The sequence below is a fragment of the Perognathus longimembris genome, chromosome 22 (assembly GCF_023159225.1).
Source record: "Perognathus longimembris pacificus isolate PPM17 chromosome 22, ASM2315922v1, whole genome shotgun sequence".
Lineage (NCBI taxonomy): Eukaryota > Metazoa > Chordata > Mammalia > Rodentia > Heteromyidae > Perognathus > Perognathus longimembris.
This window is the reverse complement of record NC_063182.1, coordinates 21,591,437-21,663,525: the sequence shown is the minus strand read 5'-3', so window position 1 is coordinate 21,663,525 and position 72,089 is coordinate 21,591,437. Positions and strand designations below refer to the sequence as shown.

The window sequence follows — 72,089 nt, the reverse complement described above, 5'->3', positions numbered from 1 at the left end:
TAAATATCCTTTCCCATATTGTTGGATGTCTTTCAATTTTGGTGGCTATGTCCTTAGATGTGCAGAAACTTTTTAATTTGTAGTAGTCCCATTTGCCGAGTCTTTCCCCTATTTGTTTTGCCTCTGGGACTATATTCAGAAAGTTCCTTCCTGTGCCTATAAGTTCTAGTGTCTTTCCTACTCTGTCCTTCAGTAGTTTCAAGGATTCAGGTCTGATATTGAGGTCCTTGATCCATTTTGAATTGATCGTGGTGCATGGTGATAGGCTTGGGTCTACTTTGAGTTTTCTGCATATGGCTGCCCAGTTCTCCCAGCACCAGTAGTTGAAGAGGCAATGTTTATTCCATTGTATGTCTTTAGCTCCTTTGTCGAATATCAGTTGGCTGTAAGGGTGCAGTTTTATTTCTGGATCTTCAATTCTAATCCATTGGTCTTCCAATCTGTTTTTATACCAATACCATGCTGGTTTTGTTATGATGGCCTTGTAGTAGAGCTTGAAGTGATACCTCCTGCACTGCTTTTTTTGCCTAGAATTGCTTTGGCTATTCTAGGTCTTTTTGCTGTTCTCTATTTCAGTGAAGATTGTAGCTGGGATCTTGATGGGGATTGCATTGAATTTGTATAACAATTTGGGCAATATGGCCATTTTCACTATATTGATTCTGCCTACCCATGAGCATGGGAGGTCTTTCCATCTCCTTATGTCTTCTTTGCTTTACCTTATTAGATTTTTATAGTTTTCATTAAATAGGTCTGTCACATCCTTGGTTAAGTTGATCCCTAGGTACTTTATTCTTTCTTTTGCTACTGTAAATGGAATTGTTTCAATAATTTCCTTTTCTGTTTGTATATTGCTGGTGTACAGAAAAGCTGCTGAGTTTTGTGGATTGATTTTGTATCCTGCTACTTTGCCAAATTGGTTTATTAGGTGTAGGAGTTTGGGTACTGAGTTTTTTGGGTCCTTCAGATATAAGATCATGTCGTCTGCGAATAGGGATTACTTGATTTCTTCCTTGCCGATGTTGATCCCTTTGATGTCCTCCTCTTGCCTTATTGCTATGGCTAGGGATTCCAGCACTATGTTGAACAGAAGTGGGGAGAGTGGGCATCCTTGTCTTGTTCTTGAGTTTAGGGGGAATGATTTAAGTTTCTCTCCATTTAATATGATATTAGCAGTTGATCTGTTGTATATGGCTTTTATTGTTTTGAGGAATGTTCCATCTATTCCTGTTCTCTCCAAAGCTTTTAATAGGTATGGATGTTGTATTTTGTCAAAGGCTTTTTGGGCATCGACTGAGATAACAATGTAATTCTTAATTTTAGATCTGTTTATGTGGTGAATTACGTTAATTGATTTACGGATGTTGAACCATCCTTGTGACTGTGGGATGAAGCCTACTTGGTCATGATGTATGATTTTCTTGATCAGTTTCTGGATCCTGTTAGCTAATATTTTATTGAGGTGCTTTGCGCCTGTGTTCATTAGTGATATTGGTCTGTAGTTCTCTTTTTTTGTTGGGTCTTTGCCTGGTTTGGGAATGAGTATGATATTAGCTTCGTAGAATGAGTTTGGGATTTCTCCCTCTGTTCCTACTTTGCAGAAGAGTTTGAGGAGTATTGGTATTACCTCATCACTAAAGGTTTTGTAGAATTCGTTGGTGAATCCATCTGGGCCTGGGCTTTTCCTTGTTGGGAGGTTCGTAATTACCTCCTGTATCTCACTGTAAGTTATTGGTTTATTTAGTTGATTTATTTCTTCTTGGTTCAGTTTGGGCAGTTTGTACTTCTCTAAGAATTGATTCATTTCTGTAAAATTATTGTTTTTCGCTGAGTAGAGGTTTTGGAAATGGCTCCTTATGATTGTTTGAATATCGTGTGTACTTGTTGTAATTTTTCTGGTGGAGTCCTTGATTTTACGTATATGAGTCTCTTCTCTTCTTTTTTTTTGTAAGTCTTGCGAGGGGTCTGTCAATTTTATTTATTTTCTCAAAGAACCAGCTTTTAGTCTTATTTATTTGTTGAATGGTCTTTCTATTTTCAATCAGATTTATCTCTTCTTTAATCTTTGTGATCTCTCTCCTCCTAGTCAGTTTAGATTCTATCATTTCTTGTTTCTCCAGATGTTTTAGTTTCATTGTGAGGTTATTCACCTGCTCAGCTACCATTCTTTTAATGTGAGTGCTGAGGGCAATGATCTTGCCCCTCAGTACTGCCTTAGCTGTGTCCCATAGGTTTCTATGTGATGTGTTTTCATTGTCATTGTGGCTGATGAATTCGTTGATTTCATCATTAATTTGGTCTGTGGCCCAAGTGTTGGATAGCAGTGTGGGGTTTAGCCTCCAAGAGTGTGTATAGCCTCTCTGGTATCCTTTGCTGTTGAGGATTACCTTTAATCCACTGTGATCAGATATAATACATGGGATGACGTCAATACTTTTGTATTTGCTGAGGTTCTTTGTTTGGGCTATGACATGGTCTATTTTGGAATATGATCTATGGGCTGCTGAAAAGAAGGTGTATTGGGTCACTTTAGGGTGGAAGATTCTATATAGGTCTGTCAGATCCATTTGGGATATGGTGTTACTTAGGTCCTCAGCTCCCTTGCTGATCCTCTGGGTGTTGGATCTATCTCTTGGAGAGAGTGGGGTATTAAAGTCGCCCACTATGATTGTGTTTGCATCTATCTTGTTTTGTAGTTCTGAGAGAATTTGCTTGACATATGTAGGGCTTCTTTTGTTCGGTGAGTATACATTTATCACTGTGATGTCTTGATTCTGGATTTTTCCTTGTATTAAAGTATAGTGGCCTTCTTTGTCTTTTTGAGTTGCTTTTAATGAGAAGTTCAGCTTGTCTGAGATCAGGATGGCTACTTCTGCCATTTTGGTAGGTGCGTTTGCTTGGAAAATCTTGCTCCATCCTTTCATTCGGAGCTTGTTTTTGTCCCTTGCTGTAAGGTGGGTCTCTTGTAGAAAACAGATGTCAACTTTTTGTTTGCGGATCCATTCTTCCAGTCTGCTCCTTTTTATCAGAGAGTTTAAACCATTTATATTCAAAGAGATCAATGATAAGAGTGTTTTTTCTCCTTCCATTTTCTTGCTGGGCTATTTTTCCTCTTTTTTTTTTTTTTCTTGTCTTTAGTGAGCTGCTCTTTCTGTTGGGTTCTGGCTATTGTAGTTTCTTTCTGTTTCTGTCTGTGTGTCCTGTACGGTTTCTGTTCGGTGGGATTCCCCTCATAGAATTCGCTGTAGGGCTGGTTTTTTATTCACATACTCCTTTAGCTCCTCTTTGGTGTGGAAAGATCTGGTTTTCCCTTCGAATGTGAACTCCAATTTCACTGGATATTTGATCTGAGGTTGCATATTTTTAGCCTGAATTACTTGGATGGTGTTCTTCCACTCACTTCGTGCTTGGTAAGTTTGCGTGGATAGGTCAGCTGTTATTCAAATCCTCTTCCCATTGTAGAAAATTTCTTTCCTCGCTTTGGATGAATTCAGAATTTGCTCTTTAATCTTGAGGTCTGAAGTCTTGAATATTTTGTGCCTTGGGGTGGCTTTTCTGGGGTCTGGCCTGCCAGTTGTCCTATAAGCTTCGGTTACCTGGATGGGGTCCCCTGTGAGATTGGGGAAGTTTTCTGGAATAACTTTATTGAGAACTTGTTTAAGCCCTCTGCTCTTGTATTCAGTTCCTTCTTCTATTCCAATTATGCGCAGATTATATCTCTTGTCTTTGTCCATTAGTTCCTGGTTTAGTCTGCCCTGAAGCTTCACCATTTCTTGGAGTGTAGTCATTTTCTGGTTGTTATCGGCTGCTTCATCGTCCAGGTGAGAGATTCTGGATTCCATATGGTCAACTCTTTGTGTTATGGTTTCAATTGCGGAGTTCATGGATGTCAGAGAACTATTTATGGTTGTCAGAACAGCTCTGATCGTGGAAATTTCTTCCTTTAAAGAGTTGTATTTTAAATCTATTTTTTCATGCATTTCAATTCTCAGGATGTTTAGGTTTTCTTTAAAGGAGGCTTGCATTGTATCCATTTTTGCTTCCATTTCTTTAAAGGAGGCTTGCATTGTATCCATTTTTGCTTCCACTTCTTTCTTGGCTTCCTGGGTGTCCTTCCAGATTTCCGCTCTAAACTCCTGGAATTGTTTTCTGATTTCATTTCTGATGCTTTCCATCATTCCTGTTAACATGGCCTCATTTGCTTTTTCATTCTCCCTCTCCTCTTCAGTCGTGCTGCTTTTTGGAGCTGGTAAGTTGGCTTGCTCTTTGATGAACTGTGTTATGTTTCTTTGTGATTTGTGCATCTGGAGATCTGTGGATGGCTTCTCAGGTTTGGTTTGTAGCTCTGCCCTCCCTCCTGTGTAGGTGCATCTACCAGAGTAGGTGCTGCCGCTGTGGCCCCACCCACCTGTGTGCTGTGCACCTGCTACAACAGGCGCTGGCGCTGTGGCCCCGTCCACTTTAGCGGGGTACGCTTCCCAGAGCGAGCCCTGGTTTGTTGGGTTGTGTTTGCGCCCTCCCTCGAGTCTGTTGTCGGGGCGGTATGTGTGGGGCCCAGTGGGATTGACTGGGCACGGGTTAGTGCCCTCAGACCTAGCCTCAGCTGCAAGGGGGGTGGGGCGTGATCAGGCCCAGGTGTCCCTGCTGTGCTGGTATTTCCAACCAGCGCCTGTGATTTTAGTTGTAAGAGTCCGTGAGGTCCAGGCGCCTCGGGTGGGGCTTGCACTGCCAGCCTTTCCCCGGTCCCTGTTGGGAAGGGGGCAGGGCTGATTTGGCCCATTCAGGATTCTGTGTGGCCTTGGGGCTGCTCCGCCCCTCCCCTGCTAAACTGACTTCCCAGCACCTGATGGGAGCTTCCCACCTGATTTGGGGGTTCTTTGTTCCCTCGGGGTGGGGAGGGGGAGGGGGGAGATCTAGCTTCTTTGTAGGGCTTGGGTCTCTGATAGCTGGTCTCCCGTTGGGTGAGGGGGTAATGGGGGACTCACTGATCCTGGATTTTGTGTGTGTGTCCCGCACAGCCGTTGGTCCTTCAGGGGGTGGCACCATGTCGTGGTGGCATCCCCAGTTCCCCCCTTCTGCTGTGCTGGGTTCCCCAGCCACCTTCCATCCGAACCCGGTGTGGACCCGAACTTCTCATCGCCGTCATCGTATGTCTTGGTCCGCACCCTCCCTAGTGACTGTGGGGTCTCCCGCTGTTTGGATTCTGTGCTCCCGGCAGCCTGTTTGCCGATCGCCGGGTTCCCCTTTCCCAGCCTGGCCTTTTTCGGGCCAGGGTCGGCTGGTGGGGGGAGGGTGCCCTGGAGATTCTCCGGCTCCGTGTAGGTTTTTGGCTCTACTTTTTTACTCCTTTGTGTTTTCCTGCATTTCTCCACTGCTTCTGCCTGCTGGTTTTGCTGGGTTCTTGATGGGGTGTTGGGTATTGGAGTTCCCAGCTCGCTATTCAGTTGGAGCGAGTCGGGATGCCTCCCTACTGTGTTGGCGCCATCTTTCTCTCCCTACATGAAAGTTCTTTAAGGTGATTGTTTTCTTCTTTCATATAAAGCATTATAAAATATATTCGAGGAAGTTTTGTTCTTCCACCCATCCCTACAGTTGAAAACATCAAGGCAAGATTCCCATGATTCAAGGATGCCATGTGACCAACCAGGTTGAATAGTCCATAAAACAATGTTACTAGTTTGGAATTGTTATCTGTTAAGATAAGGATGTAAAAGTCCTCTGTGAAAGACGGAGAGAAAATAATTTTGAAACACATGACAACTATTAAAAATTGTGACATAAGAAATTGCAATGAAAGCTGTCCATTAATATCAGATGGAGTAATGCACACCTGTAATTATGCCTACTCAGGAAGTAAAAGTAGGAAGGTCTCAACTAGGGAAGACCTAGACAACGTCAGCATGAGACCAAAACTGAAAACAAAAGGACCGGAGGCATGGCTCAAGTGGAAGAGTGCTTGCCTATCTAGCTGGAGACTTTGAATCCTCTGTACTGAATCATTTACCTAGTACCTCCAAAGGAATAAAATGAAATAAAATTAAGAAAAAGTAAAGGTGAATATATCACCTCTAAATCCAAATGTTTTCATTTTCTGAGATTGAGATGATAAAATGATCAACACACTTGAATGGTTTTCAGCAAGAACAACCTGTCTTAGTGTTCTAGAGAATAGAAGTGTAAGGTTAAGGAACCACTGGGGCTCTGCTCTCTCTGAAAGCTCTAGAGGAAAAATTGTCTGTCACCCTTGGGGTTGCATTGCAGATGAACCACTCATATTTCTGCTCCTATTTTTGTACACCATCCTGTTTATACCTGTATCATATACTCCCTCTTCTTTGACCTTCATCTTAACTTGGTTACATTGGCCAAGATGCCACCTCCAAATAAAGCTACATTCACAAACCTACCATGTACTCATTTTGTTCCACAAACAACATAATCTAGTTTAGCTGGTGAGTATATTTCCACCATCAAAATGCTTTGCAGCCAATACTCAACCAAATAATGCCCTGGATTAATGGAGCCAAAAAAATGGATCACTTCTATAGGCCTTGGATCTCTTTGGGACTATGTAACTCTGGAAAATGTGTATTTGCCTTAACTTTATTTCCTAGTACTTAGAGGAAATTTACTTATAACTGACACACACTGACAGCATGAGCTGTATCTTGCTTTCTAGATGAATATATAATGAGTCATAATGAGTCAGTGAACAGTTAAGAGAGATGCAGATTTCAATAAATGTTGAAATAAATGTATAACTTTCAAAGGGATCTGGAAATGGATCACTGGCCTGGCTGATGTCAGGGGTGTTACAGTTACATGAGGAACTGTACATTTCTTGTTGAACATTATAATCAAAGGCCATGGAATGGAGGGTAAGCATAGTACATATTCAATTAATGAAATTCTAAGTAATGAGAGAATGAAGGTTCCCTGGAGAGCTCTTCCAGATCTGAACTTCTTCAACGTAACCTAAAAAAAAATTCATTTCATTTATAGACCATTTTCAAAAATTTAGTCTTTTTATTAATGTTATTTCTACCAACAATATTGGCTACCAACCACTGAAACCTACGTTTTCTAAGGTTTTATACCGAATGCCTTAATGTTAGCACATGACAATACCTACAGAAAGTATTGTCTTTCTACTTCGTCTGAGGAAACTAAGGCTCACTGTTTAATTGACATAGGCAAAGTAAGACTGCAAGGTGAGACCACTAAATAAACAAGAAATTAGGATTCAGTAAAAATCTGCATGGCTCGGACTTACTTAACAGAAGAGCTCATAATCTTACAGAGATAAAATGCCAAATGGTAACAACTTCCAACTTAAATGTATCCCAAGATATATGTTCTATTTTTATTATTACATATTAATTCTACAAAGAAATGTCTCCGTATGATAGTTCCATACATATGAGTAGTGTACTTTGACCACATGATGGAGCCCAGTGATATGTATTTTTGCTGTTGTTGTCATTGATATTGTTTGTTGCTGATGGTGATACTCATGGTTGAAGTCAGGGCTTTGTATTTGCTAAGAGGTTCTCCAGCAATTGAGACCCTCTGCCAACCACTCTGTACTTCAACAATCTATCAGGTGAACATGACACACATTAAAATTTGCAAACCACTGCACTGGGGAACAGAATTGGGCAACTATGTTATTTCCTCTCAGGAGCCAGTACTCTACTTTTAAAAAGTTGAAAACAAAACATGATAACTAGAAAGCAGTTGTGCTGGGAAAGCTAGAGAAAATGATTCATTCCTTCAGTATTCATCAATTGCAGGCAAACAGTCCAGAGAAGGCCCTGAGTCGTCACACCCAGTAGCATCAGTCCCCTACCCATGTCACTTTACAAGCCATATTTGTTTGCTGATAGTTACTTGTGAGGTAAAATCAAGAATACTCTCTTTAGCAACACTATTTCATTGTTGATGGGAATGTAAAATGGTTCAGCCACTCTGGCAAGCGGTATGAAGATTCCTCAGAAGGCTAAATATAGAACTCCCCTATGACCCAGCAGCCCCACTTTTGGGTATCTATCCAAAAGATCACAAACATAATCACACTAAAGCCACCAGGACAACAATGTTCATTGCAGCACAATTTGTCATAGCTAGAATCTGGAACCATCCCAGATGCCCCTCAGTAGATGAGTGGATCAGGAAAATGTGGTACATATACACAATGGAATTCTATGCCTCTATCAGAAAAAATGACATTGGCCCATTTCTAAGGAAATGGAAGGACTTGGAAAAAGTTATACTAAGTGAAGTGAGCCAGACCCAAAGAAACATGGACTATATGGTCTCCTTTATAGGGAATAATTAGCACAGGTTTAAGCAGTCAGAGCAGAGGATCACAGGAGCCCAATAGCTAAACCCTTATGAACACGTAAGATAATGCTAAGGGAAATGAACTCCATGTTATGGAAATGATTGTTATATCACAGTTGTAAATACTTTCAATGTGCCATATGTAACTGTAGCCTCTATTATTGATGATATTCCTGTATCACCTTCCTGTGGTTGTACCTACACTATCTCTGTATCTTTTCTGAGTATATTTGATACCGTGTATACTGGTATTAGAACCACTAAATTGGAAGGGAATATCAAAATCGAGAGACACAGGGTAAAAAAAAAGACAACTACAAAAGCAATACGTACAAACTGTATGATGAAAATGAACTGAGCAACTGAACATCTCGTGGGTGGGAAGAGAAAGGGAAGGGAAAAAGGGAGGGGGAGGGGGAATGAGGGACAAGGTAACAGTACAAGAAATGTACCCAATGCCTAATGTATGAAACTGTAACCTCTCTGTAATTCAGTTTGATAATAAAAATTTATTTAAAAAAGAATACTCTCTTTAAATAATACAAAATAATATTTATAATTAGTTAAGTTTATCATATCAGTTAGTAATTCATTTAAATAACATAGCATGCCTAAGATAAACACATATTGTTCATTCCAACAAGGTACATTAAAGAAAATAAATAAAAGAAATCAATGGGCTGGGGATATAGCCTAGTGGCAAGAGTGCCTGCCTCGGATACACGAGGCCCTAGGTTCGATTCCCCAGCACCACATATACAGAAAACCGCCAGAAGCGGTGCTGTGGCTCAAGCGGCAGAGTGCTAGCCTTGAGCGAGAAGAAGCCAGGGACAGTGCTCAGGCCCTGAGTCCAAGGCCCAGGACTGGCAAAAAAAAAAAAAAAAAGAAATCAAGACTGTGGTTATCAGTGGAATACAAAGCACTAATATCCCGAGTCAAAGCATTGTGTTATTAAAGAATACTCATGAACTTATTTGCATCATGGCAAGGCCTGCCATCTTCAATCTATCAGTGAGTAAACATTGTAATGAGTTGGGAAAATGGAGGAGGGGAAGTTTTAATCTGAAGACCAACCATCTAAGCCCATCCATGCTTGCTTCCCAGATTTCAACACATCATTTTAATTTTGTTTTGCTTTATTTTTCCCTTTGTATAGCCCAAGATGGCATCAGGTTACAGGCAGATAGCATCATAAGCATGTCAGTACATTGATGCTCAAATTTAAACATCCATTAAAAGCAATGTGCTTATGATTATGTCATATAAAATTGATTTTCAAAGTTTTTCCTTTATTCAAAGATTGAGTACTCCAAAACAGGAAGCGACCTATTAACAAAAACTCTGTGTTGAAGAAAAGAGACAGGAGGCCTTTCCCCATCAGTGGGAGATCAAGCCATGGGGTAGCATGAAGCACAGTGGCTAAATTCCCTACAACAGAACATTCCCCGATGATCAGCAAGGCTGGAATGCTGCCAGAAGCCTCGGTGTGAAAGGCGAGGAGCATGAGTCACATAGGTTCACACAGAGAAAGGAAAGGAGGAGCTGGCTAGAAGCCACCCACTCTAGCTAGGAAGGATGGTTGACAGCAGATGTGTCTCACTCTTGAGTGCTTCTGTTTTTCTTTATTAAAACAATAATAACCCAGAGAAGTTACTGATATACATACACCCGTGCAGCAAATTGCTTTAATTTAGTTCTTTTTTCAACCTTGCTATATTCAGAGACACCTAATTATATCACCATATGCTTTGGAAAGAACATTTTTCACTGCATTTAAACAAGCATCTGGTGAAATATTTTTCAGTGTTATCTTTTAAATGAAGTAAAGAGGAATTGATGTAGTATATAATACTTCCATAAGAAACTTGAAGACCTTTGAGATATACCACCAGAATGTGTGGATTCATAATTTTCATGACATATTTTTCCATGTTGTATTAATTAATCAGTGTCTTGAGACCATGTCATTTTATACCAAGATTTGAGTGTACATAGGTTAATTTAGCAATGGGTATCATTTTAATTGGATTTGAAATTGAGATATCTGTCTCTGAGGATCCTTAACTGGACAAAGTCGTCAAAAGCATTAATTAATGCACTTTGGAATATGAACGTATTTTCTGAATGCCTTATGGTCATTCTGAGCTCACAGAACCATGGAATTATTCCTCCAGAATTAATTTATACCACTAAATTTAGGTGTTAAAAAAAAGTAGTTAAATGTTAAAATTGAGTAAAAAGTTTAAAAACTTATCAAGGGCCTTCTGTTACTGATACTTATATTAATTTATTAAAATACATTTGAAAGGGGGTCAAAGAGAGGGTACAGTAATAGAAGGAGGAACAAAAACAAGTATAATCATGGTATTTAGTATATACTATGTGAAAAATCAATTAAGCAATTTGTGGGCAGGAACAGGAGGAGGAAACTAGAAAAAAGAAAGAGGTAACATTATACAAAAAGAAATGCATTCATTTGTAATCACTTGGTATAATACCTTAATAATAATAACCAGAATATTTTTTTTCAAATTTTTATTATCAAACTGATGTACAGAGAGGTTACAATTTCATATGTTAGGCATTGGATACATTTCTTGTACTCTTTGTTACCTCATCCCTCATTCCCCCTCCCCCCTGCTTTCCCTTCCCGCCCCCCACATGAGTTGTTCAGTTCACTTACACCAAACAGTTTTGCAAGTATTGCTTTTGTAGTTGTTTGTCTTTGTTTACCCTGTGTCTCTCGATTTTGGTATTCCTTTTTAATTTCCTAGTTCTAATACCAGTATACACAGTTTCCAATATACTCAGAAAAGATTACAGAGATAGTGTAGATACAATCACAAGAAGGTGATACAAGAACATCACCAATAGTAGAAGCTACAGATATGCATGGGACGTTGAAAGTAGTTACAACTGTGATATAAAAATCGTTTCCATAACATGGAGTTTATTTCACTTAGCATCATCTTATGTGATCATAAGGGTATAGCTATTGGGCTCTTGTAATCCTCTGCTGTGACTTGCCTAAACCTGTGCTAATTATTCCCAATAAGGGAGACCATATAGTCCATGTTTCTTTGGGTCTGGCTCACTTCACTTAGTATAGAGTTTTCCAAGTCCTTCCATTTCCGTACAAATGGGGAAATGTCATTCTTTCTGATAGAGGCATAAAATTCCATTGTGTATATGTACCACATTTTCCTGATCCATTCGTCTACTGAGGGGCATCTGGGTTGGTTCCAGATTCTAGCTATGACAAATTGTGCTGCGATGAACATTGTTGTGCTGGTGGCTTTACTGTAATTTTGTTTGTGTTTTTTTTTTTTTTTTTTTTTTTTTGATAGATACCCAAAAGTGGGGCTGCTGGGTCATAGGGGAGTTCTATATTTAGCCTTCTGAGAAAACTCCATACTGCTTGCCAGAGTGGATGAACCAGTTTACATTCCCACCAACAGTGAAGTAGGGTTCCCTTTTGGCCACATCCCCTCCAACAACAGTTATTGTTAGTTTTCTTGATATATGACATTCTTACTGGGGTGAGATGGAATCTCAATGATGTTTGGTTTTGCATTTCTTTTATGGACAGTAATGTAGAGCACTTTTTCATATGTCTCTTGGCCATTCTCATTTCCTCATCAGAGAAGTCTCTTTGTAAGTCTTTAGCCCACTTGATGAGGGGCTATTGGTTCTTTGCAGATTTGTTTTGGAGGAAGGTAATTTTTTTAGTTCTTCATATATTTTAGATATGAGGCCTTGTCCGTTGAATGGCCGGTAAAGATCTTCTCCCAGTCTGTGGGCTTTGTGTTTATCTTGCGAGCTATGTCCTTTGGTGTGCAGAAGCTCTGCAATTTGATGCAGTCCCATTTGTCCAACTTTCTTTTGATTTGTAGCCTTTTTGGGTCTTTGTTGAGGAAGTTCCGTTCAGTGCCAAGGAGCCCAAGTGTTTCTCCTACTCCTTCCTTTAGTGTTTTCAGGGTGTCTGTTTTGATTTCGAGGTCTTTAATCCATTTGGAATTGATTTCAGTGCAGGGTGATATATAAGGATCTAGTTTCAGTTTGTTGCATGTGTTGAACCAGTTTTGCCAGCACCATTTGTTAAAGAGGCTGTCTTTCTTCCAGACTCTTGTTTTAGCTCCTTTATGAAAGATTAAGTAGGCGTAGTTCTGTGGGCTCATTTCTGGGTCTTCAATTCTGTTCCATTGGTCTCCAGGCCTGTTGCGGTGCCAATACAAATCTGTTTTTATTATTATAGCTATATAATACAGCTTGAAGTTGGGTATTGCAATTCCTCCAGCACTGTTCTTTCCACTTAGGATTGTTTTTGCTATTCTAGGTCTTTTATTGTTCCATATGAATTTCTGGATTGCTTCCTCTATTTCATTAAAAAATGGTGTTGGGATATAAATGGGTATTGCATTGAACTTGTAGATAGCCTTTGGCAATGTTGCCATTTTGATTATATTAATCCTCCCAATCCAGGAGCATGGGAGGTTTTTCCATTTCCTTAGTTCTGACTTAATTTCATTTCTGAGAGGTCTTTTACTTCTTTGGTTAAGGTTAGTCCTAGGTATTTTATGTTTTGGGGGGCTATTGCAAGAGGAGTTTCTTTCTGATTTCAGCCTCGGTCTTCGGGTTGTTAGCATAGAAAAAGGCCGTTTATTTTTGAGGGTGTATTTTATATCCTGCAACTTTGCCAAAGTTTTGGATCAGCTCTAGAAGCTTGGGGGTAGAGTCTATGGGGTTATTTAGGTATAGGATTATGTCATCTGCGAAGAGAGAAAGTTGAACTTCATCTTTTCCTATTTGGATCCCCTTTCTGTTTTCTTTTTGCCTAACTGCTCTGGCTAGGAATTCTAGTACTATGCTGAAGTGCAGGGGAGAGAGTGGATACCCCTGCCTTATTCGTGATTTAAAAGGGAATGGTTTTAGTTTTTCACCATTTAGAGTTATGCTAAGTGTTGGTTTGTCATAAACTGCGTTGATTATATTCAGGAATTTTTTTTTTAAAGCAAAACCCTTTATACTCCACTAGCTATGTTGTTTTTTCTCTTTTAGGCTCTGTTCACTCACATTTACTACTGTCAATATCTTAAAGGACAAAAAAAGAGAAAAACATATAAACATTTTAAGGATCTTTCACAAACTAAATGACAGTAGGATTTATTAACATATCTTACAATGTCAGTTATTCCTAATTTTGTAATTCTTGCTTAATTATAAATGTTGATTTAGCTTCTACGGTAATGTACTGTATTTGAATGATCATTTAGGCAAGGTATCACACCAGTACATTTTTTAAATAATATACACATATCACTGTAACTTGGACCTGTTATTTTTACAAGTGAGTTTATAAATGGGACTTATAAAAGTTATTGGGAGAAAAATTAAAGTTCTAGTTTAGCAGCATGCATGTAGATATTCACGTACCATTTTGAACCAAGTGCTTTTTATAAAATGTATTGGTGACTAATTCACCAATATTAAAATGAACACTATCAAATGCCCAAATTTTAAAGTTAAGGCTAATATTTTCACTTCACATCCATATTCACAACCATAAAATATTCCATTTTAAATATGTTCCGTGGAATCCCAGTTTTTCCAGGGCTTTTAGCATAAATGGGTGCTGGATTTTGTCGAATGCTTTTTCCCCATCCAGAGATGAAAGCATGTGGTTCTTTACCTTGCTCCTGTTGATGTGTTGGATTACATTAATTGACTTGCATATATTAAACCAATTTTGTATCCCTGGGCTGGATCCAGTTTGATTGTGGTGTATGATTTTTTTGATGACCTGTTGAAGTCGATTGGCCAGAATTTTATTGAGAATTTTGCGTCTATGTTCATCAGGGAAATAGGTCTATAGTCCTCTTTCTGTGATGAGTCCCTGCCTGGTTTTGGGATGAGGGTTATACTGGCTTCATAGAATGTGTCTGGTAGTGAACGTTCTCTTTCAATTTCATTGAAGAGTTTGAGAAATATTGGTGTGAGTTCTGCTTTGAAGGCCTTGTAGAATTCTGCAATGAATCTGTCTGGACCTGGGCTTTTCTTGGACGGGAGATCATTTATTGCAGTTTCAATTTCAATGCTGGATATGGGTGTGTTTAGAAGGTTTAAATCTTCATGGTTGAATTGGGGGATATGAATTTTTTCTAGGATATCATCCATTTCTTCCAAGTTCTCGAATTTGTTGGCATAAAGGTTGGCAAAATAGTCCCTTATTATTTTCTGAATTTCGGTTATTTCTGTGGTGATGTTACCTGTTTCATCTCTTATCTTGTTTATTTGAGTGTGCTGCCTTCGTTTTTTGGTCAGGTTTGTCAGGGGTCTGTCTATCTTGTTGATTTTTTTTCAAAGAACCAACTCTTTGTTTTGTTGATTCTTTTGTCTCTAATTGATTTAATTCTGATTAGATTTTAATTATTTGCTTTCGTCTATTGACTTGGGGTTTGGCTTGTTGTTCTCTTTCAAGGAAATTATGGTGCTTCCTTAAATTATTGAGTTACTGTTTCTCCAGTTTGTTGGTGTATGCACTCAGAGATATAAATTTTCCTGTGAGTACTGCCTTTGCTGTGTCCCAAAGGAGCTGGTACTTTGTGTCCTCATCTTGGTTGAATTCCATAAACATTTAAATTTCCATTTTAATTTCTTCAATGTCTCACTGATGGTTCAGAATGTGTTGTTTAGTCTCCATGAATTGTAGGATTTTCTGCAGTGGCTGTGTGAGTTGAGTTCTAATTTTATTCCATTGTGGTCTGAGAGAATGCAGGGAATGGTTTTGATACTTCTGAATTTGTACAGATTTTCTTTGTGCCCTAAGATGTGATCTATTTTGGAGAATGTTCCATGTGCTGCGGAGAAGAATGTGTATTCTGTTGTTGCTGGGTGAAATATTCTGTAGATGTCGGTTAAGTCTAGTTGGTCTAGGCAGTTATTTAGTTCTGTGATTTCTTTGTTCAGTTTTTGGAATGTTGATCTGTCCAGAGGTAATAGTGGAGTGTTAAAGTCCCCAACTATCAATGTGTTTGGGTCTATGAGTGTTTTTAGAGTCAGTAGTGTTTGTTTGATGAAGTTGGGTGCTTCTGCATTTGGTGTGTAGATATTTAGAATGGTTATAACTTCCTGTAGGAGAGATCCTTTTACTAGTATGTAGTAACCTTCTTTGTCTCTTCTTACCTTTTTTAATTTGAAGTCAATTTTGTCTGATACTAGGATTGCAACTACAGCCTGCTTTTGGGGGCCATTTGCTTGATATATTTGATTCCAGCCTTTCACTTTTAGAAGATGTTTACTTTTGCTGGATAGATGTGTCTCTTGGAGGCAGCAGAAAGATGGACCTTGAATTTGATCCAACTTATGAGTTTAGGTTGTTTGATTGGAGAATTAAGTCCATTAATGTTGAGAGGTGATCGTTTGTTCCTTTCATTATCACTATCTTGTTAAAAGCTGTATCTTCCCATTTCTTGATCTGATGTTTACTATTTAGGGTTCATTTCTCTGTCTGTATTGGGATCTTGATTATTTTCCCTGTATAGTACATCTTTGAGGATTTTCTGTAAAGCTGGTTTGGTGGAGATATATTGTTTCAGTTTTAACTTACTGTGGAAGACTTTTATTTGACCTTTGGCTATGAATGAGAATTTAGCTGGGTACAGTATTATTGGTTGGTAGTGTTTGGTATACTTCGTTCCAGGCTCTCCTTGCTTTCATGGTCTCTGCTGAGAAGTCTGGGGTAATTCTGATTGCTTTTCCTTTATATGTGATTGTTTTTTTTTCTCCCTAACAGCTTTAAGGATTCTTTCCTTGTACTCTACTGATCCTGTTTTGATCACAATGTGTCAGTGGGATGTTCTATTCTGGTCTGGTCGGTTTGGGGTTCTAAATGCTTCTCGTATCTGTGTAGGCCTTTCCTTCTGGATATTTGGGAAGTTCTCAGCTAATATTCTGTTAAATAGGTTGCCTATCCCATTAAATTCTTTCTCCAAGTTTTCCAAATACCTATTAACCTTAAATTGGGCTTTCTAATTGTGTCTTGAATCTCCTGTAGCAATCTGTTCTGTTGTTTGGGCTGGATTTCTATTGATTTTTTATCTTTCTCCATAGATTCTAGGGAATCTTCAGTTCCTGAGATTCAATCCTCTGCTTCAGTTAGTTGGGACTGTAGGCTAGCTATTTGATTTCCAATCTCTTTGCCTTCTGACTAGTCTTTCCTGATGATTTCTATGTCATCTCTTAGGTCTTGGATTGACTTCTTTACTTCATTACTTTGGTTTTGAGTGCTGTCTCTCAAATCTTTTACCTGGGTAGCTATCTTTTCATTTGATTCTTGACGTTCATTTATCTTTCTATTTGTTGAGGCCATGAAATCATCTATTACTTTATGGAAGGATTGCTGTATTGATTCAAATTTTTCATTTAACATGTTTATCAGTAGACTTTGTAGAGCATTTTGAGGGTTCTCTTCTAAGTCTTTGATTGACTGTTCTGCTTCCTGCTTGTTTTGAGTGGGAGAAAAGACTCCATTGTTTGCCATCTTTCTTGTGTTTCTTCTGTCCATTTGGATTGGGAATGCCAATCTACAAGCAACTGTGAGCACCGTTTAAAACCCAAAGCAGCCCTTACCCAGCACTGTTGTGTAAATCTTATAAGTTCACAATTATATATAGATACTTTGTATACCTGTCTATAAAATTAGATTTGGTGTTCCTAAAGAATACAATTTCAATATAACAGCTGATCCTGGGCCCTGTTTTCAGTAGTTACTTATTTACTGTTACAACCCTATGAGCAATTCTTGTTCTTATATTAAGTTCTCTTTGGACTGGCTTTCTCTTTGAACCCCTTTGATTCACTCCGATTAAGCAGGGATACCCTCTATCCAATAACCAGGAGTCAATGGAATCTGGAGGTGCTGGCAGTAAGTCAGGAGGGAAAGTGAGAGGTAGTAAAGAGAATAGAGTAAAATGTATTGGTGGCGGGGGTGATGATTTTGGTTTAGTTTCAGTGACATGGAAATGTGGAGAGTAGAATCAGTAGAAAGAACAAGGTTAAAATGATAGACAATGGAGAGTTAGCAGAAAAGAGTGGAGGTGTTTCATAGGAAAGTAATTTTTAAAGAAAGAGAATGCAAAGAGAGAAATAAAGAAAAAATACTGGAAGACAGATGCACAAAACAGAGAAAAATTATTTTAAAAAAATAAAATAAAATATAAAAAGTAAAAAAAAACAGAAAAACGAACAACCAAAAAAAAAAAAAAAAACTTGGTAAAACAAACAGGTAAAAATGGAAAACAAAAAAACCAATGACGTTTCAGAAGTGAAAAAATTAAAAAAAAAATTTTTTTTAAAAGTTAAAAAAAGTTTGAAAAGAAAAAAAAAGGAGTCCTCCTTGTTTGGGTGGTCTTTCCCCAGTCTCTGGTTTCCTTACGATGATCTGCAGTCTATTTTCCTGATTGGCTTGTTTGACTTCCTTTCAGTTTGCAGAGGATGGATCTGTTCTGACCCTTCTCCCCTGTTGGTGCAATCCTGGGTCTCTGTGGTTTGCACAGCTTGCAGGCAGGCCTTGGGCATCCTCTGTAGATGGGGACGTGAGCAGTCGCAGTAACCGTGGCTCCTCTGCCTGCTGTGGGGCTGCGGCCTTTAATGCCTGGCTTTGAATAGGCTGTGTACTCAGCAGGGTGGGGCACCTCTGGCCTGGTTTACCTGGCCACCTCACGGAGCTGGCTATGGAATTCATCTCCATTTCGGGCTGGGAATTGGGCTTCCTCTGTGACGGAACCATTTATCTGTCTCAGGAACTGTTTGTTCCCCCACTTGATGTTTCTGTGCCACTGGTAGGTGCTCGCCGCTTTTGCTTTAAACTTAGAAATTCCAGTGGGTAGGGCGGGGCACCTCTGGCTAAGCCGCGGCTCAGGACAAGCCTCCTGCCTGGGCAGGGTGCGTTCTCCTGAGCGGAGCTGGCTCTCACTGGTCGGTCCCTCTTGCCCTTTTCAAAGATGGTTCCTTTGTCCTCACTTTCCCCAGGCCCGCTTTAGTTCCAGTCCAGTCTGACCCTATGCCAGTGTCAAAGATGGCCCTTTGCTCTGGCGGTGGCGGAAGGGCTACCTTCCAGAAGCTGCTCTGTGGGCGGGAGTGAGAATATCTTTCGTGGGGTACTCACGCTTTCTCTGCGATTTCAGCCCATCTGTGCTCAGCCGCCATCTGGAGGATTCCTCCCTGGTCTACGCTGTGTGCTTTAGCCGCGCGGAGTGTGGGTTGCTGTGCCGGGTGCTGTGCTGGTGCCGGCACTGGTGCGGCGGTGGGACACCGCCTGGAGCTCAAATCTGTGTTTTCAGATGAGCAAAGTCAATTTTTCCTTCCTGGCCAGAATCCCTGTACTGTTAGAATTTACTCTGGCTGTCTTTCTAGGAGTAAAAGTTTCTATGGTGTGAGAAAATGGCGATGTTGGAGGGAGCTCAGCTAGGGCTCTGCTGCTCCTCCACTGTCTTCCCCGAAGTCCCAGAATATATTTTAAAAACAAACAAAAAATAATGCATTTGTTGTATCTAAGAATAATTCAATGTTGGATTTATTGGATTCATAAGTTTAAGAAATCTACAAAGTTGGAAATCAGTCCCAGAATTCTGTACATGTTAGGTAAGCACCTTGATTTTATTTTCAGACAGTCTCACCATATGACAAATGCTGACCTTGATCTAAGATTACAGATAGCACTGTTATGTGATGTGCCAAGTCGCGAGACGACCACCAAGAAGGCCACCAAGACTCAGATGTTCCGAAATGCAAAAGCAAGGCAAGGCTTTATTCAAGCTAGATGCAACTTGGGCCACGTCCTACCCACTGACATAGTGAAGGTTAGGAGGAAGCCCTCGAGCTGCGATTACACAGAGCTTATAAAGGCAAAAACAAAGTTACAACAATCAGGTGATCAAGCAAGCAAGTTTAGGACACAGGTACAAATCTGATTGGCTCAGGGCTCAAGGCATTCTGGGGGCAGTTAGAGTTAAGCATTCCCAGTGGTTAGAGTTCTTGACCAACTGGGCCCTAATAAGCTTGTCCTGGGTTTGCTCACAGGGCCTGCTTATCTCAGGTTCACGTGGGAAGTGGGGTTCGCGTCATAAAGTGGGGCCTGACTTCAAAGTCTGGCACTTCATTTCTCCCTTATCTCTTTGGTACCTTGGGAGACAATCATGGCTCCATTCTGTGCATTTCAATGGCTTGCATGTCTAGGGGATGATATAGAGATAAGGCATGGGCCAATAGGGCCCAAAGTAGTAACCAAAGGGCCTGTCACCATTTCTTACAAGTACAGTCTCTGTACCTCTGTTTTGCATGCCTCTAGTTTATCCTGCCTCATCTTCCCACAAACAACTCTGTTCCCTCAGTTTTAAAGGGGGGGCTGATGGGTGAAGATAATCTTCAGGCTGACTCAGGGGCATTGACCTTACCTAGCCAGGAACCTATAACCTTAGTCTACTTTACCAAGGGACTGCACACATCAAACTGGACAGGACTCCTACTCAACACACTCAGGAAGTCGCTTATTCAGTTTCGGGTCCAAGTCATCTGGCACATTGCAGTTGCCTGTGGCCAGATCACATAAGTCTACTACTAAGTCTGGCCACCAGGTTCTTAAGGGGGCTTCCTTAGTTGCTAAAATAAGGGGGTCACCCCACTTTAGAGTGAGCTGCCAAAATAATTGGAAAGGCTGGTGAGGGTTAAGGTCAACATTAGCCAGGGTAGCAAGGAAAGAAGGCAAAAAGAAAATTATAACAATATACAATCTAACTTTCTTTTCTTGAGGCGAAGGCGAAGCGACTGAGTTGGGTACTTGGAGACCTCCCATGTTCCACCACGGTAGTGGTCATCCAGGACAAAGGGGTCAGCTGGCCTGGCGTGGGAGCAATGGACCCATGGAGATGCCGTCTACCTTAGTCTGTAGCACTATGTAGGGTCCCTTCCACCGTGGTTCTAAGGATTTGGGGTTATGCCTCCAGACGAACACCCAGTCCCTTGGTCTGAATAAATGGGGGGTAGGGACAGAAGCAGAATCATATAATGCCTTAAGTTGGGGGCCACATATTCTTGTGCATGAGCTGCAAATAATCAAGTTTACACAGAAATTCAGCATCATCCAAATCAGCAAGCAATTCAGTCTGAAGGCTAGGGATAATGGGCGAGGTGTACCCGTACATTATTTCAAAAGTAGTAAAGCCAAGCTGATAGGGAGAATTTCTTACTCTAAGCAGAGCAAAAGGAAGGAGTGACAACCAGTTTGCACGAGTCTCTGAGGCCAATTTAGTTAAGGTCTCTTTTAGAGTCCGATTCATTCTCTCTACCTGTTCTGAACTCTGGGGTCTATAAGCACACAATGCAATTTCCAATCCATCCCCAGTGCAGTGGCTATTCCCTGACTTACTTTTGAGATGAAGGCCTGTCCATTGTTCGATCCAATGGTGGATGGGAAGCCATACCTGGGTAGGATTTCTTCCAGGATCCTCTTAGCCACAGCATTCGTGGCCTCATGCTTTGTTGGATAAGCTTCACCCCATCCTGAAAAGGTGTCTACAAAAACTAGCAAATATTTTTATCCAAATCTTACAGGTTTAATTTCTGTGAAATGTACTTCCCAATACACGTCTGGCCTATCCCCATGGAGGTGAGCTTCTTTAGTAACTTGTTGATTGGAGGCGTTGGTGAGCTGACAGGCCTTACAATTTTTAACAATATTTTCAATAAGTTGGTGTCCTTGTCTAATTTTCACTTTGGAATGTCGGAGCAAGTCCTGCATTCTTCGGGTTCCCATGTGAGAAGCTCGGTGGATTCTCTTAAGGATCCCCTTACCCAGCCCTTGTGGCAAGATAAGTTTCCCTTCACAAGTTTTCCATCAGTCATTGTTTCCTTCTCTGTCCAGGGGTTTGTGGGCCATGGGAATTTTCTTTATCCACTCCAAGTCTTCTTGGGAATACTGGGGCACAGGAGGCAAATCTCGTGGCTCTGGGTATACTAGAGTCAATACTTCTCTGGGCTGAAGGGTTGCTTCCTTAGCTGTCTGGTCAGCCAGATTATTCCCTCTAGTCACCGAATCAACTCCCTTTTGATGACCTGGACAGTGCATAATGGCAATCTTTGCTGGTTCCCATAGGGCCCGGATGAGGCTTAAAATTTCCTGCTTGTTTCTAATGGCCTTTCCTTCGGCTGTCAGTAGCCCCCTCTCTTGGTATTCATGTCAAGTAGGCCTAAGGAAGGGGCTTCCAGAAGGCTTTTCTAGATTGCCTCAAAGGCTTTTTGCACCTGCTCAGTCCATTGAAATTCTGGGAGGTTTTGGTGGCTTCATATAGAAGCTTGGCCATCTCAGCGAACCCAGGTATCCACAGCCGGCAAAAGCCTGCTGTTCCCAGGAACTCTGACTTGTCTGGCTGACTTAAGCAAAGGGATTTTTCAGCATAGTCTCTTTATGTGCATCTGACAGCCAACTCTTGCCCTCTTTTAATATGAAGCCCAGTTAGATGACTTCAGGTTTACAAATTTGTGCCTTTTAACATTCTAGTTTGTAAAAGCTTTTTCCTGACTGGCTGGGAAACTAATCTCTGATGACCTAAAAAAATTACCTTTGCAGGCCTTTAACAGATATCAATACGAACACAATCTCATGTCTACAAGCTTTCTTTCCTGAACAGGTGTACCAGCTTAAAATTTATTGCCAGTCAAGGCTTTGAGTAGATGCGGGGGTTGGGATTTTAAACTATCCTCTCATTTGGCAAACTTACCCTTACTAACTACTATCACAGATGACTGTCAAGTTCCTGCCCAGTATACAGACATGGGCATTAGAAAGGCATGCTTATGAACTATTCTTCTAGGACTTCCCGGCTTTGATTAACTTTTGAAAGGCCAAACAGGAGTGACTCTAGGATCTGACACCATTTCTGCCATCCAAGCAGTGGCTTACTGACTCTGGAGGCTCCATCACTTTTGTCCCAGGAGGAGTGACTTTCCACTGGACTTGGACTCAGGGCCTGAGAGCTGTCCCCCAGCTCTCCAGCTCAAGACTAGCACCCTACCACTTTGAGCTCCACACAACTCCGTTCCCAGCACTCTGCTGGCTGCTTAGAGACAAGTCTCTCACAGGGACCTTTCTCTGCCCGGGCTGGCTTCGAACCACAGATTTCAGATCAGTGAGTATTACAAGAGGCCACTTTACTCCAATTAAAGCAACAAGGTGGTCCACACAGAAGTAGTTTCTAAGCATGCTCTTACCTGGAACTTATTAAGGGCCAGTATTAGATCTTGACAAACTTGTAGGAAACACCTGTGCTTCTCTGTGGGCCTGCTGGAAACTGTTACAAAAAGCCTATAAAGAAGCTGGAATGGCAATTAAACATTTTGGTAGCCATAATTCTCCTTTTCTCACTTTGCAATAATTATTTAGGACAGTTTACTTCCAAATTTCTTATCTAGAAATGTATTCTTGATTTCCAAAACCTTTTTACTCACCCAACACTTTAGTTTTTATCTGCATTGGAAAAACTAAAGCTCACAGGCATTCTGAAACCAGGTGCCACCCTTTGCCTACGGGCTGCTTGTTTCAAAAGGGCCTCTTTTTTTTTTCTTCAGTCCAAGTTACTACATGGCATGAAGACCTTTGAACTCAAATGACAATTTTTCCTTAATGCAAGAATTACAATTAGAAATACTTATCCATTCAACTTTCCAATATATTAGTGAGAAACATTGTCCCATTTTGCCATTTCTTTTTTTTTTTTTTTGCCAGTCCTGGGCCTTGGACTCAGGGCCTGAGCACTGTCCCTGGCTTCTTCCCGCTCAAGGCTAGCACTCTGCCGCTTGAGCCACAGCACCGCTTCTGGCTGTTTTCTGTATATGTGGTGCTGGGGAATCGAACCTAGGGCCTCGTGTATCCGAGGCAGGCACTCTTGCCACTAGGCCATATCCCCAGCCCCATTTCTTCCTACATACATAGAGTTAATGAGAGTTTACTTCTATCCCCATTAGTTTAATATATATCTTTTTAAATCCAAATTTCTGACACTTAGCTCTGACTAAACATTTTTTAACTATAGTTCCTCTTTAAAAAATGCAATAATCCTTTAAAGCATTTGGTAATGCCCAAACTTGATGACCATTTGAATTTAAACTTAAACTCACTCAATTTTACATCATACTAACAGTCTTGAACATGTTCACACTCACACATTCACACACACATACATATTCAAAAGATCTTAAAGCATGCAGAATAAGCATCGGCCGTACATTTTCCAGTGGCAAGAGGTATCTTACTCCTGCAACACCCAAATTTTAAGACAAAACCTTTAATATATGATTTTTAGCATTCTCCAGCCTCATTTTCCAGGGCTTGATAGTATTAGTAAAACTTTTTTTTTTTTTTTTGCCAGTCCTGGGCCTTGGACTCAGGGCCTGAGCACTGTCCCTGGCTTCTTCTCACTCAAGGCTAGCACTCTGCCGCTTGAGCCACAGCACCGCTTCTGGCGGTTTTCTGTATATGTGGTGCTGGGGAATCGAACCTAGGGCCTCGTGTATCCGAGGCAGGCACTCTTGCCACTAGGCCATATCCCCAGCCCCTAGTAAAACATTTTTAATCTGCTTAAGAAGGCTGGGTGGGGGTCCCCCCAGAGTTCTTTTTTTGCGGACACTCACACTGATTGTGAGCTGTCGCCTGTACATCTCATGGAGGTTTGACACAAAAGAGACTGTTAGACTTACAAACACAGATGACAGTGTTGCAGCTGGCTTGGGCTGGCCCCGTGTCTGCCCCTGTCGGCAGCGGCTGTGGAGCCAATGCCTCCGTGCCCTGGGCTGCCGGCGCCAGGACTGGTTGGGACCCTCCAGAGCAGAGGGCACAGCTGGAGTGTCCCTGTCAACTAGTTCCCTCCAGGTGTCTGAGCTATCTCCTTGACCTCCCTCCAGTGAGCTAGGGTCAAATCTAGGGGGCTAGATGGAGGTCCCCAAGATAGAACGTTATCCATATCTCTGATCAGATGTTTAGTTCAAAAGGCTACAAAAAAAAAATATACAACACACAGGCCTGAGAATAAGAAAAGTTATTAGTTGGAGATCTCCTAGATTGGCCCACAGCCTCCTCCTTCTAAGCAGCAGGAGCAGACCTAAGTTGGCCCAACCTCCCACAAGGGTGCAGGAGGAGTGGACCCAAGTGGACTCAGAGTCTGGGGCATCCCCCAGTCTCCCCGGGATTGCTGAGTAAGCGCGTGCACTTTGACAACCCCTTAAAAAACCCCTTTAAGAAATAAGCAAACACAAAACAGACAAACAGACAAACAGACAAATTACAGGACAAGACAAATGAACAAATGAACAGCGCTGTTTCCTTGCCTTCGGAGTCTGGGGTCTCGGGGGTCTCTGGGGCAATTTTGGACGAGCCCCCAAATGTTGTGCCAAGTCGCAAGACGACCACCAAGAAGGCCACCAAGACTCAGACGTTCCAAAATGCAAAAGCAAGGCAAGGCTTTACTCAAGCTAGCTGCAACTCGGTCCACATCCTACCCACCGACACAGCAGAGGTTAGGAGGAAGCCCCGAGCTGCGATTACACAGAGCTTATAAAGGCAAAAACAAAGTTACAACAATCAGGTGTTCAAGCAAGCAAGTTTAGGACACAGGTACAAATCTGATTGGCTCAGGGCTTGAGGCATTCTAGGGGCAGTTAGAGTTAAGCATTCCCAGTGGTTAGAGTTCTTGACCAACTGGGCCCTAATAAGCTTGTCCTGGGTCTGCTCACAGGGCCTGCTTATCTCAGGTTCATGTGGTAAAGTTGGGTTCGCGTGGTAAAGTGGGACCTGACTTCAAAGTCTGGCACTTCATTATGCTCAATCTACATCCACTAAATGTCTGATGAGAGTACATTTTTCAGAATAACCAAATTAATACACTTAGACAAAGATGTTTATCAATCTGATTGAGAAATATTAAGTTATAGGTCACTATGTATAAGAATTCATTGTAACTCTTCTATTTGTGCATATCTGGCCAATTTAACAATTTCTTTTCGTTTGATTGTTGTTATTACTGTTGTTGGGTTGTGACTTGAATTCTGGGCCTGGCTGTTGTTCCTGAGCTTTTCTTACTCAAAGCTAGTTCACTTTGAGCTCAGCTCTAGTTTTGGTTTCCTGGTGGTTAACTGGAGATAGGAGTGTTAAAGACATCCATGCCTCCCTCTGCCTTTGAAACGTGATCCTCAGATCTTAGCCTCAGAGTAGCTAGGATTACAGGCATGAGCCACCAAAACCAGGCTTGTTTGGTGCTTTTTTTTTTTTTTCAAAATGAAGATGTATTGTGACATCATCATGGTCCCTTGAAGCCAGGAGCTAGCCAGTCTGGTTGATTTGAAGATATTTACTAACATCATTGTATGTATTGAGAGATACCAGTCAATCATTCGATGATACCAAATTAAGGTATTGCACATTCTGTAATTTACACATAGGAAACCTTGAAAACAATTATGCAATTTTAGGCCTAGTAATAAGCAAAACCTGTGGGGATTATAGAATGAGGTTCAATAAATATGAGCAGAGGGACAATGTCTAACGCCATGGGAAATATTGCTTGTATGATTGCTTATTCTGTGTCTAAGAAAAGACACATGATTATGAGTATCTGATCTCCAGGACTTCCATCAAAAGACAAGAAGAAGTTCCTTGTGTACTTATTTTACTGCTGCCTCATATGCTGTATCTGTTATGAAACTACTTAGTGTGGGTGTGGGTGTTCACACATGTCCTGGGACTTGACCTCAAGAACCCGGGTGCTATCTCTGAGCTTTGTTGATCAAGGCTAGTGTTCTACCACATGAACCACAGCTTCTCTCCTGACTCTTTTGTTGCTTAATTCATGATAAAAGCCTCACATATTTTCTTGCTTGAGCTGGCTTCAAATCAATATCTTCCAATCTCAGCTTCCTGAGTAGTTAGGACTGCAGGTGTGAGATATTTGCACCTCGCTGGAGGTACTAACTGTAGCGCTTCTTGAGGTTTTGTTATCTATCTCTTGAAATATGCCCATATTCTCTGTTCCCTTAAACTGGTACAGGGGCAATCTGACTCAGAGGATAGGAAAGACATATTTGGTTTAATCATGTCTGTCAGCCAAACTCATTCTTCACCCCATAGTGTTATTAAAAGATTATGAACAAACACTACATGAGCATATTCTTTGCCCATCATCCCAGTATCTGTTGGGGAAACCCTGAATCCATAGTGCTCTAATCACATCGTGTGCCCCTTCAAAGGACTCCCAGAGACCTCTTGAAATTATGCATGTGATACAAGGAAAAGTTCCATTTAAACAAGTGACATCCACCAAGATGCAGTGTGCTTATAAACTGATTTGTGGAATGATAATTGCTTTGCTCAAATACTAAAAGATAATAAGTAAAATTGTTTTAAAAAAGAATATCTTCCAGGCTGGGGATATAGCCTAGTGGCAAGAGTGCCTGCCTCAGACACACGAGGCCCTAGGTTTGATTCCCCAGCACCACATATACAGAAAACTGCCAGAAGCGGCGCTGTGGCTCAAGTGGCAGAGTGCTAGCCTTGAGCGGGAAGAAGCCAGGGACAGTGCTCAGGCCCTGAGTCCAAGGCCCAGGACTGGCCAAAAAAAAAAAAAAAAAAAAAAAAAAAAAGAATATCTTCCACAGAAAAATGTACACTAGAGATTCTAGACTTCTATCTTCCCAACAAGAGTTCTGGATCATCAAAAGAAAACCAAGCCAAGGATTATGTACAATGTCTTCTCCTTCAGTTTGTTTTTGTGGGTAAGAAAACTCTTGAATGTTATCCAGAGCCACAGAAGAGCAAAGCCTCATGAAGAAGGAGTAGGAGGAAGAAGAAGAAGGAGGAGGAGGAGGAGGAGGAGGAGGAGGAGGAGGAGGAGGAGGAGGAGGAAGAGGAAGAAGAAGAAGAAGAAGAAGAAGAAGAAGAAGAAGAAGAAGAAGAAGAAGAAGAGAAAGAAGAGAAATAGCTACATGAATAATGAAAATCTGAAAGCATCATCAATATAATCAAAGTTAAATACCAAATAATACACTGGGTGCTGGTGGCTTATGCCTGTAATCCTAACTACTTAGGAGGCTGAGATCTGAGGATCATGGTTCAAAGCCAACCAAGGCAAGAAAGGCCATGAAACTCTCCAATAATCTACTGGAAAAAAGCTGTAAGTGGTGCTGTTGTTCAAGTGGTAGGGCACTAGCCTTGAGGAAAAGAAGCTTAGGGACAGTGCCCAGCCCTAGAGTTCAAACCCCAGGAGGGAAACAAATGAAAATAATTTTTTTTAAGTTCTGCATTTTGTTTAGATGACTTGTTGTCACTTCTGGGATATAGTAGAAATTTAAACATTACGTATTGGAGAGACAGATAAATTCTCAGTCAACAAAATAAAGGTACAGTTTACCAGAGCAGAGAATGATTTTGGAAATTAGTTGGTATTATTGTTAAGTACTAGATACAATATATATAAAATACATAAATATGGTATACATATGTATTATGCAAGCATTTTTACTACATATATGATCATACATCTATAATATATATGTATACATACAACACATGTATATTATAGAAATCTAGTGCCTGTGTGTTTTCTATGTACGTATTTCAAGAGCTACATACAAGTACACATTACTGAGCTTGCCAAAAGTAAGAATCATGACTTAAACCTCCCTGTATCAGAACACACAGAACAACAACTAACATCTAATCATCAACAAACAAATCCTGAACTAGGTAACAATAGCTCATTCCTTGAAGACTTACTATACAGTAGCTAAGTAAATCAATTGTCACTTAAACTAAAACAGCCTACTAGGTAAGTGCTATAGCTTGCATTGTATACTCCCCAAATTCCTTCATTGCATCCCAACCCTCAGGATCTTAGAATAAAGCTACTTGGTGGTTGGGCCTTCAAAGTGGCACTAAAGTAAAATGGGGTCATATGGGAGCCTCTGGGACAGTGAAATTGGCACCCTTCTAAGAAGACATTAACTCACACACAGCAGACGATGTGAGGACACCAGTGGAAAGCCACAATGTACAAAGTAAGGAGAGAGGGCTTAGAAGAAACCCATTCTGCAACAACTTTGACCTCAAACTTTCAGCATCCAGAATTGTGAGGGAAAATCAATTGCTAGTTTCAAGCCACCCAATCTGTGGTACACTATGTCAGCAAATTAGTAAAGTTGGTGAATGGTTTTACCCTATTTCTGTACAGTATTGGTTATGTGTCCCCAGGAACTTATAGTGGATAGCTATGAATATTCTTACCCTACACACTTTACTCTATTCTGTAGGCTGTGCTGGGTACTTTCTATGGGCTTCTAGTCCATGGAGTCCTAGTGATCTGTCAAAGAAACAATAAGCAAATAATCAGAACCAGAAAGATCTCTAGGTTTGTCCAGGTCAGAGTTATGGTACAAGATTGCAATTAGCCTCTCTGGTCTCCTTGAATCTGAAGCCTGAGCAAAGTCACCTACAGTAGAAATTCAGAACTGAATTATTTTAAAGGCAGTACATCAAGATTCTCCACAAGTTCTTACCCTGAGAGTTGCCTGGAGTCACCCTGATTGTTGGCTCTCCCAAAGTCTTGAACATTCCACTCTTTCTTCTGCTTTTGACATTGTGGCTAGAAGTCTGATTCACTAGAGACTGTCATTTTCCTGTGTAGCCAAAACTACTTCAACTTGTACATCTAAGACCCTCCCATGATAGTCTGTGACCAAATTGATTCATTTCATATTCATGGGCCCCATGACGAAAGGGGATTTGAAAATTTCAAACCATTTCACAACTGATAAAGGTCAAAGAACGGGTGCTAACATGTAAAGCAACTGTTGCAACCCATCGAGTAGAACTTACTAGAAAACTAGGGATAAGATCAAACAAGGAATGGAAAAATCCCATTGCAGAAGTGTAGAAACACTCAATATCCACGTTGGAGTTTGGAACTGCAGTATGCAGCGAACACAGATCTACAGAGTGCCTGAGCACAGAAGTTGTGCAAAGACACCTTTGCCCTAAAGAACTGACACACCCCAAACCAAATGGTTTACATGGTGAGATTCTGCCTTGTTAACCAAGGTAAATTATCATGGCTTGGTAAAGAAATATGTGAAATCACTCGATAGTGATCTTTCTTCATGTCTCTGCCCTCATATGCAAAGAATTTATAACTCTGCTGTAAAAGTGATTTCCCAAAATGGAAAGCCCTTATTCTACATGCATTATTTATACAACTAGTACATTGCTGGCACAAAGTTTTATATATATATATATATATATTTCCATTCTCCTACTGGCCAGAATTTTAAAATCATCAAACACCAGAAAGGATAACTAACTCTCAAAATTAGAATAACCATTTTCTGCATATATTTTTTAATAATAATTACTTATTTATTGTCAAAGTAATGTATGGAGGGGTTACAGTTTCATACATTAGGGCATGGAAACTTTTTTATACTATTTGTTACCTCTTCCCTCATTCCCCCCTCTTATTCCCCCTTCCCTCTTCCCCCATGAGTTGTTCAGTTAGTTTACATCAAATGGTTTTGCAAGGGTTGTTTTTGTAGTCGTTTGTCTTTTTACCCTGTCTCTGTGGATTTTTATATTCCCTTTCACTTCCCTAGTTCTAATATCAGTATATACAGTACCCAGGGTACTCAGATGAGATACAGTGATAGCACGGGTACAATCACAGGAAGGGGATACAAGAGGATCATCAAGAAAAGAAGCCACAGTATCACATGTCATGTTGAATTACAACAGTGAATTACAGTGAATTAAAACAGTGATATAACACTCGTTTCCATAAGATGGAGATCATTTCACGTACTATCATCTTACGTGTTCATAAGAGCATAGCTATTGGGCTCTTGTGATCCTCTGCTGTGACTATCATAAACTTGTGATAATTATTCCCTATGAGTGAGACTATAGAGTCCATGTTTCTTTGGGTTTGGCTCACTTCACTTAGTATAATTTTTTCTGAGTCTTTCCATTTCCTTATGAATGGGGCAATGCCATTCTTTCTGATAGAGGCATAAAATTCCATTGTGTATATGTACCACATTTTCCTGATCCATTCATCTATTGAGGGGCATCTGGCTTGGTTCCATATTTTAGGTATGACAAATTGTGCTGCAATGAACATTGTTGTGCTGGTGGCTTTAGTGTGTTCTTGTTTGTAGACTTTTGGGTAGATGCCCAAAAGTGGGGCTGTTGAGTCATAGGGGAGCTCTGTGTTTAACCTTCTGAGGAATCTCCATACCGTTTGCCAAAGTGGCTGAACCAGTTTACATTTCCGCCAACAATAACGTAGGGTTCCTTTTTGGCCACATCCCCTCCAACATTTGTTATTGTTAGTTTTTTTGATAAAGGACATTCTTACTGGGGTGAGGTGGAATCTCAATGTTGTTTTGATTTGCATTTATTTTATGGTCAGTGATGTAGAACACTTTTTCATATGTCTCTTGTCTATTCTCATTTCCTCATCAGAGAAGTCTCTAAGTTTTTAGCCCACTTGTTGAGGGGGCTGTTGGTTCTTTTGTTTTGGAGGGATTTATTATTTTTAGTTCTGCATATATTTTAGATATGAGGCCTTTGTCAGTTGTATGGCCATTACAGATCTTTTCCCACTCTGTGGGATTTCTGTTTATTGCAAGCTATGTCCTTTGCCCTGCAGAAGCTCTGCAGTTTAATGCAGTCCTGTTTGTCCAACCTTTCTTTGATTTGTTGTAATTCTGGGCCTTTATTAAGGAAGTTTTTTGCTGTGCAAAGGAGCCCTAGTGTTTCTCCTACTCCTTGTAGTGTTTTCAAGGCATGTGTTTTGATTTCTAGATCTTTGATCCATTTGGAATTGATTTTGTTGCAGGGTAATATATAAGGATCTAGTTTCAGTTTGTTGCAGGTGTTGAACCAGTTTTGCCAGCACCATTTGTTAATGATGCTATCTTTCTTCCATCCTATTTTTTAGCTCCCTTATCAAAGATTAAGTGGGCATAGTTTTGTGGTTTCATTTCTGGGTCTTCAGTTCTGTTTCGCTGGTCTTCAGGCCTGTTCTGGTGCCAATACCAAGCTGTTTTTATTACTATAGCTTCATAATACAGCTTGAATTTGGGTACTGTAATTCCTCCAGCACTGTTCTTTCTGCTTAGGATGGTTTTCTCTATTCTGGGTCTTTTATTGTGCCATATGAATTTCTGGATTGCTTCCTCTATTTCATTAAAAAAATGGTGTCGGGATATAATGGGTATTGCATTGAATTTGTAGATAGCCTTTAGCAATATTGCCATTTTGATTATTTTAATCCTCCCAATCCAGGAGTATGGGAGGTTTTCCATTTCCTTAGTTCTGCCTTAATTTCATTTTTCATGTTTTTAAAGTTCTCATCATAGAGGTCATTCACTTCTTTGGTTAAGGTTTTTCCTAGGTATTTTATGTTTTTTGAGGCTATTGCAAAAGGCGTTGCTTCCCTGTTTTCGGCCTCGGTTTTCGCATCATTGTCATATAGAAAAGCCATTGACTTTTGTGGGTTTATTTTATATCCTGCTACTCTGCCAAAAGTTTTTGTTCAGGTCTAGTAGCTTGGGAGTAGAATGTACAGGGTCCTTTAGATACAGGATCATGTCATCTGTGAAGAGAGAGAGTTTGACTTCATCTTGTCCAATTTGGATCCCCTTTATGTCTTCCTCTTGCCTTATTGTTCTGGCTAGGAATTCTAGTACTAGTTTGAAAAGGAGGGGGGAGAGTGGACAACCTTGTCTTGCTTCTGATTATAGACGAAATGGCTTTAGCTTTTCCCCATTAAGAGTAATGTTTGCTGTGGGTTTCTCATAGACAGCCCTTATTATAGTCAGGAAGGTTCCCTGGAATCCTAGTTTCTCCAAAGCTTTTATCATAAATTGGTGCTGGAGCTTATCAAATGCTCTTTCTGAATCTAGCAAAATAATCACGTGATTCTTGACCATGCACGAGTTGATGTGGTGGACTACATTGATTGTCTTGCGTATATTGAACCGGCTCTGCATACTGGGAATGAATCCACTTTGGTCATAAGTGTATGATTTTTTTCATGACATGTTGAAGTTGATTGGCCAGAATTTTGTTGAGAATTTTTCCATCAAAGTTAATCAGGGAAATCGGTCTGTAGTTCTCTTTTCTTGATGAGTCCCTTCCTGGTTTGGTATGAGGGTTATACTGGCTTCATAGAATGTGTTTGGTAACAAACTTTCTCTTTCAATTTCATTGAAGAGTTTGAGAATATTGGTGTGAGTTCTGTTTTGAAGGCCTCGCAGAATTTTGCTGTGAATCCATCTGGAACTGGTCTTTTCTTGGATCGGAGATCTCTTATTGCAGTTTCGATTTCAATGTTGGATATGGATCTGTTTAGAAGGTTTAAATCTTTATGGTTGAGCTTGGGGATATTAATTTTTGCTAGGAAATCATCCATTTCTTCCAGGTTCTCGAATTTGTTGGCGTAAAGTTTTGCAAAATAGTCTTTATTGTGTTCTGAATTTTGAATGTTTCTGTGTTACCTGTTTCATCTCTGATCTTATTTATTTGGGTGTGCTGCCTTCGTTTTTTGGTCAGAATTGCTAGGGGTCTGTCTGTCTTCTTAATTTTTTCAAAGAACCAACTCTTCATTTTGTTGATTCTTGCAACTTTTTTTTTTACTCTAAGTCATTTAATTCTGACTTGATTTTAATTATTTGATTCTGTCTATTGGCTTGGGGTTTGGCTTATTGTTCTCTTTCAAGAAGCTTAAGGCGCTTTTTTAAGTTGGTGAATTTCAATTTCTCCAGTTTGTTGATGTAGACACTCAGAGATAGAAAATTTCCTCTGAGTACAGCCTCTGCTGTGTCCCAAAGGAGCTGTAACTTTGTGTGCTCATCTTGATTTAGTTCCATAAATATTTGAATTTCTCTTCTAATTTCTTAAATGACAAACTGATGGTTCAGCAGTGTGTTGTTTAGTCTCCATGAATTGTAGGATTTTCTGTGGTGGCTGTTTGAGTTCAGCTCTAATTTTATTCCATTCTGGTCTGAGAGAATGCAGGGAATGATTTTGATACTTCTGAATTTGTAGATTTTTTTTGTGTGCCCTAAGATGTGATCTATTTTGGAGAATGTTCCATGTTCTGCTGAAGAGGGTGTGTATTCTGGTGTTGCTGGATGGAATATTCTGTAGATGTAAGTTAAGTCTAATTGGTCTATGCAGTTGCTTAGTTCTGAGGTTTCTATGCTCACCTTTTGGCATGTTGATCTGTCCAGAGGACAGTGAAGTGTTAAAGTCTCCAACCATCAATATGTTTTTGGTCTATGAGTCTTTTTAGAGTCAGTAGTGTTTTTTTGATGAAGTTGGGTGCTCCACCATTTGGAGTATAGATATTCAGGATAATTATATCCTCCTGTAGGAGAGATCCCTTTATTAGTTTGTAGGAATCTTCTTTTTCTCTTCTTACCATTTTTCATTTGAAGTCAATTTCATCTGATGCTAGGATTGCAACTCCAGTCTGCTTATGGGGGCCCTTTGCTTGGTAGATTTTCTTCCAGCCTTTCACTTTTAATAGATGTTTGCTTTTGCTGGATAGATGTGTCTCTTGCAGCAGCAGAAAGATGGATCTTGATTTTTCATCCGACTTATGAGCCTGTGTCATTTAATTGGAGAATTGAGTCTCCCCTGATTAGAGAGTTCCTGCGGAGACTTGTTTACCCAGGTGCTCGAGGCGGGGGAGGGTTTTTACAGTATGTAGGGAATTTTATTGTTAAGATTGTTAGCATAGCAGAAACAGTAGCTAGGGGATAATTGTAGCTTTCCCTTGACCGGTCTGATCCTTTGTTGTAGTGGTAAATGCAACCATGCATTGATATGTACATCTTTCTGTATGAACTCCACTCTTGAAGTTGTAAACTGATTTCTAAAACAGTATATAAGTCCTGGCTATTCTAAAGTAAAGTGTGCATTGGTTCATTTGCCTTTGCATCCCCCATTTCCTGATTTTCATCGTTTCAGTTCCCAGGTCCAGGCCCCCTCCTCAGGGCTGCAACAAAGGTGTTAGTCAAAGGAAAGTAATTTTAAAGAAAGAAAATGTGAAAAGAGAAACAAAGAAAAAATACAGGAAAACAAACATGCTAAATAATAAAAAAAAATTACCAAAAAAATCCCAATAAAACAAAGAAAAAAACAGAAAACAATAAACAAACGACAACTCAAAAAAGAAAAAGAAAAAAAGTTTTAAAATAACGTTTAAAAAAATGGAGTCTTCCTTGTTTGCATGGGCTCTTTCTAGTCTCTGGTTTCCTTGCGATGGTCCACAGTCTATTTTCCTGCTGCTTGGCTGGTTTGATTTGTTTTCACATTGCAGGGGGTGGATCTGCTCTGACCCTCCTCCCCTGTTAGTTAATTCCTGGGGCTTAGTGGTCCACACAGCTTGCAGGTAGGACTTGGGTGTCCTCTGTAGATGAGGGACGCTGAACAGTCTGGAGAACCGTGGCTCCTCCTGTCTGCTGTGGGGCCACTGCCTTTAATGCCTGGCTCTGAAGAGGCTGCAGGGCGGGCTCCTTGGGCCTGGTTTACCTAGCTGAGGGCCACTTGCCCCAGGGGAGGTAACTCCCTCCTGGGCAGGGCAACCTTCTCCTGGGTGGGGCAACCTTCTTCTGGGTGGAGCTGGCTACTTTCCAGATGCAGCTGTGGGGGCACAAGTGGGAATGTCTTTCTTGGGGTACTCACGCTTTCTCTGTGATTTTGGCCCATCTGTGCCCAGCCTTTGATCTGCACCTGTCTGCCACAGTCTGGAGGATTTCTTCCTGGTTGCTTCTGTGTGCTCTAGGTGCGTGGATTGCTGGGTGCTGTGCTGGTGCTGGCACTGGCGTGGCGGTGGGACACTGCCTGGAGCTCAAATCTGTGTTTTCAGGCCAGCAAAGTCAATTTTTCCTTTCTGGCCAGAATCCCTATACTGTTATAACTTACTTGGGCTGTCTTTCTAAGAGTAAAAGTTTCTCTGGAGTGGTAAAACTGGGATGTCAGAGTGAGCGTAGCTAGGGCTCTGCTGCTCCTCCAAAGTCTTCCTGGAAGTCTGCATGCATTTGAAAAAACAGCTTTTATGTACTTTTCCATCTTCCCTCACCCTTCCTTTTGTCCATTTCCTGGCATTCATTTCTCCCTCAATATTAAAAATTAAGTTTCATGAGGGACTTTTTGCTACTGTATGAATGATTATTTATAGTTTCTTCTTTCTTCTATCCACCACACAACTAATTGTAGTTTTCAAAGCTTTCCAAGTCCCCATTGTAAATTGATTTGATTATCCATGATACTTGTGTTCTCGTTAGCTTGCTACCTTAATTGGTAAAGATCAGGAATGCGATTCTACACTCTGAGATAAATCACATCCTAAGACAGATCAGTTAATGGAGATCAACAATGAAGTTTTATTACCAAGTCCTACAGCTATGGAACTTCTCAGGTATCCCATTACCAGCCACATTTCCTTGCCCACTACACATCCATAATATGGAATCTCTTTTCCACCATATTCTATGTTTTTTGCCCTCACCTTCTGCTCTACCTCACTTTGTTGGTTTCTTGGTTTTCTTGTTTTGTTTGCTTTTTTCTTTAGGACAAGATCTTGCTATGTAGTCACAACTGTCCTAAAACTTGACAGGTGGCCTTAAAGTCTGTATGTGCCTGCCTTAATTCTCCAGCACTAATTTTAAAGTCATATACCTCCATACTTGGCTCCAGCTCAGTTATTTCTTCCTTCCTTCCTGTCTTTTTTTTTTCTTTCTTTACTTTTCTTTCTTTCTCTCTTCCTTTGTGCCAGTCCTAGAGCTTGAACTCAGGACTTGAACACTGTCCCTGAGATTTTTCGCACAAGGCTAGCATTCTATTACTTTAGCCAAAGCTCCAATATTGACTTTTTATGGCTATTTGGAGATGAGCCTTACAGACTTTCCCTCTCTGGGTTAGATTTGAACTGCAACCTTCACATCTCAGCCTCCTGAGTAGCTGGAATTATAGATTTGAAGCACTGTGCCTGGCTTGTCCTGCTTGCACTCTCCATTTTTCGTGTTTTCTTCTTTTCTATTATATTATTCTTCCCAGTTCAACAACTTAGCTTCCACGTAGGCACTAGATATATGAAGATAAAATAGTTATGACAAAAAATGCTAAAAAACTTCCATTGTGCCTCCAACATTGCCTCCAAATTATCATCATTAATAACTGCAAGAAATGTATATGGCCTACTCTGTCCAGAACAACTTAAAATACAGCTGAGGAATCATTTCGCACATAAATTGTTGTTAACATGTTAAGAGTTTGCAAGCTAGTTATGAACAATACAGGCATTAATAGGCATAAACAGTTAGACATTTTGGTCTGGTGAGATCAGTCATGCATATAAACACAACTTTAAAGGCAAAGATGATGTGATGAGTTGACAGAAGTTATGTCCTATAAGGATAGAAGGAAAAGGGAGCAGTAAGCTGATTGCTTTCCTGACAGTGGCATGGGCAAATCTACCTTTGTGCAAAATGTGAAGTAAAAAATAAATAAATAAATAAAAATTAGAGGGGAACTGGATATTGAGTTGGAATTAGAAGACAAATGGCAAATTGCTAATGTTTAAAAATTGACAAGTACTAGTATACAGAGTGGCTGTGTACGGTGTCCTCTGGGGCATTATGAGTAAAAGAAGATCTGAAAATGTTTTGCAAAATAAAACTTTCTCTCACTTTTATGCAGGGTAGGGAGATGGCAATGCCATTTTAGAGATAAGAAAGGTCAAAAATCACATGTTAATGTATAAACCAACTTTTGCAACACATCAAGTAGAATTTCTAGGAAAATTACCAGCAAGGAGTAAAACAAGACATGTATTTATTTCCCTCTATTGTCAAAGTGAAGTACAGAGGGGTTACAGTTTCATATGTAAGGCAGTGAGTACATTTCGAAACAAGACATGGATTTTAAAAACTGTTTCTCTATAGTTTTATATAGGTATTCTAAAATAATCACAATGTCACCACATTTTCTTCTGAAAGAATAAAAAGCAGTTGAAGTTCTCCCCTACCATGGTTAGCAGGTTTTGTTTTGTTTTGTTATTACTGATACATTCTGAAGTTTTCTTTCAATTTCAATGATTTCCAGTGTCAAATAAAATTGAGAAAATTCCTCTTTATTTCCCGTTCCTTCATGCATTGCTAGATTCTGACTCTAAATAGTTCAAACTTTGTTTCTCACTGCTACTCACATGTTTTCAATGCCAAGGACAAGCTTATGTCACAAGAGAGTCTAGGGCTTTGCACTGTCAAATCAGTTTGCCTAACCTGGTGCTCTTGGTGTTCACCTATAATCCTAGCTACTCGGGAGGCTGAGACCTGGAGTATCAAACTGTCTTAGGAAGAAAAGTTTGCTAAATTCCATCACCAAAACAGAAGAAAATATATATATCAGAGCTGTATTTGTGGCTCAAGTAATAGAGTGCCAGCCTAAAAAGCACAAGGCCCTAAGTTTATACATGAGTAGTATCAAAAGTTAATCAGCTGGGCATCAGTGGTTCATGCCTATACGCCTAGCTACTCAGAAGGCTGAGATCTGAGGGTTGTGGCTCAAAGCCAGCCTGTGCAGGAAAAGTCCATGAAACTCTTGTCTCCAATAAAACTACTCAGGAAACAATGGAAGTGACACTGTAACTGAAGTGGTAGGGTGGTATCCTTGAGCACAAAGAAGCTCAGGGACAGGACACAGGCCTTGAGTTCAATCCCTAGGACTGGCAAGTAAATAAAGATAAATAAATAAAGCAAGGAAGCAAGCAAGATAGGCATGTTAGTCTACACCTGTAAATCTAGTTACTCAAGATGCTGCAATCTGAGGATCATGGTTCAAAACCAGCCTGGATAGGGAAGTCCATGAAACTCATTTCTCCAATTATGCACCAAAAAAATCCATAAGTGGAGTAGTGGCTCAAACAGCCAATTGCAAGCCTTGAGTACAAAAAGCTCAGGAACAGTGCCCAGTCCCTGAAATAAAATAAACAATTTTCCCAGTGAGTTTCACACAGTAGGAAGCTTTTCCTATACATGAATAGCCTCTTTAGTTTTGAAACTGTGTCAAATATTCTGCATGCATTTTTATAACATTTTTCTGTAACCATGGCAGAAGATGCTGAAGGATTTAGAGTAATAAGCAAAGACATTCACTTCAAATTATATGTTAAATGAGGTAAATCGCATGCATTTGCCAATAATTTTCTATAAAGAGGAGTAGTTGCTTCTTGTGATTTGGCCTTATTCCAAACCCTTTTAGATAGCAGTGCTGACCAAATTAGCCAATTACTTAGAAAACTCAATGAAATGTTAGATCATATTTATCTTTAATAATTGCAGCCATACCCAGATGTGGAACAAGCAAAGTGTTCACTCTTTCACAGAGTAAAAAAGGCATTTTAAAAAGACAGTACTCAGAAGGATTGCTTGTAGTGAACTAGAATACCTTACATTTAAAGCCCAGAGGGATACACTGGCTGCCTCATTACAGGAAGCAGGGGGTGTTTTACCAACACTAACTTATCCATGTGAAATCTTAAGTTCTGCCATAAACTACCAAGTTTACTGAAGAATTGGTAGTAATTCCCATAGTAACTAATACACTAGCCAGATTTTAATACTACAAAGTAAAAGCAATATTTATAGCAAGTTAACTGAAAGCATCTATTCACACTATGCTTAGCATGGCTGTAATATTTCTGATTTGTGTACCAATGAGTGTATAAAATTAAAATGCCCTATAGGCATTTTTATGCTAAACATAATGGCTTACTAAAATATAAAGACCTAAAAATATTTCTTTATGACTCATTTAGTTCTTTAAGAATTCCTATTTTAAAAAGAAAAGTTTAGGGGCTAGGAATGTGGCTTAGTGATAGGCTGCTTGCCTAGCATGTATGAAGCCCTGGGTTTGATTCCTCAGTACCACATAAACAGAAGAAGCCAAAAGTGGAGCTGTGGCTTAAGAGTTAGAGTGATAGCTTTGAGTAAAATGAAGCCAGGGACAGTGCTCAGGCCCTGAGTCCCAAGCCTCAGGACTGGTATTAAACAACAAAAAACATTTAGGTGTTCAAAGCAAGCTACATATATTTTTTAAACAAATAATAGTAAAATGTCACACTAAGGTAGCTGTCCTCAATGAGCTACAGAATCACCTAAGAAGATGGTTAAACACCCCTGTCCAGACCAGAGCCCTAACAAATTAATAAGACTTTCTGTGATTCAAGCACAGACATCAAGGATTTTAAAGGTTTCGAGTGATTCCCGTGTATGTTCATAGGTGAGAACAATTGTCTTACAGTATATGTATAATGAAATTGCAGGCAAGTGAAGATAAGAGTAAAAATACATCTAAGAAAGTAGAGAATAGGCTGGATGAGGTGGCTCATGTCTGTAATCCCAGCTACTCAAGAGGAATGTATAAATGTTTAGTCTAGGCCCACTAGGCAAAATCTTGGGAAGCTATTTGAAAAACAACTAAAGTAAATCATAACGTTGCAGTCATGGCTCAAATGCTAAAATGCTTCCCTAGTAAGTGCAAAGCACTGAAATCAATTTTAGTATCTCTCTTTCTCTCACACACACACACACACAGAGAATAAAACACTTTAATATTTTTGTGATGCTTTCATAATTTAATTCAGAATTAAAATGCTGTACAAAATACCAGAGTTGAAAAAAGGCATCCTTCCAGAAATAATGAACGGTCTGATTTGACTAAAGTAATGAAGCTGGGAAGACAGGATGGGACCATGTCCTGAAGTGTCACTAAGAGGAGTCCTTCACTCTGATGGGAAGATTAGGGCCAGTCCAGTGAAATGACAATCCAATTAGGGGCTGGGGATCTGGTTCAGTGGAAGAGCGCCTGCCTGGTGAGCGCAAGGCCCTGGGTTTGGTCCCTGGTTCTGGAAAAAAAGCAAAAATCACAAAAGTACAAAAGACAATCCAATTATCCTTACACCTTTTTAAGAGATGAAATAATCAGTTTTGAGTTTAAAATATAAACTAAAAATTTAGCAATATTTTTTATTATTTACTTTAGCAGGTACTTCATATTTATGGCAAATGTTGATTTTTCTATTCAAGGAAGGATTTTAAAAGTAAATAATTATTTGAAAATTGACCTACAACGTTTTCTGTGAGCTCTAGCTGTACAAGCCATATTTACAAACCATTAGACTCAATGCCAGCTTTACCTATTTATGAATGGCCTTCGGTAAACATGAGACATAGAACCACAGTTAACCTTGAATAACCTGTGTCCATTTTTTAATTTTATTTACTTATTTATTTATTTATTGTCAAAGTGATGTACAGAGGGCCTACAGTTTTATATATAAGGCAGTAAGTACATTTCTTATCCAACTTGTTACCTCCTCCCTTCCCCTACCTCCTCCTTTCCCATCCTCCCATGAGTAGTAGAGTTGGTTTATAGCATATAGTTTTGTAAGTATTGCTGTTGCATTGGTTTGTCTTTTATCCTTTGTCTCTCCATTTTGATATTCCCCTTCCGTTCCCTAGTTCCAATAAATGTATATTGTGTCCATTTTTAAGTAACTGTTCACTCTGATTGTTGGATGAATTTAATACATTCAGATTAAAGGAACCAGTTCTACCAGTTCTTACCCTTCTAAGCTAATGACCATTTCTAGTTTGTACAGTCTACCACATCCTGTGGCTCTCAGCTTCTTTTAATCATGTTCAAAGCCAGCAGCAGTGTTTCTGGCCCTCTTGGAGCTTGTCTCTCACAATGTCATGGAGTCCAGAGCCTAGATTGCCTCTCCTGGGAAATCCAAACCATTCCTCCCTTCTTAAGTGCTTAACCTTCATCACCCTGCAAGGCCCTTTTCACTATGTTCAGTGACATATGCATGGCTGCTAGATTGGACATGGGGAGCCTCTCTTTGCCTAGCATAATTGTCCTAAGCTTCTACCCTCCTCCTTAGTGGCAATATCGTATAGCTCCATTTTCCCTGTCATCCATGGGTTTGTTCAAGGACTGGGAGGAGGAAAGGGAAGTGGTGTTAAGACAAAGGTCCTAAGAACCACAGGAACTGAAGGTATGTTGTGTTCCATTCGGAAAGCATAAGGGCCTCTTCTCCATCTGGACTTTAGATTAACAAATCTCAACTTTGGGATGGATGCTTTGATGAGATGACATTTTGTAGGGCCACAAAAGTAAACAGTATATTTTACTTATAGGAGGAGAAATATGGAGGCAGACTGTGGCACATACACCAAGTGAGGGATTCTTTATCATTTTTCTTATTGGGAGGAGAAGTTAGCTTCCTCTATCCTTCAACCAGATAGCTACTTTGACCAAAACTGGATACAGCAGAAATGGAGTGATGCTGTTTCTATGTCTATCCATGACAGGAAACTCTGAAACCTGTAGTAAGGGAATTAGTGAGACCCTGACCTTGGTAAGAGTAAGGGCAGAAGATGACTTTAAATAGTAATCATTTTACATGGACACATGACCATTTGCTGGAGGTTATATGTCAGGAAATATTACTAAAACTTTTATATATTCATTATACCTGCCCTTTTCAAAAATTATGTAGAAATACAACTATGTCTACTTGATGAGAACAGGAGAGATTAGCTAATATGCATATCATGGTACTTTTCATGCATCATTCCTTAAATGAGTCCCTTTAATGACATTCCTCTTCTTGATGGTTCTCTTCCTTTGTTATAAACTATCCACTAGTGAAAGGAATTTTAATTACTGCCTGAAAATAAAAAATAAGTTTAAATAAGTTTTTTCTCCAAAACTTAGAAACAATGTTCTGAAGACCTCCTTCCTCCCCCAAAAAGAAGCAAAATTTTAGAAATCTGGAAGTAACAAGGTAATCAAATCTTTGCACAAGAAAATATTAATATTTTAGATATATAATGTGCAAATATATCAAATTTTTTGCCAGTACAAGGGATAGGGGCTCTGGGCCTGAGCACGGTCCCTGGCTTCTTTTTGCTCAAGGCTAACACTCTACCCCTTGAGCCACAGTGCCCCTTCTGGCTTTTCCTATGCATGTGGTGCTGAGGAATCGAACCGAGGGCTTCATGTATACAGGGAAGCACTCTACCACTAGGCCATATTCCCAGCCCTTTTTTTAAAAAAAATTAAATACTTTAAACATCTGTTTTGCTTGTACTAATTAAGAGGTAACAAGAAAGCATCATGTTCATTAAGAAAATAATAATTCATTGTTACTTCATTAGTTAAATTTTATTCAAAGTGTAGACTACTAGAGAATTTTGAACAAAGGGTAAACTGCAGAGGCTTACTTATGACACCATTTAATTCATCTCAACTAACCACTAGGGATTTATAAGTGATAGGTATAAAAAGGAAAATTCATAAACACTTTTCACAGAATTCTGAAATATGTGTGAGTGTGTGTATGTGTGTGTGTGTGAGTCTGTGTGTGGGTGTGTGTATAAAATGTTTACCAGTCCTGGGGCTTGAACTCAGGGCCTGGATGCTGTCCCTGAGATTTTTTGCTCAAAGTTAACATTCTACTAATTGAGCCACAGCTCCACTCTGGCTTTTTGGTGGTTAATTTGAAGTAAGAGACTGACAGTTGTGGCTTTGAGTCATGATCCTCAAATCTCAGCCTTCTGAGTAGCTAGGCTTATAGGCATAAGCCTCCAGCACCTGGCTGAAATACTTTATCATTATTACTTGTTTTGGCCAGTCCTCAAGCTTGAACTCAGGACCTGTGCACTGTCCTGTTCTTTTTGCTCAAGGCTAACACTCTACCACTTGAGCCACAGCACCACTTCCAGCCTTTTCTGTATACGTGGTACTGAGGAATCAAACCCAGGGCTTTTATGCATGCTAGGCAAGCATTCTACAAGTAAGCCAAACTCCTGGCCACTGAAATACTTCTTTAATTATTCTAAACCTATGGCTAATTGCCATATGGAAACAATATTTTGCCCTCTTATACTGGGGTTGTTTCCACTGATTACTGATGTAAAATAAAATTTGAGCAGTCGCTTTCTGAAGAGCCAGTGTAAAAGTTGCTTTCATCCAAAAGAAGAAAATATAAATTTTATAAAATATGAAAGCATGATATTACAATCTGAAAGATTAATTCAATGCTTCTAGAGTCAGTCTCCTGAAATAGGCATTAATGTGCAAAATATGAGAAAATTACCAAACTGCATCTTTAAGGATAAATTTGGCCAATAAATGTCATACAGAATAAAATTGTCAATTAATTAAACCTGTCTTTCCTGTAGCAATAATAAAAAGTGGCCTAAATGTTTGGTTATAAATTTTTCATCACACCTGGGTAGTTTATACATCAAAATGACACCATCAATAATAGATATGAGAATAATTCACATTTGTCTCTGTTTGAGTTTCCCCAGTAGCACAGTCTGCAACTAAGGATTCCAGCACAAGTGGCTGTTTGGGAGGAAATTCCAGAAGACGCTGGTGGCAGTGGTTGGTCAAGGCCATCACCAGTTCAGGTAACCAGACAATACCAGATATTTGGACAGTTGTATTAAATGTGCCTAGTGTAGACACAAGAGACTGTGTCTGCTTATACTAATTAAGAGGTAACAAACATCATGTTCATTAAGAAAATAAGAATTCAATGTTACTTCAGTATTTAGTGTTCTGCACTGCTTCTTAAATGTATTCATTTATGAGCCCTTTCTAGCCTGCAGCATACATACAACAGAGGGTGCTAAGATGCAGAGGAATCCCTCAGAGGTGGGATCTAAGCGTTAGAGACAGTTCCTGATGTCATATATGACAGCAGGAGTAAGCATACATTTCCTGTGAAAAGCCAATATTCCTGGTTTTCTCATTCATTTTAATTGATGCCATAGCTACTCATTGGTGCGGTTGTGGAGTGAACACATCTATGAACAACCCATAAAGATTTCTCCATAACGCTTTATTTACGAGCATCAAAATAGAATTGTAGAAAATTTGCTATGTTAGGAAGTGTGACTCTTTCCACTTTTTTCAACCATTTGAAATTCAAAGCCATGGAAGTGGAGGTACAGCTCCAATGGTAGATGGCCAGATGCAAGAGGAAAAGCTGAATGAGAACATGAGACTCTGAGTTCAAGTGCCAGTACCAGCACCAAAACTAATTAATAACTAAATAAATAAGCAAGAAAAGCAAAGCCAGTCATGGTGGTAAATACCTATAATGTCATCCCTTGAGAGGCTGAGGCAGGAGAGTTCATGTTCGAGGCAGTTTGAGCTATAAATTGAGATCCTTGAGGCAGAGAACAGAGAGCAAGACAGAGAGAGAGAGAGAGAGAGAGAGAGAGAGAGAGAGAGAGAGAGAGAGAGAGAGAGAAATCAATGAATATTCTTTTTTTTTTTTTTTTTTTTTTTGGCCAGTCCTAGGGCTTGGACTCAGGGCCTGAGCACTGTCCCTGGCTTCTTCTTGCTCAAGGCTAGCACTCTGCCACTTGAGCCACAGCGCCACTTCTGGCCATTTTCTGTATATGTGGTGCTGGGGAATCAAACCTAGGGCCTCATGTATACGAGGCAAGCACTCTTGCCACTAGGCCATATCCCCAGCCCACAATGAATATTCTTACTTGAGTCCATATAAGAACTAATAGGAGGGGACTGGGGATATGGCCTAGTGGTAAAGTGTTTGCCTCGCATGCATGAAGCCCTAGGTTCGATTCCTCAGCACCACATATATAGAAAAAGCCAGAAGTGGCACTGTGGCTCAAGACGTAGAGTGCTAGCCTTGAGCAAAAAGAAGCCATGGAAGTACCCAAGCCTTGAGTCCAAGCCTCAGGTCTGGAAAAAAAAAAAAAAAAACAACTGATAGGAGGCTGAATTTGGCCATTGATCCACAGTACAATAACTTTTACTGTAGAGTATGAAGACATTTATTAAACATAATATGAGAGATAAAACATTGACTTTCAATACTATTCCATGATAGTATTTAATGACCAATATAACAAAAAAACCACCCTCGTGTTTTTGAAGTATATTTTAGTTCCGTGTTTATTGACTATTTTATGCTGTTGTTATTATTGAAATTGTTTATGAAAATCCAAGCCAGATATCATACTGGTTTAACAAGCACAGGGAATTTATCTTAATAATGTACTCATCTAAGTCAGCATAATCTTACATCTGACAAATTACTATGTCAATTTTTCATCAAGTGCATTGTACTGATTTGCATGTTTAAATTAGGTAGGAAGTCCATGGAATTCAATTGAAATAAGCAACTACAGAATGCCATTTTATAGAGAAGACTTGAGTAAGCTGGTTGAAAGGTAGGTTCTGCCTTGAACTATGTTTACATCATAAGCATCTCACTTATTTTTAGGTTACAAATTTATTTAGAACAAATTTCTAGGATGCAAGGGGGGGTGTTGAACTCTTTAGGAACGTATAAAGTCTACTCAATATCTTCTTATGCCAACAGCATAGCAGATCAAAGTCAGAGACCCTAGCTCCAGCCTTCCATAGAGAGGCACCTCCTTGCCTATGCATCTTACTGTTTTGCTCATTCTCTCTTTTGCTGACTGTCCTGTGGTTGAACTTAAGACTTTCCCTTGTTTGGAAATCACTATACCTGTGGAGCCACATCTCAGCCCTTTATCACTCATCTTAAAATAGCCACCAAGCACCAATTCCATGAAATGTACCTTGCTAGGTATTGGCAAAAGTAGCACACAATTTTTCTATCTTTAAAATGGAGACAATAGAATGCTTTAGAGCATGCATGCTGAATATACAAAAGGCTTCAAGAGGTTCTGCTCAAAGTTAGTTCTTTGTTGATTTAAGGAAAAAAACAACAGTATTTAACAGCTACCTCCTATGTACCAAGCACAGTGATAAATCATAGATTTGTAGCAAAGAATCAAAGGGACAAAAACAATGTTTGACAAGAAATGTACTCACTACCTTACATATGTAAATGAATCTCCTCTGTACATCACTTTGACAATAAATTAAAAATTAAAAACAATGAATGGAATTCAGCTTATACATTGAGAATGTAGCTCAGTGTTGGTTTACACATGTCTAGAATACATAAAGCTTAGAGTCCAGCATTGGAAAGCAAAATAAATAAAGAAAACAACCAACAAAAATAAGCAGTATGTGCTGGGAATATGGCTTAGCTATAGCAAGAATGAAGCCCTGAATTCAATTCTTTATTACCACATAAACACAAAAAGTCAGAAATGGCATTGTGTCTCAAGTGGTAGAGTACTATTCTTGAGCAAAACAGGCTAGGGGACAGTGACCAGGCCCTGAGTTCAAGCCCCAGGACTGGCAAAAAGGCAGCAGTATGTGGAGAAATGGACAAGTAAATAAAATGAAACAAACAGGCAAATGAGTTGAGCACTGTAATAAAGAGGATAAGAGCTGGGCAAGTGGCATGTGCCTGTAATCCCCAAAATTGCAAAGCTGAGGCACAGCTGATTGTAGGTTAAGGTGCACACAGACTGTTTTCCTCTCTCTCTCTCTCTCTCTCTCTCTCTCTCTCTCACACACACACACACACACACACACACACACACACACACACCTTTGCTTACTAAAGATACAGCAATGAACAATTTGTGGCTAGAATGAACACAAGAAATACTGTGTTTGCATTACCTAAAAAGATAGAATTCAAAGAACAACCTGGTCTCATTAACAGTGATACCAACAATTACTCCAGAATGAAAAAGTATATTTTGTTTTGCTACATAGCTTGATAATAAACAACTAAAATTGTTCTCATACAATACACTTGGCACTTCCTTGAAATACTAGCATTTATATATTTCCACTTCTTTTTTTTTGTCAGTATTATTTTTTTTTGTGGGGCGGAGCAGTCGTGAGCCTTGGCCTGAGCACTGTCCCTGGCTTCTTTTTGCTCAAGGAAAGCACTCTGCCACTTGAGCCACAGTGCCACTTCTGGCCATTTTCTATATATGTGGTGCTGGGGAATCGAACCCAGGGCTCCATGTATACGAGGCAAGCACTCTTGCCACTAAGTTATATTTCCAGCCCTCATTGGTATTTTTTAATTTAATTTTATGTTTTTCCTTCTTTATTGTCAAAGTGATGTACAGAGGGATTACAGTTTCACATGTAAAGCAAGTACATTTCTTATCCAACTTGTTATAACCTCCTTCATTTTCCTCTCCTCACCCCTCCTCACTTCCCTCCATTCCCCCCCCCCACCATGAGTTGTACAGTTGATTTACATCAAATGGTTTTGTAAGTATCACTATTGCAATGGTTTGTCTTTTTATCCTTTCTCTCTTGATTTTGGTATTCCCTTTCCCTTTCCTAGGTCCAGTACATGTCTATAGAGTATCTGGAGTACTAAGATCAGTTACAGTAATAGCAGGGGTAATACCACAGGAAGGGAATATGAGAGGAAAAAAAGAGGTATAGTTTCACACGGTATGTTGAAAATAACTACAACAATGATATACTACTTATTTCCATACCTTGAAGTTCATTTCTCTTAGCTTCAGCCTGTGTGTTCATATGGGCATAGCTATTGAACTATTGATATATTCACATCTTAAAACATTTCTTGAGCCATAAGCCTGTGACAGCAGTGGCATATTTAAAGGATAACTGGAAAAAAAAACACTGAGACCATCTACAGAAACTTTTAGCATGGCCCCGAGTACAAAGCATTCCCTTCACTTTCTTGCATTTTAAAAACAACTTCTGATAGGCCTGGTTCTATGGCATATTCTCTTCATTCCAGACAAGGCAGAAAAATGAGTTTGGGCCATTTTGGGCTACAATGAACCTTTGAATTAACACTGAATGAATGCGTACATGAATCTCTACCTCAAACTTTTAAATAAATGTATAAATCTTTGAAAATGAATATTTTTAGATAAAGAGTAAGGTGGCAGTTTTATGAGTATAACTCAAAAAATATATGAATTTGCCCAGGATAGGAACTTTATCATGTAGGTAGGTTATATTGCATGGAAATATGTCCTTGACTTTATACACAAGCTCTTGAAATAATTGTAAATAATTGTCCTTTTATTTAAATGTATTTATTAAGACAAAATTTGGATTTCTTGAAATCTCAAGTAAATCTAAAAATCTGATATTTGGTCAGCAGATGGCGCCAAACATTCACAAATCTTTGTGCCAGTCATACAGTCATTTTTTTTTTTTTTCTTTTTTTACTTCTATTCTTACATTCACAACCATTTTGAATGTGGAAAATTGTTTCCTAAGGCTTAAGGCTTTTTTACACAATTATTTTTACATGGATTCGTCTTTTCCTATGTATACTTCTGTAAAGGAAAAGAAAATTCTTTCCCTAAACAAGTGTAGAGTTGGTGACTCCACCGAAACTTTGTGCAGTAAAGATTAGCTCCAGTTGTAACCCTCCCTGACCCCCACCCAGAGAATGTGCTAAGTATTCCGAGAAATGTACCTGGTCTTGCGGAACAGCTGCAGGCTAAAGATTGGGAAAGGGCTGTAACCACTGGACCCCACCTGGAATGTACCGAGAAATGTAATTATCACCTCAGTTCCTAAAAACCTCAGAATATACCTTGACCGGACATCTGCTTCCCGCCTTGTGTAACGGCCCTGACCCAGGTTTAAACTTGTTCCACTGTATATAAACCCTGAGTTTTCTTTACTCGGGGCTCTCAGTTCCTGCGAGTTCTGTGAGCCCCAGCATGCTGGTCCTGCAATAAACCCTTTGCTTTTGCATGAGAACGTCTCTTGGTGTCCTCCATTCCGCGGATGCGCTTCTCGACCCTTTCATTTGGAGGTCCCACCAAGATTTGCTCCGGCGGTCTGGAGACTCCAACAGACTCTTCTCTGGGTAAGTGAAGGCGCCTTCCATCTTGGGGATTGTTTGTCTGTGCCGGCCCTGTATGTCTGTCTCTGTGTCTGCCTGTTTATTCGTTTGTAAATTCTAATTCAGAGTTTTTATAAGATCACAGGGAGCGAGTCTAGCCTCTTTTAGTTTCTTTTTTCTGACCGGTAGCACCTGTAGTGACTGCAGACGGGGTGCGTGAGCCCCTGCCGGCCGCGACTGACAGACGTGTCCGGGGTCGCAGGTCACAACCCTGGGGGACGCCTCAGTGGTGATTCTGGAAGGCAAGAGCCTTCACCTGGGGGACAGAGAGCCCCACATGGAGGACAGCGGAGTGCCCTCCGCGCCTCACCTGGAAGGCAAGAGCCTTCACCTGGGGGACAGAGAGCCCCACCTGGATGACAGGGGAGTGCCCTCCGCGCCTCACCTGGTTCTGTCCTATGATTAATCATACGAGTCTGGTTCTGAAACTCTGTTACCGGTTTGGCAACTTTTTGTCTCTAACCCTTTACTTTCACTCCCTTACAGGTTTCCTCGCGATCGCCTTACCCTTCTTCTCATATTGTTTATCTTGTTATTATTGTTTGTCTGGTTGTCTATCTGTTTATTGTAGAACAAACTATGGGTCAGAAAGTTTCTACTCCACTCAGTCTGACCCTGACCCACTGGTCTGATGTGATAAAAATCATTTGTTAGAAGCTGTCTTAAAATTTGGGTGTTACAGGAGTAAGATTGGCAAAAATACCTCCTGCCACTGGAAAATGTACGGCCCATGTTTATTTTGCGCGCTTTAAGATCTTTTAAATATGTGTGTGTGTGTGTGTGTGTGTGTGCATGTGTGAGTGTGAACATGTACAAGACTGTTAGCATGATGTAAAGTTTAGTGAGTTTGTTTAAATTCAAGTGGTCATTAAGTTTGGGCGTTACCAAATGCTTTAAAGGATTATTACATTGTTTTGAAGAGGAACTATAGTTAAAGAAAATGTTTCATTAATTAAAAAAAAAATTAAGGTTAAGTGTCAGAAATTTTGATGTAAAGGTTTATCACTGTTAAAAGAAAAATTGCTTGGGTTTCTAGGAAAGAAGAAAAAAATGGGCCTGTATGCCTATCCACAGGAGTGAGGGGTGGTCTGGCAACAGTGCAGCTTAGTCAGCCCACGTGGTGGCACAGGACCTGGAGGGAATCCACGTGGTGGGACAGCCAAAAGGGGGTGTCCTTTCATGGTGAAAGAGAAGTGGGGCCGGCACCAAGACAGTTCATCAAGCTCTGAGGAGTAGGATGAAAATAGGCTGTTTGGTAGGACAGGCCATGGAGGCCTCTCTTTTGACTCTTTTGTTTTCAGGTGAACTTTGGAAACCTGGTGGTAAAAATGAATGATTTGGCTGGAATTTTTAAAACTGCCCCTTGAGGTACTAAAAATTAGAAAAGTTTTTTTAAAATGGTTAAAAAGTATATTTATCTGATGTAATTTGATTCCTGTGCTATTTTTGTAATTCGGATGTATTGAAAAAGCAAAGATGCTGAGACTGGATTTCATGTGTTTGTAATTTTGGTGACTGTTTTAACGCTGTTAAAAGTACTTTTGTTACAATTGTTTTGGATATCAGTTTAATGATTCAGGTACTGAATTTTATGTGATGTAATAGTAAGACTCATAACTATCTTAAGTTACATATAATGAGGCAAGTATTTTAAAGTATATATATATATATATATATATATATATATATATATATACTAAACTAATGGGGATAGAAGTAAACTATGTAGGAAGAAATGGCAAAATGGGCTAACATTTCTCACTAATTTATTGGAAAGCTGAATGGATACGTATTTCTAATTTTGTAATTATAAATCTTGCATTAAGGAAAAATTGTCATTTTAGCCCAAAGGTCTTCATGCCATGTGGTAACTGGGACTAAAGAAAAAAAAAAGGAAAAAAGGCTCTTTTAAAATGGGCAGCCCAAAGGCAAAGGGCAGTACCGGTTTCAGAATGCCTCTAAGCTTCAGAGTTTTTCCAACGCAGATAAGCGCTAAAGTGTTAGTGTTAAACAGAGGTTAGTAAAAGGCCTTGAAAATCAAGAATGCATTTCTAGATAAGAAATTTGGAAGTAAAATTGTCCTAAATGATTATTGCAAAGTGAGAAATGGAGAATTATGGCTACCAAAATGTTTAATTGCCATTCCAGTTTCTCTGTAGGTTTTTTTTTTGTAACAATTTCCAGCAGGCCCACAGAGAAGGACCGATGACCCCTACAAGTTTGTCAAGATGTAACATTGGCCCTTAATAAGTTCCAGGTAAGAGTATGCTTAAAAACTATTTCTGTGTGGACCACCTTGTTGCTTTTAATTGGAGTGAAGTGGCCTCCTGTAAGACTCATTGATCTGAAATCTGTGGTTCAAAGCCAGCCCGGGCAGAGAAAGGTCCCTGTGGTAGTCTTTGTGTCCAGCTGACCAGCAGAAGTGCTGGGAATAGTCATGAGTTGCTTTGAGGCTCAAAGTGGTAGGGTGCTAGTCTTGAGCTGGAGAGCTTAGGAACAGCACTCAGGCCCTGAGTCCAAGTCCAGTGATGGACTAAGAGAAATGCCAAAGGTGCATTTATACCGGCATGGAAAAGTTACTCCTGGGACAGAGTGATTGTGCATCCAGAGGCAGTAAGCCACTGCTTGGATGACAGAGAGCGTGTCAGGTCCTAGAGTCACTCCTATTTGGCCTTTCAAAAGTTAATCAGAGCCGGGAGGTCCTAGAAGAATAGTTCGTAAGCATGCCTTTTATTGCCCATGTCTATCTACTTTGTAACTGGACAGGAACTTGCCAGTCATCTGTGGTAGTGGGTAGTAAAGCTAAGTTTGTTAAATAGGGGATAGTTTAAAAATCCCAACCCCCTGCATCTGCTCAAAGCCCTAACAAGCAGTGAATTTTGAACCGGTACATCTGTTCAGGAAAGAAAGCTTGTAGACCTGAGATTGTGTCCTTATTGAGATCTGTTAAAGGCCTGCAAAGATAATGTAGGCATTTTTTTTAGGTCATCAGAGATCAGTTCCCCAGCCAGTCAGGAAAAAGCTTTTACAAACTAGAATGTTAAAAGGCTACACTGCGGTAGCCCAAAAAGTCTGTATAGTTAAGTTAAATGTTGAATGTAATTTTCAGTTTGGAGTAAAGCTCCCAATGGACATCTGATCCTGGCAACCCCTTGGTAAAGTAGACTAAGGTTATAGGTTCCTGGCTAGGTAAGGCCAATGCCTCTGAGTCAGCCTGAAGAAGTTACAGAAGATGGATGATCTTCGCCCATCAGCCCCCCTTTAGGACCAAGGGACCGGAGTTGTTTTGGGGAAGATGAGACAGGATAAACTAGGGGCATGGAAAACAGAGGTAACAGTGTACAGAAACTGCACTTGTGAGAAATGGTTACAGGCCAAGCCTTCTATGTTGGTTTTAAATAGCTGATTTAAACTTATTGCCCTGGTGAAATGACCCAAGGGCCATTGATTGCCTAAAGCTGTCTTGACATTCAGCCTACAAAAGCTAGTGTGCTTAAGAAGGAATCAGGAAAATACAAGGAAATTTGACTAAAGTTAGGCCTCAGGTTAACTTAGGTTAAGCTTCTCTAACCAGTCTATGGAGAAAGTTGCAGGTAACCCAGAAGGTGTGACATTCTACTGGAACCACTGGGAGCCACTGCTGCCTGATACCACCATGACACCTGACCATTACATTTGAGTGAGGATCAAGGAGAGTCTAACAGTCATCTGGAAGAATCTACATCTTCACCCTGTGTAGCCCTATCTTGGTAAAACAAATGGGACTCTTATCAAAAGCAGCTGATTTCTGCTGGAAAGTACTTTGGATCTGCTGAAACTAAAATTTTTGAGAGACATTCTTGAGTTGACTGGAGTTAACTAGCTCTATTAAGAAAATTGGATATTGTAAGAAATTTTCAAGCAGACTGGCCTGCTGCTAAAATCAAAGCATGTATAACAGGCTGGAGAGTCACTTCCAGGCAATGCCCAGAGTGGGAGTATTAAAATGTGTCCAGATGGATTAGGGTGTGACCTCAGAAGAAAGGGAGGTGACTGCCATCAGGTGTGCCAGATACCAAGGTAACTGGACAGAGATTTAAACTGTCTGGGGACATCTTCATGGAGCCCTCCTGAGGGTGGATCTTACAGATGCCACTGGCCAAGCTTAGGCACGTAAAGGCACTGGAATCAGAAGAAATCCACTCTAAAATAGTAACTCATGATAGTTGGCTCTGGTCTGGCTTTTTAGGAGCAGCAGTCCCCATCAGGCTGACCCTTGCCCCACCTTTGTTTTCCCCAACAGCCTGGGTAGAGTCACAGTAAATTGCCTTGATGTAGTTGAGATAAACCAGATTCTACAAACCAGAGGAAAAGAAAATGTAGACAGTTTAAAACTCTAGCAGCAAAGAAGCCCCAGAAACTGTAAAGAGGAAAGTTAGTATAGTAAGTCTTGGAAAATAAGAAAGGGATTTAAAAAGTCAAGTGTTACAGAATGTTCCAGTAAGTCGCTGCTGGTGTGAGGAAGTAAAAGATGGTGTGAGTGGGGATATGTTAAATTGTATAAAGAAAGACTTTAGAAAGAGAATTAGGGAAGCAAAAACGTTTCCTTTAAGATAAAACGGTTTTGGTATGTTAAAAGTAAGAATGACAATCCCTAGAAAGTTTGAGTATGTAGCAAATGATATCAATATGTCTTAAAATTAGAGCTTATGAGTAAAGTTGGTATATAATCAAATTGGCTATAATATAAATAGGTAAATAGGGTCAGAATTGGGGGTTCGATGTGAAACTTCTGTACCTGCATCTGCGGGGTTAAGGGACTTGTGTGATGCCATCTAAATGTTAACCAGAAAGATCTCATATCTTTAACTGCTTGATTCCCTCGCTGAGATGGTTTCTAGGTAAATCCTGGATTTGCTCATGTGTAGCCTTAGGAACAACAGGGTTGGGTTGAGAGTTGGTTCACCAGGTCTCCCTGGCTAACCACCCTGGTGTCAACGTTGGCTGGACCCATAATCCTTTTACTGTTGGCCATCACTATCGGGCCTTGTGTGCTTAACCGAATAGTGACCTTCCTGCAGGGGCAAATAGGCCAAGTAAAACTTATGATAATCAGACAACAGTATGCCTCCCTTAACGAGGTTCAGGATTCTGATTTCTAGGATTAGAAATGGTCAAAAAGAGAAGTGGGGAATGTAAAGGAAAAGAAAATTCTTTCCCTAAACAAGTGTAGAGTTGGTGACTCCACCAAAACTTTGTGCAGTAAAGATTAGCTCCAGTTGTAACCCTCCCTGACCCCCACCCAGAGAATGTGCTAAGTATTCCGAGAAATGTACCTGGTCTTGCGGAACAGCTGCAGGCTAAAGATTGGGAAAGGGCTGTAACCACTGGACCCCACCTGGAATGTACCGAGAAATGTAATTATCACCTCAGTTCCTAAAAACCTCAGAATATACCTTGACCGGACATCTGCTTCCCGCCTTGTGTAACGGCCCTGACCCAGGTTTAAACTTGTTCCACTGTATATAAACCCTGAGTTTTCTTTACTCGGGGCTCTCAGTTCCTGCGAGTTCTGTGAGCCCCAGCATGCTGGTCCTGCAACAAACCCTTTGCTTTTGCATGAGAACGTCTCTTGGTGTCCTCCATTCCGCGGATGCACTTCTCGACCCTTTCATTCTCTTGGTGTCCTCCATTCCGCGGATGCGCTTCTCGACCCTTTCACTTCATCCTGTTGATAGAGTACTTTTCAGTAATTTGTTTATCAACAGATAATAGGATAATTTAATATCAGTAGCTTTAAATTATGAATGAAAAACAAATTTTAAATAAATTTCTTACAAGTTTTCAAATTCAGGCCACTTTAAATCCAAAATAAGATGAAAAACTGATTCCTTAAGGCTTGCAAAGAAAGTAGAAATATTTCAGATGAATTAATGAAATATGAAAGTTCCATTATTTTGAAAGGAGTTGACGTAAGGTCCAGGGAAAGGAGGCCAACACATGGTTCAGGCAAGAAAGAGTTTATTGGAGAAAGGAAACTGCCAGCCACTGGGGCATGAGGAGAGAGAAGAAAAAAGAGGGAGGTAGCAAGGGAGAGAAGTCCAGGGTAGGCTGTAAGGTTGAATGGGATTATATAGGGAAAGGCTGGAAGGCAGTGTAACCACAGAAGATGCAGTGTGATCTCAGAGCCTAGGAAACCTCCCACTGCCCCTAGGAGTTGTGACCTGGGCAGTTCAGGAAGTGACCTCAGTGGATGATGAAGTGACCTCAGAATCTAGGGTCCTTTGCTGACTCACAGTCAGGTGATGGGCAGTCAGGTACTTACTAGTTTCAGGCAGGTGATTTCTAATAAAGCTAAGTGCTTTTTATCGGGAAGAGGAAGGCAGGGAGGGGTTGTTCTCTTGGGAAGACCTAACAGTTGACACTCACTCTAATTTCAGCATTATGAATCTTTGTGTGTGTGTGTGTGGGTGTGTATGTGCGTGTGTGCGCATGCTTATACCAGGGCACTTAAACTCAGTGTCTCTTTTTCTCACTCAGCTTTCTTGTTCACTGCTTTTTCTGTACCAGTTCATGGATACTTTCTGAAACAATCTGTCCCAGCCATCTCCGAGGACCATGTGGAGATAGTCATGGACAGGAAAAGCAAGTTGTGAATTTTCATATTTGTTATACATGTATCTGTATTTTTTAATATTTTTTTAAATATTTAGTATTTTAAAATATTTTTATTTAAGTATTTGTACAAAGAGGGTTCAATTCACCATGCCAATTTATAAGTACAATGAATCAAAATTACCCCTTCCATTATTTTGCCACTGGTATTTTAGACTTCCATTGTTTATTTTTTTTGAGATGAATAAAGGCTCCTTAATTTTTAATGAAGAAATAAAACATATTGAAAATATATTGCTTGGTATCGTCAATGAACTAAGCTATAATTGATCAAAAGAAAAATGTTACCTTTTTAAAGCAATTATTTATATTGGTATCAATACATTAGGTTATGCTGTTATTATCAACAACCTCCAAATGCTTAGTAAATTAAGAGAGCTTTACTGCTCACACCACAGGTTCACAACAGGTTATTCAGCTTCCTCAATATACTCTCTAGATGGCAAATTAGATGCTCCAGGTCTACATAGAACAAAGAGAGAGAGAGCAATTACACTGCCTAAAAAGCTTCTACCTATAAGTAACACATTAGTTATACTCACATCTCATTGGCCAAAATCAGTCATATGGTTGCACCAAACATCAGGAAACCTAGAAAGGAGAATGCTGGCACTATATGTGTAGAGACACTGCAATTCATGAATAAATTCTTCTATCTAGGTAGAAAATAGTTTCAGAGGTCGTTTTATGTCCTTGCCAAATCTTGAATTTCCAGTCATTATCGGGTAAAAGATTTGAAAACACACAAGCACTCAAAATGGTTGGAGAAGAAAAAAATATATAAATATATTTTAAATACATGAATATATTTTATAAATATATGTGTGTTTTGGAGGGGGGGAGCAAAATGCTTGTGACAAGCAATATAAGAGGGGTTGAGAGATCGTAACAAGTGCTGAGGAGAATTAAGGAGGAGGCACGGGTATCAAAAAGATTTGCTGAAGGAGAGGAAATTTGATCTTTATGTCAAGAAGTGTAGAATTTATATTGAAGTCACAATATGTTATAGAGACAGCAGAATTATTATGAGAAAAGATAGAGTTGTGAAGAAGTAAGATTGTTGAATATAAATTATGCAAAAAATTTAGAGAGATCTTTAAGTATCTCTGACCTGCAAATGTGTGTGTGTGTGTGTGTGTGTGTGTGTGTGTGTGTGTGTGTGCGTGTACATGCACATGGAGGTGAAGGGGGGAATGAAGAGTTCGGGTGAACCCCATTTTCAGGCAGCCCCTGTTTTGTTGTCTGAGCAAACCCAGGGCAAGCTTATTAGGGCCCAGTTGGTCAAGAACTCTAACCACCTGAGAATGCTTAACTCTAACCGCCCCTAGAATGCCTCGAGCCCTGAGCAGATTTGTACCTGTGTCCTAATCTTGCTTGCTTGAAAACCTGATTGCTGTAACTTTTTTTTTGTCTTGCTTGAACATCTGATTGCTGTAACTTTGTGTTTTGCCTTTATAAGCTCTGTGGAATCACAGCTCAGGGCTGCATTCTAACCTCCGCTGTGTCGGTGGGTAGGAAAAGCCCTGGGCTGTGGCCCCGCTTGAATAAAGTCTTGCCTTGATATTGCATTTTGGAATGTCTGAGTCTTAGTGGCCTTCTTGGTGGTCGTTTCGAGACTTGGCATAACAGTAGGCAGAAGGTCATCATTACTGAGGACAACATACTTTTCCCAAGAAAGATCTTTTATTTTTTCAAATTCTGCTATCAAATATCAGCATCATGGGGCTGGGGATATAGCCTAGTGGCAAGAGTGCCTGCCTCGGATACACGAGGCCCTAGGTTCGATTCCCCAGCACCACATATACAGAAAACGGCCAGAAGCAGCGCTGTGGCTCAAGTGGCAGAGGGCTAGCCTTGAGCAAAAAGAAGCCAGGGACAGTGCTCAGGCCCTGAGTCCAAGGCCCAGGACTGGCCAAAAAAAAAAAAAAAATCAGCATCACTTTATGAAGAAAAAATATTTAATCACAGAAATCAAGCAAAAAAAATCTTAACTAAAAAAAAAAAATTGACTAATTTGAGCTTTGTACAACCCTAACTGTATATCCATTATTTTTTATTACTTTGGGCCAGCAAAAACTTTATACATGTCAGCTTTTGAAAATAAACTGCAGGGGCTGGGGATATGGCCTAGTGGCAAGAGTGCTTGCCTCGTATACATGTGGCCCTGGGTTCGATTCCCCAGCACCACATATACAGAAAATGGCCAGAAGTGGCACTGTGGCTCAAGTGGCAGAGTGCTAGCCTTGAGCAAGAATAAGCCAGGGACAGTGCTCAGGCTCTGAGTCCAAGCCCCAGGACTGGCCAAAAAAAAAAAAAAAAAAAAAAGAAAAGAAAAGAAACTGCAAAGTTCAAATTCTTTACTATCAAGTGTAATGGGGTTAGGGGTGGGGAATCCCCCATCCTTCCAATAGTCCACCACTCAGAGACAGTCTCAAGTAAAAAGATGGATTTATTAGGGAAGTAAAAAGCTAACCCACAGGCCTCTGTCAAAGCCCAGATTCCTGAGCTGAAACCAAGACTGTAAACGCAGGCTGGCCGGCCAGAGCCACAGCCCAGACTTCGGAGCTGGAACCACAGGCCCTGGGCCATGCTTGGGGTTGTTATGCCAGATTTCCAGTCCCCAAAGACACCAAGGAGCCAATACCAATGCAAACGCACGAGAGTCTTTATTGCAAGCTTGAGCCTGGACTCCCAACTGTCACCGACTCAGCGGATCTGGATTGAGAGCCCCGACCGTCAGATAGGCAGGGTTTTTATTGTGATTACAACAGGGGAAGGGTATTTCCAACTTGGCAGATACTTGATTAGATGGCATTTACCAAGCAAGTCTTGTCCTATTTCTATTGGCTATCTACCCTTTCAGTAATCTATTTTGGCTTTGATATCAGGAACTGGCCTCAATATCAGGAATTGACAACAGGTGATCACGTAGCACTGATGCAGGGGGCTAGTACAGGGGGTAGAGCAAGTCACAAATGGGTTAAGCAAGCCATTTACAGAAGCAGAATATTGCAGTCAGGCTGACCTAGTACCAACTTTATTTTAACAATTGTGACCATGTTTCCCCATTACCACTAAGCAAGCTTGAGTGGGATAAAACAATCCAGTACTCAATCATAAGTAAACCAACCTGATAGTTACCATGGCATTTCTACTACTATTATGGTTATTTCTATAGTCTATGAGTATGATATTTTTTACTGTCCGTTACCATGGTTGTTACCCAGATATAGAGGTGAATGTAAGGTCCTCTCCCTGAGGGCTACATGCAGATGCCCCCACCTAATTAAGTCTCCACCCAGTTACCTGGGTAACCTGCAGACCTGGAGGCAGTTACCTCCCCTTTCCCTGAGGTCACATCCTAATTCACCTGGCCACACCCCTTGCCCCTGCCCTAGATATAAGGCAGGGCTGGGTGGGGGTCGCTCTCTCTCTCCCTTCTCTTCCTTCTCTCTGGCCATGGATCATCTTGGCCACAGGCCAGCAGTTCAGTAATAAACTTTCTCTCCTGCCTGAATACCGCGTGGCATTCTCCTTTACTGGCTACCTACTTAAAAAAACCTAACATATAAAAATACCTAACAGTGAACAAGTGCTCCGTACATTTTTAAATGTCAAACTATAAGAAACTAGTCTCACGGGTGGGTGTGCAGCCCTCTATCATGGAGTCATCACCAGAGTTTAGAAGCTATTATAATTTTAACACTAAAACTTATATTTAGTTACTCCAGTTTTCAGGTTAGCCCTTACAGGGTCAGGTTATAAAGGCAAATACAACATGGTCAAGCCTGCCACACACAGGTGGCAAGTGGAGTTACAATCTGCCTCTAGCAACTTTTTTTAACAATGTAACATTTTAGTTAGAATTGGCACATGTATTTGGAGGCACGCAGCGCTCACATGATGCAGGTGGATACTCCTACTCATGGGAGGGCACAGGTTAAACTTTGAAAGTTCCTCAACTAATCTTGTCACAGTGAATGGGAACTTCCCTGGATAGAGCAGGGGAGATACTAATGAAGATGGAGTCAGCTTCTGCTCTCTTTAATCTGAGATGAAGTCAATCTGACGCCCCTCAACAGCCAATGATGAAGCTGTCCAGATCTGACCTCCATATTACAGCAAGAAAGTTAGAAAAGGCTTCAACAGAAATCTGTGTAATTTCATCCAGTTAGTAGCCAATAACTACTGTACATCTTTAAGTAGAAAGTTGACCTGAACTAAGTGGGTGGAAGTGGATGGGAAAAACTAGAAAAAGATAAATTTCCAGATGACCCCATGCTAACCTAGCAAGTTATATGGATCTGCATTAAGGTACAGGGGAAAAAGGAAGAAGGTTTCACAAAGAAAAGCAAAAGGAGAACTTAAAGTATGAGCCTGTTTTTTCCATTGAGAGGATGATTCTTTTCTTTTCATCATTTCCATAATAAAGTTCTTCATTGTCTAGCACATCAAAATGCCCCATAGATCTTGAAAATAAATGCTGTATAAACAAAGTCATAATTTGGCAATGAGAAAGAGTATTTCAAAATTCCAGCCAGTTGACGACTATCGCTAAACCCTTCGTCTGATATACTTGTCCCCTGAGAATACCAAAACTGGTCTTACTGATTTTACTTTTGTTACAACCCAGTCTGTTATGCCCAAGTCGCAGGACCCCCACCAAGAAGACCACCAAGAACCAGTACGAAAGTACAAATCACGCACACACACACACAGAATGAACAGCACTGTTTCTTACCTTCGGGGTCTGGGGTCTCGGGGGTCCTTGGGGATCCTGGACAAGCTGCCAGCCTGTTACGCCCAAGTCGCAGGACCCCTACCAAGAAGACCACCAAGAGCCAGACATTCCGAAATGCAAAAGCAAGGCTTTATTCAGGCGGGCTGCAGCTTGGGCTTCATCCCATACACCGACACAGTGAAGACAGGGAGGAGGACCCCGAGCTGAAATCTTACAGGGTTTATAAAGGCAAAAAGCAAAAAGTTACAGCAACTAGGTGTTCGAGCAAGATTAGGGTTCAGGCATAATTCTGATTGGCTCGGGGCTAGGAACATTCCAGGGCAGACGGAGCTTATCAAAACAGTCTCTTGGCTGTCTGAGTTCTGGCAACCTGTTCTGCTAGATGGAGTATTTGGTGGCCTGGGTGGGCTCACAGTGCCTGTGTCTTTGGCTAGCATGGCCATTTCTCAGAGCTTGTGCAGGCCCAAGGTTAGATAGAACAGAGTGGGGCCTGACTGGCTTTAAGATAGCTTTGTTTATGGAATTTACAGGTCAGCAGTTTCAGCACAAAAAAGTCAAGTTCTTACAGTTCAACATAAACAAAAAGATGGCTACAGTTTCAAAATGGAGTCACTGCTGCCTCAAAGTAGGATTTACCTTCACTCTTCATTCCCCCTTTTTGGTTTTGGCATTCAGGAACACAATCATGGGTTCCTATAAATGATCTGGAACACATCTCGTTGGGGCATATGATTGGGACCTTTGAACCATGAGTTGAATGGTGCCCAGTCTATCTTTCATGAAGCTGATTAATTTACTTAAGATGCAAGGTCCGAATGTCAACAACAGAATAATAATCACCAAGGGTCCCAGTAAAGTAGATATTAGGGTAGTAAGCCAGGGAGAATAATTGAACCATCTCTCAAACCAGCTTTATCTTGACTCATACTCTTTTTGTCTCTTCTCTAGCCCCTTTCTGACCTTAGCCATGTTGTCTTTTACTATTCCTGAATGGTCAACATGAAAACAACACTCTTCTCCTAATGCAGCACAGAGTCCCCCTTGCTGTAGGAACAGTAAATCTAAGCCTCTTCTAATATGTAGTACCACCTCTGACAACCATGCTAGAGACTCTTGGAGGTGAGAGATAGACTCCTGTATTCTTTTGATGTCTTCATCTATAGCCATCTGTAGGTCATCATAATACCCTCTCTGTTGAACAAGGGAGGTTATTCCTGTACCGAGTCCCCCTAGGCTGGCCCCTAGCAGTATACTTAAGGTGATGGCCATGAAAGACTCTCTTTTTACTCTAGAACTATACTTTAGGCTGAGTTGTCTCCTAGGGTTCTGCCAAAGATTGAGGAATTCCGAATCAGAATAATAAGTTATAGTAGGCACAAGTCTTACCAACACACAAGAGTCATTAAGGTTTTATAAAACAGTGGAGTGTACACAGGGGGTCAAGCCTTTCTGAGAACAGGCCCACCAGGCATCTTGTGGAAGCAGCCAATAGTCTGTTCCTGATTCACAGCTGATAGTATGGTTATATAAAGAAGCCATTCTTCCTCCTGGTGTTCCAATACAAGTACCTCAACCGGTAACTCAGGTTAAGGTGAGCCCCACCTTTGACTTCCACCTGCAAGACTCATCCTCATTGACTTGGGACACATTGTCAGAGACAGCAATACCTTCATAATAAGGTGGAGCAACATCATAGCAGAGCCAGCAAGATTCAGTCAGGTTAGGCTGAGTATGGTTCAGGATCACATAAGATTTCTGCATTAAATTTACTAAGGGATTATTATTGCGGGGTAAATAAGCCAACGTATACATGGGCGGAGGCTTGGTACCCGGGGCTAGGGTGAGGTTAAGAGAGGGTCTCTGAGTTCCTGTCGGGGTAGGGCCTAGGGTTGGCTTATCAGTAGGCTTGGAAGTGGGCGGTTTTGGTTGTAATGCCGAAGTAGGGCCCACAGCCACATTTGTGACAGGTTTAACAATAAGCTTGAACTGGAAAATGAGTCCATAATCATGCCCTGACATATACATTATTAATCCCCACGTTTTTCCTCTGGTCCGCCCACCAAATATTTTGGCCTTCTGAGTGAATTTAATTACAAGGGGGTTACATCTATATTTTAAACAAGTTCCTTGCCCTGTCCATTGCCCAGACCACCTGTCACAACCACCAACTTTTTCTGCTAGGCCCTTTCCTGTGTGATTCCGTTTTATGGTGATTAAGTCCCATTTTGAACTTGGACCCAATGAAGCTTGGCCTGTTGTTTCACACCCCCATGCCTTACAGAAATAGTCAGCCTCACCTCCACATCTCTTCTCTTTGCTTCTTGTTCTGCCATCCCTAGGACATATGTAAAAAGGCAATTTTCTCAGTTCTGCTCTAAGGGCTGGGTGGCTACATCCGTATTTTGGGATGTCCCCGATACTACTAATGCCTTTCCACTTACATGGGACTATACAGGACTCCTGCTCATTACACTCAGGAAGTCGCATATTCAGGTTTGGGTCCGAGTGACCTGGCACATCCCAATTGCCTGCGGCCAGGTTACATAAGTCTACTACTAAGTCTGGCCACCAGGTTCCTAATGGAGACTCTAGCTGCTATGATAAGGGGGTCACCCCACTTAGGAGTGAGCTGCCAGGATAACTGGAAAGGCTGGTGAGGGTTAGCATCAACATTAGCCAGGGTAATAAGAAAAGAAGGCAAAAGGAAAATAATCATAATAACAACAATATTCAGTCTAACTTTCTTCTCTTGAGGTGAAGGCGAAGCGGCTGAGTCGGGTTCTTGGAGACCTCCCATTTTTCACCACGGTAATCTTCATCCAAGGCAAAGGGGTCAACTGGTCTGGTGTGGGAGTAATGAAACCAGGCAGTGAGGGAGCCACCTTGAGGCCAGTGGGTGTAGTCAGTAGCACCACGTAGGGTCCCTTCCACCTTGGTTCCAAGGACTTTGGGTTATGTTTCTGGATGAACACCCAGTCCCCTGGTCTGAATAAATGGGGGGTAGAGACAGAAGCAGAATCATATAATGCATTAAGTTGGGGCCACACACACTTATACACAAGCTGCAAATAATCAAGTTTACACAAAAGTTCTGTATCATCAAAATCAGCAAGCAATTCAGTCTGAAGGCTAGGGATAACGGGTGGGGGTGCCCGTACACTATTTCAAAAGGAGTAAAGCCAAGCTGATAAGGAGAGTTTCTTACTCTAAACAGAGCAAAAGGAAGGAGTGACACCCAGTCTGCACCAGTCTCTAAGGCCAATTTAGTTAAGGTCTCTTTTAGAGTCTGATTCATTCTTTCTACCTGTCCTGAACTCTGGGGTCTATAAGCACAATGCAATTTCCAATCCATTCCCAGTGCAGCGGCTATTCACTGACTTACTTTTGAGACAAAGGCCGGTCCATTGTCCGACCCAATGGTGGATGGGAAGACATACCTGGGTAGAATTTCTTCCGGGATCTTCTTAGCCACGACATTCACGGTCTCATGCTTTGTTGGATAAGCTTCACCCCATCCTGAAAAGGTGTCTACAAAAACTAGCAAATATTTATATCCAAATTTTCCAGGTATTATTTCTGTGAAATCTACTTCCCAATACTCACCAGGCCTATCCCCGCGGAGGCGAGCTCCTCTTGCAACTGGTTGATTGGAGTCATTGGTGAGCTGACAGGCCTTACAATTTTTAACAATAAGTTGATTTCCTTGTCTAATTTTCACTTTGGAGTGCCGAAGCAAGCCCTGCATTCTTCGGGTTCCCATGTGAGAAGCTGGGTGGATTCTCTTAAGAATCCCCTTACCCAGCCCTTGTGGCAAGATAAGTTTCCCCTCACAAGTTTTCCACCAATCTTTGTTTCCTTCTCTGTCCAGTGGTTTGTGGGCCATGGGAATTTTCTTTATCCACTCTAAGTCTTCCTGGGAGTATTGGGGTTCAGGCGGCAAGGCTCGTGGCCCTGGGTGTACTAGAGTCAAGGCTTCTGTTCTGGGCTGGAGGGCCACTTCCTTGGCTGCCTGTTCGGCCAAATTATTCCCTCTAGTTGCTGAATCAACTACCTTTTGATGACCAGGACAGTGCATAATGGCAATTTTTGCTGGTTCCCATAAGGCCCAGATGAGTTTTAAAATCTCCTGTTTGTTTTTAATGGCCTTTCCTTCAGTTGTTCGTAACCCTCTCTCGGTAGATGGCTCCATGGATGTGCACGGTGGCAAAAGTGTACAGGTTGTCCGTGTAGATATTTAGTCTCTTTCCTTTTCCCATCTGTAGAGCTTTCGTGAGTGCCACTAATTCTGCTCTTTGTGCAGATGTTCCCTGGGGGAGTGCTTCCACCCACACTATCTCAATGTACATGGTAACCACCGCGTCCGCGTACCTTTTTCCATCTCAGATGAAGCTGCTGCCATCAGTGAACCAAGTATGCTGGGCATGTAGTAGTGGCGAATCCAGCAAGTCTGGCCTGAGGTTATGTGCTTGAGGTTATCTGCTCACAGTCATGCAGGGGCGCCTCCAGGTCTGGATCTGGCGGCAGGGTAGCTGGGTTTAATGCTGTAGGTACACAAAAGCTGATCCGTGTGGGGTTAAGTAACAAGGATTGTTAATGAACCACATGGGCATTGCTCATCCACCAGTCGGAACGTTGTTTTAGCACTCCCTCCAGAGCGTGTGGAGTAGCCACAGTCAGGTTCTGTTCCAGAACCAATTTATCAGCATCTTTTACTAAGAGAGCTACTGCAGCTATTATTCTTAGGCACGGGGGCCACTCAGCGGCAACAAGGTCAAATTTATTTGACAAATAGGCAACTGGCCGCTTCCAAGGTCCAATTGGCTGAGTGAGTACTCCTTTTGCTATTCCTTTACTTTCAGCCATGAACTATGTGAATGGCTTGTTTACATCAGGTAAACCCAAGGCAGGAGCCTCCAAAATGCTTCTCTTAATTGCCTCAAAGGCTTTTTGCATTTTCTCAGTTCAATGAAACTCTGGGAGATTTTTGGTGGCTTCATATAGAGGCTTAGCCATCTCAGCAAATCCAGGTATCCACAGCCGGCAAAAGTGTCCTGTTCCCAGGAACTCTCTGACTTGTCTGGCCAATTTGGGGACTGGGATTTTAAGCACAGTCTCCTTTCGGCCTTGAGATAGCCACCTTTGGCCCTTCTTAAGAATATACCCTGGGTACATTACCTCTCATTGGCAGATCTGGGCCTTTTTAGCTGATGCGCGATAGCCTAGGGTGCCCAGGGTCCGCAGAAGGTGAGCGGTCCCTTTTAGGCATTCATCTTTGCTTTTGGCTGCTATCAGCAAGTCATCCACATACTGAAAAAGACTGATTTTGGGGGTGTTGGCCCAGTACTCACCCAGGTCTTCGTGCAAGGCCTCGTCAAAGATGGTCGGGGAGTTCTTAAACCCTTGAGGCAGTCTTGTCCAAGTCACTTGTCCACTCCAAGTCAGTTGTCCACTGAGTCCAATGTCTGGGTCGTGCCACTCAAGGCAAAATAAGCCTGACTTTAAGGGGCCAGAGGAAGACTGAAAAAGGCATCTTTAAGGTCTAGTACTGTGTACCAAACTCGATCCGGAGGCAAAGCGCTTAACAAGGTATAGGGATTGGGGACAGTAGGATGTATGTCCATCACCCTTTTATAAACTTCTCTTAGATCCTGTACAGGCCAGTAATCATTGGAGTTTGGCTTTCTGACGGGCAGCAGAGGCGTGTTCCACACAGATTGGATGGGCTTGAGGACACCTATCTCCAACAGTTTACGAATGTGTGGAGGGATGCCCCTTCTAGCTTCTAGGGACATGGGATACTGGCGCGCTTTAACAGGATCTGCCCCTGCCTTTACCTCAACAAAGACAAGGGGTCTATGCTTAGCCAGTCCCATTCCACCGGTCTCTGCCCAAGCCTGAGGAATTTTCTGGAGCCACTTCTGCATCTCAGATTTTAGTTCTGGGGGCTTCTGGTACAGTCTATACTCCTCGCTCAGATCACTGGTTACTAAGATGCTGATAGGTTTCCCTTTGGGGCTTAGGACTATGGTCCCTGCTTCTGAGAACTGAATTTGGGCTTTCATTTTGGATAGCAAGTCTCGGCCTAATAGTGGGTAGGGGCATTCTGGAATGACTAGGAATGAATGGGTTACCCATCCCATTCCTAAGTCCACAGATCTTCGGGTAGTCCATGAGTAGGATTTGGTGCCAGTAGCCCCTTGAAGCCACATGGTCTTTGAGGACATGGGCCCTCCAGGAGCTAACAGAACAGAGTTTTCAGCTCCTGTGTCCACCAGGAAGGTGGCAGGTTCCCCCTCCACTTTTAGAGTTACCCTAGGCTCAGGGAGGGGCACCAAGCCTCGTCCCCCTCAGTCGCTGTCCTCCACGATCTCTACCGTGGGCAGTGCCCTCATCCGTGGTCTTGGTGGCTTGTTAGGGCAATCTTTAATCCAGTAACCTTCTTCCTTGCAGTAGGCACACTGATTCTTGCCTACTCTTGGTTTGGATTTTTGTCTACGTTCCTGCTCGGGAGAGGATCATCTAGGTCTAGCGGGCCCAGGTGGAGGTCTCTGGTGCTGGGCTACTGACAGACTCTCTTTGAGGTCTTTCTTGTGCTGAGCTTGTTGTTGCTCTAGGATGTGGGCCAAGTTCCTTTCCTGTAACTTATCTCTCCTGTCTCTCTCTTCTGACTTTCCCTTATCTCTCCTTTCTTGTTTCTGTTCTGTAGTTTCTCTTTTATTATACACCTTTTCCGCCACTCCTACTAAATCCTTTACATTCCTTCCTCCTAATCTCTCCAGTGACTGTAACTTTCGTTTTATGTCCGGCGCTGCCTGATTTATAAAAGCGAACATGACCATCTGAGCCAATTCCTGAGTTTCTAAATTGTAAGGAGTGTACTGTCTGAAAGCTTCCATGAGGCATTCTAAATAAGCGGCCGGACACTCATCTACTGCATGCCTAACATCATAGACCTTAGCCATATTCGTAGGCCGGTGTGCCGCCACCTTGAAACCCGCCAACAGAGTCTGGCAATAGACTAGGAGCTGCTCCCTACCTTCAGCCGTCTTGTAGTCCCAGTTTGTTCTGGTCTCAGGAAAGTTAGCTGCAATCAGAACGGGGTCAATGGTCAGCATCCCCGTTGGTCTGGGCACCAATTTCTGGGCCGCCTCCTTAATCCGATTACGCTCCTCAGTGGTAAAAAGGAACTGCAACAGCTGACTGCAATCATGCCAAGTAGGCTGGTGGGTGAAAAGAACAGTCTCAAGAAGGTTAATTAAGTCTTGGGGTTTCTCAGAGTAGGGGGCATTCTGCGTTCGCCAATTATAGAGATCACTGGTGGCGAAAGGCCAGTACTGGAAGGGCTGATGCCCCTCCAACTTCTACTGGCCCTGCTGGTTGCAAAGGGAGGGCTACTGTGGTGCTCTGGGCTGGAGTCACCTCCTTCCTCCTGCGGGTGGCCCTTACTGGCCCTGCTTCTTTCTCTGCTGGCGGTGGTGGGTCCGGGTTTGGGGCATAAACTTCCTTGTCCGCCACTGGCAGGGGCGGGTACAGGGGGGCATATGGTGGAGGAAATATCTCAGCTTCTTCAGAGCCTCCCTGGAGTAAAGGGGGCTATTCTTCTCCGTGGCAACCCTTTTTCTGTTACTGAACTCCACTGTCTTCCTTCTTTTGTTTCTGAACAAATACCTTCGGGGTCTGGGGTCTCGGGGGTCCTTGGGGATCCTGGACAAGCTGCCAGCCTGTTATGCCCAAGTCGCAGGACCTCCACCAAGAAGACCACCAAGAGCCAGGTATTCCGAAATGCAAAAGCAAGGCTTTATTCAGGAGGGCTGCAGCTCAGGCCTCATCCCATACACCGATGCAGTGAAGACAGGGAGGAGGACCCCGAGCTGAAATCTTACAGGGTTTATAAAGGCAAAAAGCAAAAAGTTACAGCAACTAGGTGTTCGAGCAAGATTAGGGTTCAGGCATAATTCTGATTGGCTCAGGGCTAGGAACATTCCAGGGCAGACAGAGCTTATCAAAACAGTCTCTTGGGGGCTGGGGATATGGCCTAGTGGCAAGAGTGCCTGCCTCATATACATGAGGCCCTGGGTTTGATTCCCCAGCACCACATATACAGAAAATGGCCAGAAGTGGCGCTGTGGCTCAAGTGGCAGAGTGCTAGCCTTGAGCAAAAAAAAAAAAGAAGCCAGGGACAGTGCTCAGGCCCTGAGTCCAAGCCCCAGGACTGGCCAAAAATAAAAAATAAAAAAAACAGTCTCTTGGCTGTCTGGGTTCTGACAATCTGTCCTGCTAGATGGAGTATTTGGTGGCCTGGGTGGGCTCACAGTGCCTGTGTCTTTGGCTAGCATGGCCATTTCTCAGAGCTTGTGCAGGCCCAAGGTTAGATAGCACAGAGTGGGGCCTGACTGGCTTTAAGATAGCTTTGTTTAAGGAATTTACAGGTCAGCAGTTTCAGCACAAAAAAGTCAAGTTCTTACAGTTCAACATAAACAAAAAGATGGCTACAGTTTCAAAATGGAGTCACTGCTGCCTCAAAGTAGGATTTACCTTCACTCTTCAAGTCAACCACATAGTTATATGAAAATGATATAGTTGGAGTGTTAAATGATTGGATATTTTACTTGTGCACCTCTGGAAAAGGAAAGTGTATTATGGAGGTCAGATCTGGCCAGTGCCATCATTGGCTGTTGATTCATGTCAGAATGACTCCATCTCAGATTAGTTAAAGAGAGCAGAAGCCGACTCCATCTTCACTAAGATCTCCCCAACCCTATCCAGGGAAGTTTCCCCTAGCTGTGATAAGATTGTATAAACTGCTTGACCACCTGAGGCATGGAAGGTTCAAGGAACATTCAAGGATAAACCTGTGCCCTCGGCTGGGGATATGGCCTAGTGGCAAGAGTGCCTTCCTCATATACATGAGGCCCTGGGTTCGATTCCCCAGCACCACATATATAGAAAATGGCCAGAAGTGGTGCTGTGGCTCAAGTGGCAGAGTGCTAGCCTTGAGCAAAAAGAAGCCAGGGACAGTGCTCAGGCCCTGAGTCCAAGCCCCAGGACTGGCCAAAAAAAAAAAAATAATAATAATAAATAAATAAACCTGTGCCCTCTCATGAGTAGGCGTATCCACTTGCATCATGTGAGCCCCGCCAAGTCCATGCAACAATCTAACTAGAATGATAGGTTGGTTCAAACAGATACTGTGAGGCAGTGTGTAGCCTGGCATGCTCTGTAAGTGTTGTAACTTCATTGGCCACCTGTGTGTGGCAAGCTTGACCATGTGGTGTTTGCCTTTATAACCCAACCCTGAGCATGGCCCGGGGCACGTGGTCCCAGCTCCCAAGTCTGGGCTGCGGCCCTGGCCAGCCAGCCTGCTTTTTATGCATGCAGTTCTAGCCCCCAAGTCTGGGCTGTGACCCTGGCTGGTCAGTATACATTTTACTTCCCCAATAAATCCATCTTTTTACTTGAGACTGTGTCTGAGTGGTGGGCTCTTGGAGGGATGGGGGACCCCCCCATCCCCAAGGGAGGGGACCACATTACAGAAAGCATGACTTAAACTACAACTATTTTGCAAGAGTTAGTGAAACTGAAGAACCTGAGCAGCGGGTGCTCCTCTATATTTTACCTTGGGTCTGACCAAGCCCTGAAGCTTCCTGGAATAACTGCAGAACATGTCAAAGTGAAAATGTACTCTAAAATAAGGAAGGTAGCTAGAGACTTCGTTTGACCAGAGGTCAGTTAGAATGCTTTAGCCATTGTGACACAAAGAAAATGTATTGAGGTGTGGCTAGTGTGTTTTGTGTTCCTGAAACATGGTTAATATGTCCCCTCAAACTAAGGATAACTCGGTCGACACCCTTGCGACCCAGATCATTTGTCTAAAACAATCATTTTGAACCCCAGAAGCTAGCCAATCACCTTCACCAGGCCCATTTCTGCCATTGATTAGGCCAATCATTCTTAAGAATTATTTCATAAGTTTCCCACAATACGAAATGATTTGCTGTGAGTTGCTATGCTTTTTATGATTTTCCCACAGTGTGACATGATTTGCTGTGTAATGATGTGACGCATGGAATGTTCCCCCAAACCCTATAATAACCCTGCTGAATGGAGGGTCGGGGCTCTTGATTCAGACCTGCTGCATCAGTGATGATTGTGAGCCCAGGCTCAAGCTGGCAATAAAGACTCTAGTGTGATTAAATCGACTTTCGGCTCCTGGGTGGTCTTTGGAGACCCCGAAATCTGGGCATAACTAAACAAGGACTATATTTTATTTTTTACTAGTTTTAAACTAACTAAATCAGATTGCTCTTCTTTGAAGTAATATAATTATATTTTCTGAGGGGAAAATGTAAGTACAGAAATTATTTATTATATTTTTTTGCTTGAATGTAGGTCCTGGGCACTATCCCTGTGATTGTATCCTGAAGCCTAGAGCTTTATCACTTGAACCACAGCTCCACTTCTGATGGTGAATTGGAGATAGAGTCACACAGACTTTCCTGCCCAGGTTGTCTTCAAATCTTGATCCTCAGATCACAGCCTCCTGAATAACTAGGATTACAAGCATGAGCCACCACCACCCAGCTGCATGAATTAACTTTTTTTTTTTTTTGCAGTCCTGGGCCTTGGACTCAGGGCCTGAGCACTGTCCCTGGCTTCTTTTTGCTCAAGGCTAGCACTCTGCCACTTGAGTCACAGTGCCACTTCTGGCCATTTTCTGTATATGTGGTGCTGGGGAATCAAACCCAGGGCTTCAAGTATACGAGGCAAGTGCTCTTGCCACTAGGCCATATCCCCAGCCCATGAATTAACTTTTAAAAACATGTTTATACAAGTTTATTTCCTTACTGTAAAAAAATCAAAGATTACTTGATGACTTGATATGGCTCCTCTCCAATATTAAGGATTAAACACAAACTTAGGGCTTAGAACTTGGCAGACAAGCACTTTACCTCTGAAGTAATCAGCTCTTTTGTTGTTGTTTGTTTGTTTTGTTTTGTTTTTGCTCTTACTTTGTTTTTTTCTGATTGGGTCCTGGGTTAACTTTAACTCCTGATTCTGGACTTGCTTCCTTCTACCTCCACCTACAGATTTGCTGAGTTTACAAGTATGTATTACTATGGTAACTTTTGTGTCTTTTTTTTTTTTTAAGTTTCAGCAAGGATTTAGCTTGTGATAACAGGATAATGTAGAGAAAGAAGGTGATAACATATGCAGTTACCTAGGTGAGAAATGTGAATAAAACACTCAAAGTTGTAGCTCTTATCAGTATATAACCTTTTTTGCTTGCTGGAACTATGCAAATATGCCTCCATCCTTAGACAATGGTTTCAGATGGGTAAGATGGACACCACTCACTGTTCTAAAGCAAGGAAAAGTGATCTAAATCA

The 72,089-nt window shown here is 41.2% G+C and overlaps 2 long non-coding RNA genes across 2 annotated transcripts; one reads left to right on the top strand and one right to left on the bottom strand.

Moving 5' to 3' along the window:
- Positions 1 to 31,939: 31,939 nt before the first annotated feature.
- On the bottom strand, positions 31,940 to 49,189 carry LOC125340034. Its single transcript, XR_007208671.1, has 3 exons — positions 49,057 to 49,189; positions 48,570 to 48,573; positions 31,940 to 31,951 (listed from the first exon to the last, which is right to left on the bottom strand). It is a non-coding gene; the product is annotated as an uncharacterized LOC125340034 (long non-coding RNA).
- A 5,647-nt stretch (positions 49,190 to 54,836) lies between these two features.
- On the top strand, positions 54,837 to 62,837 carry LOC125340035. Its single transcript, XR_007208672.1, has 3 exons — positions 54,837 to 54,923; positions 55,397 to 55,399; positions 62,826 to 62,837. It is a non-coding gene; the product is annotated as an uncharacterized LOC125340035 (long non-coding RNA).
- The last annotated feature ends 9,252 nt before the right edge of the window (positions 62,838 to 72,089 follow it).